This window comes from Lactuca sativa, chromosome 2, assembly GCF_002870075.4.
Source record: "Lactuca sativa cultivar Salinas chromosome 2, Lsat_Salinas_v11, whole genome shotgun sequence".
NCBI lineage: Eukaryota > Viridiplantae > Streptophyta > Magnoliopsida > Asterales > Asteraceae > Lactuca > Lactuca sativa.
In genome coordinates this window covers 214,275,376-214,347,464 of record NC_056624.2, presented here as the reverse complement: position 1 = coordinate 214,347,464, position 72,089 = coordinate 214,275,376, and the positions used below count along the sequence as shown (strand labels likewise).

At 38.6% G+C, this 72,089-nt stretch overlaps 5 protein-coding genes across 5 annotated transcripts; all 5 read left to right on the top strand.

The window, feature by feature from the left end:
- The first annotated feature begins 9,137 nt into the window (after positions 1-9,137).
- LOC111912226 (wall-associated receptor kinase-like 20) lies at positions 9,138-11,662 on the top strand. The gene is made up of 2 exons (XM_023907946.3): positions 9,138-10,431; positions 10,500-11,662. Exons 1-2 carry the CDS (start codon positions 9,456-9,458, stop codon positions 11,606-11,608), a joined length of 2,085 nt encoding a protein of 694 aa, XP_023763714.2. The 5' UTR covers positions 9,138-9,455; the 3' UTR covers positions 11,609-11,662.
- Positions 11,663-44,500: 32,838 nt separating this feature from the next.
- On the top strand, positions 44,501-46,487 carry LOC111912203 (wall-associated receptor kinase-like 20). Its single transcript, XM_023907925.3, has 2 exons — positions 44,501-45,296; positions 45,369-46,487. Exons 1-2 carry the CDS (start codon positions 44,537-44,539, stop codon positions 46,484-46,486), a joined length of 1,878 nt encoding a protein of 625 aa, XP_023763693.2. The 5' UTR covers positions 44,501-44,536; the 3' UTR covers position 46,487.
- Positions 46,488-46,821: 334 nt separating this feature from the next.
- Positions 46,822-50,641, top strand: LOC111912225 (wall-associated receptor kinase-like 20). The gene is made up of 3 exons (XM_023907945.3): positions 46,822-47,696; positions 47,791-47,850; positions 49,339-50,641. The coding sequence occupies exons 1-3, from the start codon at positions 46,913-46,915 to the stop codon at positions 50,391-50,393; spliced, it is 1,899 nt and encodes a 632-aa protein (XP_023763713.2). The 5' UTR covers positions 46,822-46,912; the 3' UTR covers positions 50,394-50,641.
- A 5,106-nt stretch (positions 50,642-55,747) lies between these two features.
- Positions 55,748-58,473, top strand: LOC111912290 (protein HEAT STRESS TOLERANT DWD 1). The gene is made up of 12 exons (XM_023908021.3): positions 55,748-55,912; positions 56,050-56,216; positions 56,328-56,406; positions 56,520-56,693; positions 56,766-56,864; positions 56,944-57,112; positions 57,194-57,300; positions 57,420-57,559; positions 57,631-57,703; positions 57,775-57,890; positions 57,954-58,071; positions 58,148-58,473. The coding sequence occupies exons 1-12, from the start codon at positions 55,865-55,867 to the stop codon at positions 58,283-58,285; spliced, it is 1,428 nt and encodes a 475-aa protein (XP_023763789.1). The 5' UTR covers positions 55,748-55,864; the 3' UTR covers positions 58,286-58,473.
- A 2,136-nt stretch (positions 58,474-60,609) lies between these two features.
- Positions 60,610-62,053, top strand: LOC111912202 (leucine-rich repeat extensin-like protein 6). The gene has a single exon (XM_023907924.3). The coding sequence runs from the start codon at positions 60,680-60,682 to the stop codon at positions 61,799-61,801; it is 1,122 nt and encodes a 373-aa protein (XP_023763692.1). The 5' UTR covers positions 60,610-60,679; the 3' UTR covers positions 61,802-62,053.
- The last annotated feature ends 10,036 nt before the right edge of the window (positions 62,054-72,089 follow it).

The window sequence follows — 72,089 nt, the reverse complement described above, 5'->3', positions numbered from 1 at the left end:
CATTTGCCAAATCTCATAATCATGAAATGCGGCAATAGCTAGCATCACTCTAATAGATTTAATCTTCGCAACTGGTGAGAAGGTCTCATCATGGTCAACTCCGGGAGTTTGAGTAAATCCCTTCGCAACCAATCGCGCTTTATATGTGTGTACGTTTCCATCCACGTCGGTCTTCTTCTTGAAGATCCATTTGCACCCAACGGTCTTACGTCCGGGCACATAATCAACCAAATTCCAAACTTGGTTATCATGCATGGATTGGATCTCGCTATCCATTGCCTCTTTCCATTTCGCAAACTCCGGGCCTGCCATGGCTTCCTTATAGCTATTAGGTTCATCAAGATTTATTAGTTTACCATCACTAATATACGTGTCCCCTTCGGTAGTAATATGAAAACCATAAAACTGGGGATGAACTCTAACTCTATCGGAACGTCTAAGAGGTAAGGATTCGTCAATCGGTTCAACTGGAGTTTCCTCCTCGGGTTGAGTGCCAACGGTAGAGGTTCCTTCATCTATCGACTCTTAAATCTCTTCAAGCTCGATTTGCCTCCCACTGTCTCCTTGGCCTATGAGTTCTCGCTCTCGGAAAACTCCTCTCCTCGCAACAAAGACAACATTGTCCTTCGATCTATAGAAGAGATATCCAAAGGATGTCTGCGGGTAGCCGATGAAAATACATCGCTCACTTCGAGGTTCGAGCTTGTCGTTAGTATCTCGTCTTACGAAAGCCTCGCAACCCCAAACCTTGATATGTGCCAACGAGGGAGCTTTCCCTGTCCACATTTCGTGAGGTGTTTTGGCAACCTTCTTAGTAGGGACTCGGTTAAGGATATGGGCGGCAGTCTCTAAGGCATACCCCCAAAAAGAGATAGGTAGTGAAGCACGACTCATCATAGAGCGAACCATATCCAATAAAGTTCGATTACGCCTTTCTGCCACACCATTCAACTACGGTGTCCTAGGAGGCGTCAATTGCGAAACTATTCCACACTCCTTGAGATAATCGTGGAATTCAAGACTTAGGTACTCTCCTTCTCGATCGGATCGAAGCATCTTGATTTTCCTGCCCAATTGATTCTCCATTTCATTCTTGAACTCTTTGAACTTTTCAAAAGTTTCTGAGTTTTGCTTGATTAAATAGATATACCCATATCTACTATAATCGTCGATAAAAGTCACGTAGAAGCGGCTCCCATCCTTCGTGGTTGATCTAAACGGTCCACATACATCGGTATGTATTAAGTCCAATAGACCTTCACCCCTTTCACACGTACTCGTGAAGGGTGACTTGGTCATCTTTCCAAGTAAACAAGACTCGCATGTGTCATCTTCCCTAAGGTCGAATGACTCCAACACTCCATCCTTTTGGAGTTGGGCTATGCGTTTCTTGTTGACATGTCCAAGACGACAATGCCACAAGGATGCTTTATCCATACTAGTGGAAGAATCTATGTTCAAAACATCATTTCCTAAGTTATCAACAATCATAACAGTTTCATAAATTCCATTACATGGTATAGCTTCAAAGTAAAAGACACCATTTAGATAAGCCAAAATAGAACCATTCTCATTATTGAAAGAAAATCTAAAACCTTGTCTATATAAACCATGAAATGAAATGATGTTTCTAGCCATTTCTGGCGAATAGCAACAATTGTTCAAATCTAAACACAAATTATTCCTAAGCACTAAAGAATACACTCCAATCTTGGTCACAGGCGACGATCTTCTGTTCCCCATGATTAGATTGATTCTTCCTTGCTCCACATCCCTACTTCTTCTTAGTCCCTGCACATTAGAACAAATGTGGTAACCACAACCGGTATCAAGAACCCAAGAAATAGCATGATTAGAATCGTTAGATTTAATTGTGTATATACCTGTGAAAGATGGCTTGATCTTTCCTTCCTTGATGTCTTGCAGGTACTCTGGACAGCTTCTCTTCCAATGTCCTATCTTGTGGCAGTGGTGGCACTCTGCCTCCTTAGGGTTAGGGCTTAGCGGGATCAACTTTGGTCCCACTAGAAGAGGCACCATCTCGGGCTTTAACCTTGCGATAGTTCTTAGACGAAGCCTTCCTCTTCTTTCCCTTTCCTTGACCAATAGCCAAGACAGGAGCAGCGGGTGGATTGGGAGTTGGTGCAATAGACTTGTCTTTGAAGTTGCTCTCAGCGACCCTCAAGAGACCTTGGAGTTTGCTTAGGGTGACCTCCTCTTTGTTCATGTGGTAGGTCATCCTAAATTGATTGTACATCGGAGGCAAAGAGTGAAGCACCATGTCGATTGTCAAGTCTTCCCCAAAGTCAACATTTAACTTGCGAAGGCGGTCGACATACCTTTGCATCTTTTGCAGGTGCGCGGTAAGAGATTCTCCATGACCCATCTTAGCGGAAATCATGTTAGTGAAAATCTCATAACGCTCTTGTCTCGCGTTCTGGTGGTATCTCTCCAATAAGTCTTGATGCATCTCGTACGGGTACATGTCCTCGTAGGACTTTTGGAATTCGGAGTTCATGGTGGCTATCATGATGCAATGTACCTTCGTTGCATCTCGCTCATGAGTTTCAAAAGCGGTAATTTCAGCCGGAGTAACGATTTCAGGGTTGATCTTCTCGAGCTTCTCATTGAGGACATACTCCTTATCCTCATAGCGAGCAATGGTGCGAATGTATCTTATCCATTCGCTAAAGTTCGTTCCATCGAAGGTGACCTTTTGGCAAAGGCTCATCAACGTGAAAGAACTAGCAACAACGTTGTTAGCGTTCAACATCTACAAATAGAAAAGGACAAAGATAGATTAGAATAAGAATCCCTAATTATCACCCAATAAGAAAAACTAGGGCTAGGATCCAACAATAACATTTACATACTAGAAAAGGGATGCCGTAATCTAACATGCAAATAAATTGAAGGTAAGTGAATGACGATTCACTAATTCTCCACCACAAAACCTAACTATTAGACCTAAATGTATTGAAAATTCCTAGGTTCGGATGAGATTCATTGAAACTATTCAATGGCATGTTTAAATCTCGATATGCCCCTCTTGTTTGTGACTGGGATACCGAGGATCACAAAGCGGGTGTGAATTACCATGCAAATTCACATGGTGCCTTCATTGTAACGATCACCTATTCGATGTGCCGGTAAACCACACACGCTCCATCGAACTATGATAAACAATGAATCACCCTTTGCCACCTTTGCTTAGAACCAATTAGTGTGCCGGTAAACCACACACGCTCCACTAACTTCTTAGCAAGGGTGCAAAGTGTAATTTCATGGGATTGCATCAATTCACTTTTCCTAAGATTGGGAAATTTTAAAATATGTGTAGTTACTTTGTATTACTTATTATACTTTTAATGAGAGGATGAGGTTGCCCTATCCTACCCGTTCGGCTAACGACCCTCCACCGATCAAGCAAGCGGTGGGTGTGAGTATACACCCATTAAGCGCCATTTTATAGGCCGCAACCTTATACCCACCTTATAGATCGGCTTCGTGAATGAGGCCTACTAACGGTAAGACTAGCATTTAGTTATATATATATATATATATATATATATATATATAGATATATATATATATATATATTATTTTAGTAATATCATATTAGTATAGGGTTGTATTTTAAACCTTTTAAAAATCTAGGGTTTGAAATTTAAGTTGTCTAAATTAAAACCTTTTAATCACAAAATATAAATTTCAAAACTTGAGGACAAGTTTTAAACATTTAAAACATGGAGGATCAAATAACAAATAATTTCAATTAAGAATTAATTTCCTAATTATCTATATTTGATTTATTTAAGATTTCTTTCAAGATAATTACCAAAATAATCAAAATAATTAATTAATTATCATAAAAGGAAATTAAATATTTTATTAGTTGATAAATATCTTTAATTAGATCAAGATTATAGTCATATATATCAAAAAATCGGATTAGGGTTGATCTAATATGATTAAGGTAAGTTTCCATAAGATAATCATGAAGAAATCCCGAATCTGGCCATTCCTGACGCTTGGACTCGCCGAGTGCACAAAGGGACTCGCCGAGTCAAGCCAACTCGCCGAGTCCATGACTCAGAAACACAAAAATCGAATTTTGCAGTTAAGTTTCAGACAATTAAGCAACAATTTAATGAAAACCAAGCTAGGCTCTGATACCACTGATGGGTTTTAGCCATAAGAACTTTCCTATATGCGCATGCAAAACCCTAATGCTCGGATCTAGGCTTTCTAATTAAACATGCTTTGAATCCAAGACTTCTAATGACTATTTAGGAATAAGAATAATGATAAAACAGATCTAGAATCATACCTTTGAATTCCTTGTTGATCTTGTTGTCTTGGAGCTTCTAGAGTTACAATTGTCACTCCTCTAATGGCTTACAAACACCAAATAGTAAAGAGGATGATTTGGGAGAGAGGAGAGGGGAGGAAATCGGCCAGGGTTTCTATGCTTTAGATGAAGTGCCGATTTCCCTTAGCCATAGGGTCTATTTATACTTGTAGACTCCTTAAGGGTTACAACCTAAACCCTAATTGGATAATCTTCTCTTAAGGCTATCCAAATCCTTTCCTTAGATAAGCAATGGACGATTTGAGCTATCCTTTAGCTTCTAGAATCCGTCCAATTCATATCTATATGGATTTACAGTCTAAAGTTTAACTATCAAACAATTGACAGTTTATACCCTCTTATTTAATTAATTTCTTTAAGTCACCAAATTAATTCCAATTAATTCTATGACTTATATTAATCAAATAACAATATATTATTCTTTATATTATTCTCATAATATATTAATAATATTTACTCTCTCTTAATAAATCATCCTATCAAGTTGCTATGGTGAAGGCAACCCAAAAGGACCATGCACAACCGGGTCAAATACTTGCCTAATATAGTTTAGAATAAGTAATTACATTCATTCTTAAAGAATACAACTATGAACATAAACTAAATTCATTCTTGAAATCTCTTGAAAAAAAAAATATCGGCATTCTTGAAAGAATCCTCATTCACTTTCTTGTTTCGTTTCTAGATGTCTTGTGTATGTTTTCCTCTAAGCCAATTCAAAATATGCTAGCATTCTATGAGATTGAAATTTTGTGACATTGACATTCTGTCAGAATTGTATTGCATGAGAATGATTTTATACAAGGAACCTTTCCCATCAGGTCTTCAAGCCATTCTTCGAGCCATTTCTATCACAAATTCATTGCCAAATACTTTGTCGTGATACACTTGTAACAACTGCACATTAACATATAATTAATTAACTACAATTCTATCAGAATAAAACAATAATATTCTTATATAATAAATTATTCTTTCAGAATGGAAATACTATAAAAAGGTAAACAAGGTCAAAGCTATGATCAGCCCATAGGTCTGTTTGCTTCAACATCATAAACATAAGAAAAAGTATGTTTGCTTCAACATCAAATCTATGATCAGGATAGATGTTTGCTTCAACATCATAAACATAGATTGAATCATCAATACTTCCAGCTACAAGTTCTCTGCCATCAAAGAATGACGTCTCTGAATTTCTGAAAAAATTAAAAAATTACAAAAACCCAACTCAAAAAACTTAACCAAAGATCAATAAAGTTCATGTAAACTTACCAGCATCTCCTCATTAACTGGTGATTCCATCACTAACCATGAATACAATCTGAGACTGTCATATTTCTCTTTGGCATTTCATCAAACACTTTAAGGGCGCTCCCTAAATCACCACAGTTTCTATGAAACATGAATGAAAAAAAAATCCATTTCAGTACCATCAATATCAAATGAGTTACACATCCCTCCTGTGTTCGGTATCCATACGATCAGAGGAAAAAAAAGGATAAATGGTTCTGTGGCTTCGGTTTTGATTGAAAATGGTAAAAAAAATCATCAAAAAATGTTAAGGAGGTACTTACAACCGATCAAGGTGGTGGTTGGCAGTGGTGGTTCGCTGTTTGAAGCAGCGACAATCGATGAAAGTGGTGTTTGGCGGTGGCGGCTGGCTGTTTGAAGCTACGATGGTGGAGAAGACAGGTGAAACTATGAAGTCGATTTCTTTTTCTTTTGTAGGTGAATAATACGTGAGATAAAAGAGAGAGATTATGTAAAACCTAATTATTTTGTTTCCTTAATTAAAGAGATTTAATTAAATGACCACATTAATTGAATGTGTTAAAAAACCAAAAATACCCTTATTCATTTAATAACTTGCTAAATTGTGATTGATGCATTTAGGAACACAATATTTGTTAGAAACATTTGAACCTAACTATCTCTCTCACTCTCTCTCTCTCTCTCTCTATATATATATATATATATATATATATATATATATATATATATATATAGGGTTAGGTTATTTTGTTTTCACTATCTATTGTGTGCATGTATGATTGATTCTGGACCAATCATTTTAGTTATTTTAAGAAAGTAATTAATGCATATTACATGTTGAAGATATAATGAATATTAATTACATCTTCAACATTTAATATACATTAATTACTTTTTTAAAATAACTAAAATGAGTGGTCCAGAATTTGTCATACATGCACACAATAGATAGTGAAAACATTTGAACCTAAGTATATATATATATATATATATATATATATATATATATATATATATATATATATATATATATATATATATATATATATAAACCAAAATCATGAAAAGTTAACCAAAAACCAAACCAAATAAGGTACTCTTTATTCGGTTGACTAAAGTAAATTAACCAAATAATCGAATAACTCGAAGCAAATAAACTAAACATCATTTGGTTAAATTAGATTCAGTTATTCGGTTTTGATTTTTTATCACACCCCTACATAAAATAGTGTCTATGACAAACATTATTGTATAATCCGCAAGAGAGATAGAATTGCAAGTTGAAACAAAGTGTGGCTAACCTTGGGTTTTTTCTTTTTATACAGAGGAATTGGTTTGGAGTGGACTATTGAACTCTTAAAAATATTTTGAATTTTTATTATTGGACTACAAAAGCTATATACTTTTAATTTATTTATATTATTATCTTATGAAAAAAATATCATTATTGTTGTCTTATTTATCTTATAAAAAACTAAGTTTGAAAGTTAATAATAATAATAATAATATAATGATTAAATAATAAATTTGATAATAGTAATATAATATTTAAATAATAAAGTTAATGAAATGAGTAGGTTGTAATAAAATAATAGATAAAAGTTAGTCAATTGATAATGATGAAATAATAAAGTATAAAGTGTAGTTTAATAAATTATGGACTAAGGTCTAAAAATATTAAAGTAGAACGAAATATAATAACATCCTTAAAAAAATATGATTTATTCTTACTCTTAGCAAAAAAAAAGAAATAGAAAAAATAAGAGATAGGGAAAGAAAAAAAATTCTGAAGGAAAGTTTTGTTCCTTTCTTTAGAAATCTTTCTAAATTGGAAAGAAAATTAAGAAGGAAAGTCCGGAACTCCTTTAATAGAAATCATTTCATTTTTTCCTATTTTTTTTCCATTTTTCTTCTTTAATAAACTTCGGAACATTATTTTTTTGTTCACATATTGACAACTTCTTCTTTTGTGTACATAATAAAGCAACTAACTTGTTTTAACTGTTTAGGAGGGTAACTACCTCTTATCCGTGTTCACATATAGACAACTTCTTATTTTTTGTACATAAGAAAGCAACTAACTTGTTTTAACTGTGTAACATCCCAAAAATCATGACCAAAAATTTCGTTTTTAATTTAATACTAAAACCATAATTGTCAAACCATTAATTTAAGACTCCGGCATCGTGCCCCACCCGGCATCAGGGCCCACCTAACATCGAGCCCCACTCGGTATATAGATCTGTCTCTCTTAGGCCCTGCCTGTCTCCGGGCCTCTCCCGTTAAGCACATACAATCATATAACATGCTAACACATAAAGAAGCATACTTTACTGTATCCCTGTCCTAAGAAACATACTCTGCTAATAATGAGATACAGAACTTTGTTTGTACTCAGCTAGTTCCAGCTAGGGCTTCAGCAGTGCAAGGTGAGTCTCCCACTGTGTGAATGGGTCTAAGGCCACAATGCCAGCCCATGTAGTCTATGAGTAGGAAGACCCGGGGGTTAGCCCTAGACATTGTATGCTAGTATGTTATTCCAGAACAAGGTCCGATGTCGGGCGGGTGCCCGAGGAATGTTTGCATGTTAGATTATACTTGTTGTTTGTGCGATACTTGTATGTGCTTGGTAGGGAGGTGAGTGTAGGAGAGGTCCTGTATCTCATCACTAGCTGAGTATGAACGATGTTCCGTATCTCATTATTAGCAGAGTATGTTTCTTAGGACATGGATACAGTAGAGTATGTTTCTTTATGTGTTAGCATGTTATATGATTGTATGTGTTTAGCAGGCGGGGCCCGGAGACAGGTGGAGCCTAAGAGAGACAGATATGTATACCGAGTGGGGCACGATGCCGGGCGGGGCCTGGTACCGGAGTATTAAATTAATGGTTTGACAATTATGGTTTTAGTATTAAATTAAAAACGAAATTTTTGGTTATGATTTCTGGGATGTTACACAGTTAAAACAAGTTAGTTGATTTCTTATGTACAAAAAAATAAGAAGTTGCCAATATGTGAACACGAATAAGAGGTAGTTACCCTCCTATGTCATTTTCCCTTTAAGTTACCGGTTAAAATAGGTATTAGCCGGTAATATTGGTGTAAGTTAAACAGTTAAAACAAGTTAGTTACTTTATTATGTACAAAAAAAAAAAAAAAAGTTGCAAAGTGAACACGGATAAAAGGTAATTATCTTCCTAAGTCATTTTCCCCTAGTTAAATTGAACTAGGAACAAGGTGTTAAAGAAATTTAAAGAAATGTTTTCCGTTTGAATAGTACACACTCGAGTTTGGGAGCTCATAACAATTTGTATCTAATCACTTAGCTACCTTTATCTAATATATATTAGAAGACGTAAGTGAATAAATCTTAAGCATATTTTTGGTTTTAGAAATTATGGACTACATCTGGTTATCTTAATAAGGAGGTGAGTTTTTATATTTTTTCTTTTGTAAATTTAGTGCTGTTTGTAAATACTTTGTAAAAATAAGATTGTTTATTTATTTTTATTTTTTTTGTAAAAATATGATTTTTTTTTTAAAGAAGAAAAATGGCCGCACCAAGCATGTTTTGGAAATCAAATCTTTGGCACTTGAATAACTTAACTTGCACTTGATTACGTTTGTGTTTGTGGCTATATTAATAAAATGAGAGCTAATAAAAAGTTTAACAGATTAAGTGAACAAACTTAGAAGCAAACAATCTAACAAGTTGTACTATTTCTTTTTGCCGGTATGTTTCTATTGGGATTTGGGAATAATAAACATGGAGATGGTCCCAATTTACTTTTGGATCTTAACAGGTTTCCATGCATCCCCAAGGACCCCATTGCAGTTTTCCATTCTACTCTTCCATCCCAAGAACATCTCACGCCATCTTTTTTGGAGTACCCAATTCATTGAAAACAACCATCTTTCCGGAAATACTAATTAAACAAGAAGTCACAAGTTGGTTATACATATTAATATCCAATGATCCTACAAATAGTAAATCGCCTATTTTAAGTTCTTATTACCTCCATTCTTCTGTAAGAATGGTGATGATAACAATGGTGATTTTGCTGGTAAACGCCGCTTGTGTGGTGGCAATCCAGTGCCCAGATTGCGGGAAGACTCCAGTCCCATATCCCCTCAGTACAACACCAACATGTGGCCACCAATCATACAAAATTCGATGTGAAATGGGTGTCTTAAAGTTTGATACAATCAATAACACTTACCCGATCATATCAATCTCCCCGAAAAACCAACGCCTGCTGATCAGACAATCTCATTTACTACCAAATACCTGCGTCATGGCCGATTTTGTCACCCAAGGGATTCAGCTCGACACTTCTTTACCCTTCACCATCGGCCTCACCAACACGGTGTTCTTCTTCAACTGTACGGATGCAATGGGTACTGTTATATTAGATTGCACACCGACAAACATTTGCCAAGCTTACCAGAACTTCTCACCTCAGATGTCCATGTGCCGGAGAGCTCCGCCTTGTTGTTCCTTCAGAAAAGGAAGCTCAACGAGCCTGTTTTCCATTCCGCTTAATATGGAAAAATGCAAGGCTTATTCAAGCTTCGTGAATCTAAACATCTCGATGCCAGTTAGCAAGTGGCCGGATCCTAGCGTGGAGTTGATGTGGGCGCCACCACCGGAGCCACCATGTTCGTCGGAGGGGCATTGTGACTCCACCTCTACTTGTAAGGACGCCCATGACGGCAATGGCACACGAAGGTGTTTCTGTAAACCTAAATTTCGTTGGAACGCAAACTCCGGCCAGTGTGCTAAAGGTAATATTAATTAATAATCTTTTTCTATCGGAAAACATATATATTAACTTTGGATCAATTTGTTGCAGATCGCAAAAAGGTCAGAGCAAAACGGAACCTACTTCTTGCGACTGCAATTTGCAGCGGTGTGACGATATTTGTAACAATTATATTTGCAATTTCAGTGTTCATCCGCAGACAAAAAATCAAAATCGCACGACAACGACTTGCTCGTGAGCGCCAAGAGATTGTAAGGCCGAGTGGCGGTGGAAAATCATCCAAGATTTTCTCCAGTAAAGAGATCAAGAAGGCGACAAACAACTTCTCCCCCACCGGTCTTCTAGGTGCCGGAGGTTTTGGTGAAGTGTACAAAGGGGTGTTGGACGACGGCACGCCGGTGGCTGTAAAATGTGCAAAACTCGGGAACACCAAAAGCATCGATCAAGTCCTGAATGAGGTTCGAATCTTATGTCAAGTCAACCATAAGAACCTGGTACACCTTCTCGGTTGTTGTGTAGAACTTAAACAACCATTTTTAGTATACGAATATATTACAAATGGAAGTCTTCATGACCACTTACATGATCGAAATAAACATCCTTTAACATGGAGTCAACGGTTAGCCATTGCTCATGACACTGCAGAAGGGCTTGCATATCTTCATTTTTCTGCATCTCCCCCGATCTACCATCGTGATATAAAATCTAGTAATATTTTGCTAGATGAACGGATGAGAGCAAAGGTTGCCGATTTTGGTTTGTCAAGACTAGCTCAATCGGATATGACACATGTAACGACTTGTGCCCAAGGTACATTGGGATATCTGGACCCAGATTATTATTGGAATTATCAGTTAACTGATAAGAGTGATGTGTATAGTTTTGGAGTATTATTGTTGGAAATATTGACATGTCAAAGAGCAATTGACTTTGGTCGACCGACAGATGATGTAAACTTGGTTGCATATGTTAAAAGAATCGTGAACGAGGAAAGATTGGTGGATGTTATTGACCCGTCTCTCAAGATACATGCGACAACATTGGAGATAGATGCTATGAAAGCGTTAGGGTTTCTTGCAATCAGTTGCTTGGAGGAACGAAGAGAAAACCGACCTTCTATGAAGGAAGCATCCGAAGAGATAGAATATATCATGGGTATTGTAGCGACCACATCGGATCATCATGGTAGGGACATTTAAGTCTCATCATGTTATTGTCAGTTGTACATTATGTATCAAAAGTCATATTATGTGCATAAGATTTGTATGTTACACACACATATTTTATGTTTTAGGGAAGATGAACATTATTTGATAACATTCAATATTTCATAAAAAATTTGTTGTGGTAGATGAGAATTAAGCACATGGACATAATATCATCGACCATTATATAGTTAAATTTATATAATAAAGTCAATAAAATGAAATCATACAACTACTTGGTATAACTCCAAATATCCTTTTGGATCTAATTCGAAAATGAAAGCATATACACTTTTCAAACTTTTCAAACATGGTGGCTAAATCAACTTTTGATATCATGCTCATGGTTGCACTAATTCTAATGCATATTAGTTGTGGCACCTTGGTTACTTGTTGCCTTGACTATAACTTCACACAAGTTTAATACCCCCTTAGTAATGACATAACAAGTTTTTAATTGTAACATCCGGTCCTTGCAGGTTAATCCCTTTCTTTGATTATCAATTTTAAGTGTGGAGTTTTGATCTACACATGTCGTAGATAGCCTTCTACGTGTTACGTAGATGGAAAACTAGGAGGCGGGGTTTATTGACTTACGCAAGGTGTAAGTCTGAATACGCAACGCGTACTTAGCTAGATCCTAAACCCTAATTTGGGGTTTTGAGCCTTATTTAAGAGCTCTAACTCTCTTGAGGCCTTCTATCATTAGCCTCAATTCCCTTTAAGCAACCACCTTGAAACCCTAATCTTCATTTGAGAGTTTTTGAGTTATTTGAGTGTTTTGTGTTCATCTTTGAAGGAAGAAGTCCATTGGAGAGCACTTGGAAAGCTTCAAGCCTTGTGGATATAGGATTTACATCTCATAAGCATTCTCCATGAGGTATAAAGTTCAGAAGTTGATGAATATCTTGATAGGTCTTGTTAGCTTTTAGGTTTATATCCCTTTTTGGCCCATATTTTTTTTTGTCTATTTTGGTACGAGCTACTCTAAACCTTATGAGTAGCCTTTTCAGACATTTTTGTGTGCAGGGAAACATAAAAATGAAATCTTGGTCCTTTCTTTTCAACTATGCATGAGTTATGGAGCTTGGGATAAGTTAGAGTTTTGGATTTAGACATTTTCTAGCCATGCAAAGACATAAAGTTGGAAAATTTACGATTTAGAATGATCTTTAGGGTTAGATCTAAGTATTGGGTGAAAGTTCTTAAGGAAATAAGAGCTTAGTTGAGAGTTTGGATTCAACATGAGTACGTAGGGTGTACTAAAGGTTACGCAACGTGTAACCTAGTTGAACCCCGTATTCTAGGATGAGACTCTATGCCACGCGTAAAGATGGAGTACGTTGGGCGTACTTGGTCTGATGTGGACCTTTGACTTTTGATCGTTAACCATTGACCAAGCTTGACTTTAGGTCATTTGGGGTAATTTGGATTATAGATTGAGACTGGATCTCTGTGTATTACATAGGTGATCTGTAGAGATAGTTGTAACGCCCGGGTTTCAGGGCTAAGCATTTTTGTCAATGTAATAGTCTAGGTCAACTCTTGTAACTCTTTTTGAAGTAATATAGATGAAATATTTGAGTATTATGTGAATTATATGTGTTTATTATTTAATTATAAATGTATAATTAATAAAGAATAAAAATGAGCGTCAAAATTAAAGTGTGAGATAATCCCGATATCTCTACATAAAGTTGTAGAATATGTCTCAAGGTTTCCGTGCATATAAGGAACGCCGAAATCCGAGTTATAACGAAGAAGTTATGACCCGTCGAAGTTTCACGATAGAACCGACACGATACCGGGAAGCGTGAATAGTGAATTTACGATAGAGCGAGATTTAGCCTTAGTGATCTAAACGAAAGTCGTAGAACATGTTAAACTAAGAACATCGATAAAAAGAACGCCCAAATCTAACTTCGTATGAAGAAGTTATGAGATTTTAAACAGACCAATCCTGTCCCGGCTTGTTAAAAATATAACTTTAAAAATAAAGTCAAAATTAGCCGACGGAGTCTAAACGAAAGTTGTAGAGTACGTCTTCACCTACGCGTGGATATAAAGAACGTCAAAAACGGAGTTCGTATGAACGAGTTACAAATTATAATAGCATATTTACGTATTAAAATAAAGTATAAATTAATCATGTATACGTACACATATATATACATATGTATATATCATTAGAAAGGTATCGACGATGCGGTCATTATAAGACTAATGTTGAGTTCTTTCAACATTAGTTTAGTACAAATATCATTAAATCCATTTATAATAGTATTATAGAGGGGTGTTTAGTTGTTTATATAACTAAAAGGTCATTAAGTAATTATGGAGGGTAGTTTTTGAAAATTCAATTAGTATAAATAAGAGCCTTGGGCTCTCATATTTCTTGCACCATTCTCTTGATTCAAGAGTCTTTCTCTCCTTATCCCCCGAGCATTTCGGTCCCTCGTGATTCGACTTCTCTTTCTGTAGCTTAGTATAGTAAGGTGAGCGCTGAAGCGCTGCACGAATCTTTCTTAGAAAGATTCAGCGACGAAGTTCTGGCTCTGCAGAGTGATTGTGTTCTGTACTAAATGAAGGATTGGATCTTAGATACGACCCAATAAAGATCATGGGCCCAATTTGGAAAATTGGGCCATTCATGGGGCTTTATAGATTTTATGGTTTTGGACTTTGTGTTTTGGGTCCTGTTGGGCCATCAGGTTTTGGGGTTTATACTTAATTGTGAAGGCTAATTATGGTTTTGAGCCCAAATTGGAAAATTGGGCCATGGATTGGGTCTTATGGAATTTTTGGTAAATTGGCCTTTCGGACTATTAGGTTTGGGCCCAATTTGGAAATTGGGCCATTAAAGGACTTATGGACATTATAGTTTCGGGCTTTTGTTTTGGGATTGGGCCTTAGTTTTGGATCATACTGGGCCAGGGGTAGAATGGTCATTTTACCCCATGCATGGATTAAGGATTATGGTGCGGGACCCATTTGTTAATTGGGTATATTGATCGGTATTGATAGCTCAGGAAGTGGATAGGGAAGCAGCTAAGGATTTCATTCGGGAAGCATCTGCATTTGAGGTGAGTCTTCTCACCATACCAATGGATCCAAGGCACCAAGGCCAACCCATTTTATGTTATGTGGTACACTAGTTATAGTATAGATATGTGGTATGATAGTTAGCTTTGTGCTAAGTGGTATGCTAGTGATTATATGATATTTGCATGGAAGAACCCGTGGGGAGCCCGTGGTAGTTGGATATAAGACCATGTGGGGAGCCCATGGCATGATGGTATAAGACCCTGGTAGGAGCCCACGACATCCTTATATGTTTACGTATGTGTTATGTAGTATGATAGATACTTCTGTAATATATGATATGCTAGTTGGTTATGTATGTTATTGCATGGAAGGCCCCGGGGGAGCCCATGGTAGTTGGATATAAGACCATGTGGGGGAGCCCATGACATGAAGGTATAAGACCCTGGGGGGAGCCCACAGCATCCTTATATGTTAGTATGCATGGCTTATGTGGTATATGTAGCTTTTATAGCTAACATGATATGTGTTCTGTGGATTGTGTGTGGGGTATGCTCTGGGGGACTCACTAAGCTTTGTGCTTACGGTTTACAGTTTTGGTTTTAGGTATCATCGATTTGGAAAAGAAGGGCTCAGATTGATCGTAGTGCACACACCTATGATTTCCGCAATGAATGATTTTGGGATGAACTCTGATAAATGTTTTACTTAATGATGATTTGAAATGTTTGAAATAAATGGTATCAATGTTTTAGCTATATTAAAACTTAAATTTTTACCCTTGATTAAGTTGGTATCAGAGCCTTGGTTTGAGGGATTCAGACATACTTTCGGGTCTGTCTGAACTCAAACTGAGGATTTGTAAAGTTTTCAAAAAGAGAAATGTTTTCAAGGAAAAAGTTTTCTTAAGATAAGAAAGGGTGTGGTGCATGTAATCGGCAGAGCTCGAGTAAGTTATCCCAGAATATCTATATATGTTATCTGTTATGACTTGGTTTATTAATCTATGAGTTGCATGCTAGTAGGGCTAGGGGAGATGCATGTATATGTTGTATAAGCTGGTAGACTTGCATGCTAGTGCTGAGTAGTTAACAATAGATCGGCCTGATATGTGGCGCTTGTAGCCTTGGGAATATTGGATGCCATGCTAGAATGAGAATTATTATTGGTATTAGTAACTGCTATGTGTATGCTTTCAAAATTGTATACAGTTAGGAAATAGCCTTAGAATAATTGATTTGGCCTTATTTCCTGTTCCTTGTCTAGTTGTGGTCCTAGGGTAGAGTCTATTATTTGATAGTCTATTAGATCTTGTTTTGTGTATAATTTTCATGCATAAGGCAGCCGACAGTGAGGATGGATGGATGTGGACAACATGGTTTGTGGTATGTGGTCTGAATGTTTTATGATAGTTCTTTGGATTGGAGTGCTACTACACGAATGCTGCTTACTTTGTGCTTTGTGGAACTCTTGAGTGATGGGAGTCAGCTACTAGGTGGATATGATGATGTCCAGGAGATGGATGGCTTGCATCATGGGGAGTTCTTCAACAGCTGATGGCAGGGCGAAGTTGGGAACCTAGGACAGCCTAGTATATGCTCCAGTGAGTTGGTGGGGCGGTTCGGTGAGGTTGGGAACCTAGGGGGAGCCTGGGGGTTACTTTGGTGGGTGTTGTGTTGCTGTTTAGCGGATATTTGGTGCACCAGTGGAGTAGGTGACTTAGAGGATTCGGTAGGATTGTTGAGGAAAGTATGGATAGGTGTGGAAGGTAGTATGGGGACATACTACTAAAAGCACATGGTCCATACTCAAATCAATGAGATTCTTGGAAAATCAAAGAATCTTGTGGGAAGGAGAATTATGGGTTATGTTCTGATAGTGAGGATAGCTACTTTGCCAGATGAGGATGAGCACACATGAGGAAGGACCAGGGTTTGGTCCTGACTCCGGTGGTGAGCCAGTTAGTGGAAGGACTGCCAGGGTTTTGAGTTCGTCGTGGAAATCTTGTATCGGACAGCACGGATTGACTTTGCGTTCTATTATGATTTTGGGATTAGAGACTAATACTTGGGAGTAGTTGTAGCCCGGGTAGGGCAGAGGTTGCTCTAGCTATGGCATATCAACCGTTGACGATTGAGTTGGTGGGTGTGTCAGGGTGCAAGACCCTGAATGATATGATTTCTGGAGTCAAGAGCACGGGATCGATTTGGAGCACATTGGGAAGAGGGGACCAGATCAGGTGCATATATTACAGGGTCCTGACTAGAGACCCAAGAGTTCGGGTCAACTTTTGAGAGGCCAGCAGGACGGATCCAGTGCAACGCTTGCGGAAACTACACGATGGAGGTTCGTTCCAAGGGTTTGGATTGTCATTTGGATCGGAAAGAAGATTTACACCATGTCCTCAGGGCGGACAAGGTAACTCGGGAGGAGGTGGTTGGGATTCCTTCAGGTGGATATCAGGAATTTGCATCATTTTGGAAATGTGATAAGTTGGATCTCGGGTCGGTTCTCTGTGTAATGCCCGTGTTTCTAGGTTGGGCATTGATGATGATGTAATAGTCTAGGTTAACCTTTGTAAACTGTTGTGAAATAATAAAAATGTATTATTCGAGTGTTATGTGTTTTATGCTTAATTGTGTAACTTAAATGAATTAAAACTAGAATAAGTGTAATAATAAAATATTAGATAAACCGGATATCTATGAAGGAAGTTGTAGTGGTCGTGACGAGGATCCCGAAATTATATAGAATGCCGAAATCCGAGTTATAACGAAAAAGTTATGACCTGTTGAAGTTTCGTGACAGAACCGGTACGACACTGCACGATGTAAATAGTGAGTTTACGATAGTGCGATATTTAGCCTTAGTGATCTAAACGAAAGTCATAGAATACATTAACCGAGAGCGTGCATAAAAAGAACCTCCAAATCTGACTTCATATGAGGAAGTTATGATTTTTCTAAGTTTCAGCTTAGCAGTATCGGATGTGTATTGATTATCGGGAGCTGAATAAGGTAACAATGAAGAACCGTTACCCACTTCCAAGGATTGATGACCTCTTTGATCAGTTGCAGGGAGCATCTTGGTTCTCCAAGATCGATTTGCGTTCAGGTTATCATCATATGAGGGTCAAAGAGGAGGATGTACAGAAGACCGCGTTTCGGACGCGTTACGGCCACTATGAGTTCGTGGTGATGCCGTTCGGGTTCACCAATGCTCCTGCTGCGTTCATGGACCTCATGAACCGCGTATGTAGACCGATGCTGGATCGGTCTGTGATAGTTTTCATTGATGACATCTTGGTTTATTCCAAGACGCGGGAGGAGCACGAGGAGCATCTGAGAGAGGTTTTGGAGACCTTGAGGAGGGAGAGCTTGTACGCCAAGTTCTCCAAATGTGAGTTTTGGTTGCGCGAGGTGCAGTTTCTTGGGCACCTCGTCAACCAGAACGGGATTTTAGTAGACCCGGCCAAGGTGGAGGCCGTGATGAGATGGGAGGTTCCGAAGTCTCCATCTGAGATTCGGAGTTTCCTGGGATTAGCGGGTTGCTATCGGAGATTCATCCAGGACTTCTCCAAGATAGTCGTACCCCTGACGCGGCTGACTAAGAAAGTCGTGGTCTTTCGATGGGGGCCTGAGCAGCAGGCAACATTCGAGGTTCTAAGACAGAGATTGTGCAAGGCGCCAATCTTAGCCCTGCCAGAGGGCGCAGAGGATTTTGTGGTATATTGTGACGCGTCCATTTCGGGGTTGGGCGCGGTGCTGATGTAGAGAGGTCATGTCATTGCCTATGCTTCGAGGCAGCTGAAGCCTCACGAGGCGAACTACCCGACGCACGATTTAGAGTTGGGGGCGGTGGTCTTCACCCTCAAGATTTGGAGATATTACCTCTATGGGGTTCGGTGTACCATTTACACGCACCACAAGAGTTTAAGGTACCTCATGGATCAGCCGAATCTGAACATGAGGCAGCGTCGGTGGCTCGATGTGGTGAAGGATTATGATTGTGAGATCCTTTACCACCCGGGAAGGCCAATGTGGTGGCCGATGCGCTTAGCCGCAAGGCAGCGCCGATCAGGGATATTTGCCTGCGGATGACAGTGGTGACCCCGCTTTTGGAGCGGATTAGGGAGGCCCAGCAGGAGGCCATGAAGGAGGTACATCGGAAGAATGAGCGCATAGTGGGTCAGGTTTCCTCCTTCGATTATGATAGCAGGGGATTATTGTCATTACACCGCAGGGTGTGGGTGCCGTACCTCGGAGGCGTGCGCCAGGTCTTGATGGAGGAGGCGCACAAATCTCGATTCTCCATTCATCCCAGGGCGACGAAGATGTATAGGGATCTTCGTCTGGACTAGTGGTGGCCTTGCATGAAGCGGGATGTGGCTTGGTACGTCGAGCGGTGCTTGACCTGCTGGAAGGTCAAGGCTGAGCATCAGAGACCGCAAGGCAAGATGCGGCCGTTGGATATCCCGTTGTGGAAATGGGAAGATATTACGATGGACTTTATCACAAAGCTACCCAGGACCGCGCGGGGAGTGGATTCTATATGGGTCATCGTGGACCGGTTGACCAAGAGCGCCCATTTATCCCAATTCAGGAGAGCATCTTGGCCGAGAAGTTGGCCGACATTTATATCAGGGAGGTAGTGGCGCGGCACGGGGTGCCCGTATCAGTGATTTCAGACAGAGATGTGCGATTTACTTCCAGGTTTTGGAAGAAATTCCATGATGAGTTGGGTACTCGTCTGCATTTTAGCACAGCTTTTCACCCGCATACGGATGGTCAGAGCGAGCAGACCATCCAAACGTTGGAGGATATGTTGCGGGCATGTGTTCTGGATTTCGGAGGTAGTTGGGATACCTACCTCCCGTTGGTGGAGTTCTCATATAATAATAGCTATCATGCAAGCATCGATCGTCCTCCCCTCGAGATGTTGTATGGAAGGAGGTGCAGGACCCCGATATGTTGGGGAGAGGTTGGCCAGAGAGTCATGGGAAGCACCGAAGTGGTGCTCCAGACGACAGAGAAGATCCAGCAGGTCCGGAGTAGGCTGCAGACTGCCCAGAGTCGGCAGAAAAGTTATGCCGACAAGCGCAGTTCAGACTTGGAGTTCCAAGTCGGGGATATGGTTCTCCTGAAGGTGTCGTCGTGGAAAGGCGTCATCCGATTCAGGAAGCGAGGCAAGTTGGGCCCAAGGTTCATCGGGCCATTCAGGGTTGTAGCCCGGGTGGGCAAGGTGGCATATAGGTTGGATCTGCCAACCGAACTCAGCCAGATCCACAACACTTTCCACGTCTCTCAATTGCGGAAGTGTTTGGTAGATGACTCGACAGTGGTGCCTTTGAAAGATATTCAGGTCGATGACAGCCTGAATTACATCGAGCGGCCTGTGGTGATCCTTGACAGGAATTCGAAGGATCTAAGGAACAAGAGGGTGGAACTCGTGAAGGTGCAATGGCAGCACCGAAAGGGATCGGAGTGGACTCGGGAGCCAGTGGAGGAGATGATGGAGCATTACCCCGAGTTGTTTCAGGATCGAGCAGCAGACTTCGAGGACGAAGTCTGAAATAAGTGAGGGAGATTTGTAGCACCTGGTTCCTGGTACGTATTTCTAGTGGCTAATTTTTTATTTTATGCATTTTTGCCTTGGACTCGGCGAGTTGAAGGACCAACTCGCCGAGTAGGAGCGGGATAAGGCACGGGGTTTGAACTTTGTACTCGGCGAGTCGGTCCCCGGACTCGGCGAGTAGACCCTGTTTGGACAAAAACCCTAATCTGGGCGTTTGCACCCTATTTAAACGCTCTAACTTGGCGTCTTCAGTCCCTAACACTTCCAGAGAGCTGTAGAGAGAAACCCTAGCCCCTATATTGTTCTTAAGAGTGATTTTTGGCCTTGTGGAGAAGGATTGGAGCTTAGAGAAAGGAAGAAGAGGTTGAAGTGTGCAAGGAGGGGAGGTAGATCCGGGATCTACACTGTGAGAAGCTTCCATTCAGGTAGAAAAGTTCTTACCTTGATCATTAGTTCAATAGATCCCCTTTTTGTCCCAAATTAGTGGTTTCAAGCCCTAAAACTTTAAATTCCATGTATTTATGCTTTAAGTTCTGAAAGGACTTCAGATTGGGACCTTATGGACATCCTAGAAGTATAAAGTCTCTGTGGTTGGGGTTATTGAGGTCCCTATTGAGTGTATGACCCCTTAAGAAGCTCGGATTTGCCTTCTTGAGCTCATAGGGCCATGCATGCACGTAAAGTTTGCAACTTTACATGATAAGCATGCCCTAGGAGCTTAGATCTATGGGTTAGAAACGTTGCATGTCTCAGTTTTGGTCTGTATGGGGAGTGCGTCGTAAGGACTCGACGAGTCCCAAAGTGGAACCCGGCGAGTTCTATGAGATGGTCTTAGACTCGGCGAGTTGGAAGAACAACTCGCCGAGTTCCAGGCAGATTGCCTGGAACTCGGCGAGTTGTTCTTCAAACTCGGCGAGTCATATGAACTTTCACTAAGTAAGAAGGGATTTAAGTGTTGAAGGTCCAACCCTTCATATCTGCACGAGGGGTCAACAGGGTAACATAGTCCCAAAACCCCAAATCCTCTTGCGGATGTTCTGGTGAGGATTAGAAGCGAGTGGGAGACCTGCTCATGGAACTCGGCGAGTCGGACCACGAGTCGGTTCCATAGTCCCGAGTAGTGAGTCAAGGGTGACTCGGTGAGTGGAAATAGGGACTTGGCGAGTATAACCGGGTTAGTAGGAGAAGGACTCGGCGAGTCTGTGCCACGACTCGGCGAGTCCAGTCAACTGGAAGTTGACTTTGACCAAGAGTTGACCTTGGACCAGGGATGGATCATTCAATTGACCTAAGGGTATTTATGAGTGGCTAATCTATGTTTATGGGTTTGTAGCTGGAGGATTACCGGTGCAGCAGCCAGACGTCTAGCGGTCAGACCTTCGGTAGCTACTCTTTGAGCTGAGTTTCCTTCCAGTAGTAACGGGTCTAAGGCACCAAGGTCGGCCTGTATAGACGAGATGTTAGTATTAGAGTGTGGGCCGAGCCCGTATCTCTTGGTTGAGTTGATTATGATATATGCCAGTATGATAGAATTTTCTATACTCGTTGTCTGTGTGATACTTGTATATTATGGGTTAGCAGCTGAGTGTGGGCGAGGCCCATATCTCTCTGAGAGTGGAGTGTGGGCGAGGCCCGTATCTCCCAGATAGTGGAGTGTGGGCGAGGCCCGTATCTCCCAGCTAGCGGAGTGTGGGCTAGGCCCGTATCTTCATGAGTGTGGGCGAGGCCCGTATCTCCTAGCTGTTCTTTGTATGATTGTATGGTATGAGGTATTATGGGGGGGGGGGGGAACTCACTAAGCTTCGTGCTTACAGTTTTCAGTTTTGGTTTCAGGTACCTCTTCTTCGAAGGGGAAGGAGCTGGCGCGGTAGCGGCCCATCACACACATGCCTCGTATTCCGCACTATGAGATCTTCCTGGGAATTTGTACTCTGAAATTTATTATGTTTTATGAAAATGTTTTCCAGACATGCGATATCTTTTATGAAATGTTATGATCGGTGAACGTTTTATTTCTAATGTTTTACTAAGTATATGTTTTAAAAATGAAATTTTTGGCTCGTATTTTTGGGACGTTACAAGAGTTTTCCAGTCCCGGCCTGCTAAAAATAATATAATAAAAGTTAAAGTCAAAATTAGCCGACAGAATCTAAACGATAGTTGTAGATCATAATCTCACCTACGCGTGGATATAAAGAACTTCGAAAACGGCGCTCGTATGCGAAAGATATGAATTTCTGAAGTTCGAGGCACAAACTTCCACCTGTGTCAGAGCTCACGACGTGAGCAGGTGATGGACGCCTTCCAGAGCAAGTGGACTAATGACAAACGCCATGACATATCGGGCTCACGACGTGAGCATGGATTTTCAGCTTCCTATAAATAGAAAGCGAGGCCAGCCGTTTAGGGTTGCTAATCTCTTCTCTCTTACTCCATATTACCTCGATTTACGTGCAAGTTATACCCCCGAAGCCCCGGTATCATACCGACACTCGAAGCAAGTCCCGAAGCTCCGAATATCCCGAGAAGAAAAGAGTTTCCTAGCCGAAGCTCTGCCTGCGAGAAGCCCGGTGTGTGAAGATATCACAGTGTCACCGAAGAATACTACAATTAGAGCCATAGTGTTGTCCAAGCATCGTCTTATCAAGTGAATGCATAGTCCCTTTCATATACACGATTTAATACAAGTATCGATTGAATGTATTAGGTATATGTTTTATGTGCATGTATTATTGTTATCTTCTAGACGCATAGATATGATTTATTCTCTATGAAATACATGTTATGTTTATATCAATATATGTATCATCTGTTATTTGGATTGAGTATGAATGAACATGCAATACAGGTTTTAAACTATGTATAAAACAAGTATATTTTATCTACAAATATTTTGGGTAGAACATGGGTAGATAGTGATATGTGATGAAATAAAAATGACGAGAGGCCTCGATGTGATTGTGATCTAGTCGTCCAGCAGAATATGGATGACGACCACATACTTTTCTAGACAGTTCAGTGGAACGTTGGCAGACTCATAACCTGTAGGTGTAGTGAACTTGGGTGTTCATTTTTTGTATTCTATCCCCCTTATGGTTGCCTTAGGACATTCATCGGTTAGGAAACCCCTTTGCAGTAGTGTCCGTCCTGATGAAAATCCTAGATTAGGTCGCTTGTAATGGTTGTTGTCATAGGGACGTAAAGTGAGGATAACGGGAATGGGTAATCGGGTTATTGTTGGTTGATGAAACTAAATATAACTATTTATTATGGGTTGAAAACCCTATATGCTCACCAGGCTCCCAAGCCTGACCCACTCAGTTTCTTTGTATTACAGGTAGTGTCGCGAGAGCATAAGTTGGAGAACTTTGTGAAGATGTTTTTGTTTATAGACCAGTAGTTGTATATAACTGTGTAAGGTCTATGTTTTATTGTTTATGCTTTTGTGTCTATATCGGAACATGACATCCTGAGTTTTGATATATAATGAAAATACATTTCTTTAAAAAATGCTTTGATAAACTTTATTTTATCATGTATTGTTTTGGGGACAAATTCCGCAACTCTTTTAAATCAATGGATTTACTCTGAAATTATTTTAAAAGCATAAATGAAACCGGTCTTTTCTGGCCATGATTTTGGGGATGTCACGCTCTACTATAGTCTGAGTTAGCAAGGGTATCAGATGCCAGTCAGCATGTCGAGGAATCTTCAGACGGGCGTATCTCGTGGAGCGGGTTCCGCATGTACCGTGATTGCTCCGAGTCGTTGTTGGAATCTATTCAGTGATCTGGGTTGCTATAGGTGTAGCAGGTTTAGCCACGTCAACAGGGATTGCCCATAGAGGGCAAGTCCGTCATATTGTCGTTGTGATCAGGTAAGTGACAAGTCGGTTGACTGCCAGACGATCAGGGAGGAGTAGTGAGTGCACCTACTCCAATTATCTCGGAGTTGGTTCAAGGGCTTGTACGAGGGAGTCATGACTAGTTTTCAGTAGCCTTAATATTTGTGTTTGAAAGAGCAATTGGGATTACCAAGGGAAGAGAGAATTGTTGTTGAGGTTTTGGTTAGACCATCCGTCCTTTGGACTGCGAGATCTGAGTGTGATATCATTTTTAAGCATCTGAAGCCATTGATGTGGTTGAGATTCGAGAAATGCTAGCTGGTTTTCGGGAGTGGAGTTGTTTTGGGAAGGGTTAATTATGGCACACTAGTTTGGTAAGCACCGGTCGTCAACAAATTGATCTTTGGAATGTAAGAATGATTGAGAATCCTTCAATTTTCATGTACCAAGAAGATTTAGTCGAATCTAAGCGGGGGAGAATCGCGCAGGTGTTTAGAACAGGGGCATGTATGAGATCGGGATGGGTTTCTCATCCTCATCGAGGAAAATAGCAGCCCAATTGGCTACTTAATTTGAGGGTTGTGTGAGTTGGGAGTTCGGTAAAACTCCCCAGCGTGTGAATCGCGTCTTCCTTGGGTTGATAGCAGAATTTGGGAAAGCAGGTCAGGGCTCCAGTTATGAATTGAGTTTAGTTCGGGTGTTTGGTCGAGTGCATGCTCGACTCTGTGTGCGTTTCGAATTGATAGATTAGGGGTAAGGCATTGGAGTGCGGTTGAGTTAGGATGAAAGTGTTGTAAGACTATGGGGGAGCCATAACATTCACTAATGGTTAGTTAGGCTGAAAGCGTTGTGAGACTACGGGGGAGTCGTAGCATTCACTAATGGTCAGTAGGGTGAAAGTGTTGTAAGACTACGGGGGAGCCGTAGCATTCACTAGTAGTCAGATAGTGTGGAAAGTGTTGTAAGACTACGTGGGAGCCGTAGCTTTCACAAGCGGTCAGATAGTGCGAGAAGTGTAGAAAGACTGTAGGGTAGCTGTGGCATTCACATATTCGTTCGGATGACTTAGGCCAGTGTGGGCCAGTTTGCAAGGTTGTGAGTAGGTCACAACATAATTGGAATCATGGAACGGTAGGTCGAAGGAGACCGGGTATGATGTAAGACTACATTTATTCTGGTAGCATTCACCTTTTTGTGTGTCGGCTTCAGTGGCGACAGGTTGTTAGCCTATCATGATCAGATGAATCAAAGGATTGAAGGAACCATAAATGGCAGTATAGATATGGCAGTTATTGTCAGATGAGGGATCTTTTGGAGGTCATGTGGGACTGTTGTGCGTGTGATGCTGGCTTAGAAATCGGGTAGGTGTTTGGTGTTCCGGACAATTGGCATACATTTTGGGACCAGGGAGGTCCCGGTTGTTCCTCGGGAAGGCAACTATGTAGAAGAAAGATAATTTGGAGTGATTTCAGTGATTTAGGGTTCGGGTGTGGAGTTGCTTGTCATTCGGGGCAACACTAAGTTGTTTGTAGTAAGATTAAATAATCTCAGAGTGGTTGATCTGAACATGTTGCGCATCTCTCGTCTGAGTCTAACCGTTGCAGGGGTAGGTCTCTTACTTGAAGGATTATTTGTGCCTACTGACAAGTGTAGCGATCTGCAAGGATAGTTGGTAAATAATTTTGTTCCTAACAGGAAATCCTTAATATTAGAATCCGAGTAGTCAGTTGGGACATTTATGGGATGGATTTAGCTTGGGTACAGTATGGGCATCTGTCAGGGAGATAGACCGTCTCGAGACTTCGGGTCTCAGATTTAGTAAACAGAGTTATGTTGCAAGGAAGTCATTCCATCTTCGGGTTTTAGAACCCTGTGGGGTTGGTTTTAGTTGCCTTGGAAAGGTTGGGTATGCTTGTAGTTGTAGCCGTGCTGCTTAAGTCATTTGACTTGTCAGGAGTGGTAAGGAATGATTTCGAGGACAAAATCTAATTTAAGTGGGGGAGAGTTATAATGCCCTATTCCGAATTGACTCGAAGTTTGAGGTTGTGACACGAAGGTCGATAATTATAAGGATTATGGCTTTTGAGAAGGTAAGATCTAGGCCTATTTGGGTGCGGATGAGGTATTAGAAATGATCCGGGTGTTCGGTTTGTGTGTTGGAGCCTAGGGGTATTTTGGTAAAGTGGGAGTTTAGGCTTTTTATGGAAATAAATTTTTGGTTCGGAAGGTTTTAAGAAAGGTAGGAGTTAATATAAGTGTAGGGCTTCTCGTTACCTTTCCGTGGATATAAGGATCGTCGGGATCGGGCTTAAAACGAAGAAGTTATGGCTTCAGAAGTTTCGTGGTTTTCAGGCATAGCCGAGTACATGGGGGCATACACAAATAGTATGCGGGGCGTACTAGTGAAGAAGGCAGTATGCAGGGCGTACCTTGGAGTACGCTGGGCATACTGACCAGTATGGTCGCGAATGTTCTTCGGAGTACACTGGGTGTACCATAATTATGTTGGGCGTACACCAGTCAGATCAGAACCCTATTTTAGGGTCTTGGACCCTATTTAAGCCCCTTATCTCATAACATAACCCTAATATCTTCAGCCTCCACCCTCTAAAACCCTATATATCGTCATATATCATTCATGGTGACATTTTGAGCTTATGGAGTCCATTTTTGGGATGTTTGTCCCATTTTCAAGAAGATGGAGCTTGTTGCAAAAATGGGAATTAAGGAGGAGCTTATGGATCTGGCTTTTGGGACTCATTCTTAGCTTTATGAAGGTATAAAGCTTTGAACTTGATCATTCATCTCTTAGGTCTACCATTTGTGAGTTTTTGTTCATTTTGGTCCCAAGTATGAGATCTAGGGGTCTTGATTTCATTCCAGGAGATTTGAGTTGCCCCTCTTAGTGTTTCTGAGGTTCAAGGTCCATAAAGTTGGCACCTTTAGAGTTTAAGACCATCTATGTTGGAGTTTGAGTCGTTTCCATGAAGGTAGAATGTTATTTGGTCTTTTTGGGGGCATGCAAAGTCACCAAGTCAGTGACTTTATGGGTTTAGACATTATGTGGGACTCAAATCTGTGGTTTGGACTTCTGAATTAAAGCATTAAGTGTTTAACGGCAGAAGTGAGACTAGAGGGTAGTACGTTGGGCGTATAAGCTAGTACGCGCAATGTACTGCTAAGTACGCCCTGCGTACTCAGCCTGGTTGGGTTTCGGACTTTGGGCTTCGGGTTTGGGCCATCTGTTTAGGGCCTATATTCTTGGGCCCTAATGGACCATCAAAGTGATTGTGTTCTGGACTAAATGAAAGATTGGATCTTAGATTACGACCTAATAAAGATCACGGGCTCAATTTGGAAAATTGGGACATTCATGGGCCTTTATGGATTTTATGGTTTTGGACTTTATGTTTTGGGTCCTGTTGGGCCATCAGGTTTTAGGGCTTAGACTTAATTGTGAAGGCTAATTATGGTTTTGAGCCCAAATTGGAAAATTGGGCCATGGATTGCTTCTTAGGGGATTTTTGATAAATGGGCCTTTTGGACTATTGGGTTTAGGACCAATTTGGAAATTGGGCCATTAAAGGACTTGTGCACATTATAGTGTCGGGCTTTTGTTTTGGGATTGGGCCTTAGTTTTGGATCATACTGGGCCAGGGGTAGAATGGTCATTTTACCCCATGTATGGATTAAGGATTATGGTGTGGGACCCAGTTGTTAATTGGGTATATTGATCGGTATTGATAGCTCAGGAAGTGACAGGGCAGCAGCTAAGGATTTCATTCGAGAAGCGTCTGCATTTGAGGTGAATCTTCTCACCATACCAATGGATCTAAGGCACCAAGACCGACCCATTTTATGTTTTGTGGTACACTAGGTGTAGTAGAGATATGTGGTATGATAGTTAGCTTTATGTTAAATGGTATGCTAGTAATTATATGATATTTGCATGGAAGTGTTGGATTAATGTCTAAGTCCATAACTATAATTGGTAAGACTTGACCCGACCCGGCATGGTCCATTTGGGTTGCATACCATCATGCACTTGGATAGACTATAATGAGAGAAATAAGACACTTATGGTTATTAATATATTATAAGTTCTAGTATATTAATAATAAGAATAATAAGATTATTTAATTAGTATTGATCAAGAATTAATCTAGGATTAATTAAGTGATCAAAAGAAGACTAATTAAATATATGGGTTGATTGTGTAAATCATCCATACTTGTATAGTGGGCTAATGCTCCATGGATAATCAAGTTGGGCTAAAACCCATAGGATGGTCCATGGATGCTCCATGGTGTATTTGTACCCATGGATCATGGAAATGAAAGGCCATGTCAATTAGGGTTTACATGGTGTAACCCTAACTATATAAGCATCTTATTCTTAACCAAAATCGGCCACTAGTGTGTGAAGTGAAAGGGCTAGCCGATTTTGATGAGTGTAAAATTCTCTCAAGTCATTCCAAGTGTTTTGATGATTGTGATTCCATTTGAGGTGTCACACTTGGGGCACTAGGCACTCAAGCTTTATGAAGACTTTCTACATCAAGAGGTATGTATTCTATCTTGTTACATTCATTGTTTTGTATGCTAGATTAGGATAATACCTTGGAAGTTCTTATTTGCATGTATAATAGAGAAAACATAGATCCAAGGTATTTAGGGTTGCATGTACACTTAGGAGTGTTAGAATGCTCAAAACCCAACAGTGGTATCAGAGCCTAGGCTTGTTTTCTTGTTATACCTGCAATAGAAGCTGAAAAAACGAATCTGGTGCTGTCTGGCCATCAGACTCGGCGAGTCCATCAGGAGACTCGGCGAGTCCATGCCTAAAAAGTGATGAATTCGATCCAACTCGCCGAGTTTGTTCATGCACTCGACGAGTTGGACCCCCAGACAACATATTTTCGAGTTTTTTGGCTAGAAATGGACTAGGAACATTACCCTAAGTTGTTTTTGAACTTATAAACTTGTTTTTGATGTGGTAATGTTCATGCTAATCCATTTTCAAAGATAATTGTCAATAGATTCATGTTTTGTATTAGTTTAAGGTTTAGACTAATTACATGAAAAAGTTTGATTTGAATTATCTTGTTCTTATGAGTTGCTTAGATTAATAGAAATGTTGAGTGAAATAGTTGTTTTCAATCCATTTTAATCTAAGAGTTGAGTATAAAATGTGTTTGTGTAACTTGTCCTCAAGTTACATGAAGAGTCACATTAAAGACTCATAAAATTCATAAGAGTTGGCAATGGTTACAAAATGAAGAGTCTTGTGTCATTGAATAATTTTTATGACTCCATAACTTGTCCTCAAGTTATGGAAGTTCAAGAGTCACTTCATTAAAGGAAAATATGTAACCATAATTAAATCCATAAGTTATAAAATAAAGAAAAAGTTAGTTCTTTTATTAGTTTAAAGTCTTCCATAACTTGTCCTCAAGTTATGGAACTTGAAGAGTTTTTGGATTAAAACTACTTTAAACACATAAGTTATGGAATTAATTAGTTTTGAATAGTTTCAAAACTTGCCCTCAAGTTTTGGAATTTGAAAAGTTTTCAAGTATGAATACTTTAATTCCAAGTTAGCCCTTAGAATTTTAAAAGTTAAAATTCAACCCTTATACTTTATAATATTATAAGTTAATAATATATATATATATATATATATATATATATATATATATATATATGTATAAGAGTAAAGTCAGTCTTACCGCTAGTACGCCTCATCCACGAAGCCGGTCTATAAGGTGGGTATAAGGTTGTTGCCTATAAAATGGCAACTTAATGGGTGTCCACTCTCACCCACCGCTTGCTTGATTGGTGGAGGGTCGTTAGCCGAACGGGTTTGACAGGACTAGAATTCTCCCTTCATTAAAAGTATTAATGATAATACTAAGTAACTAAACTCATAATAATACCCAATCTTAGTTACTTAGGAAAATGTGAATAAGGTGCTAATCCATGAAATTACACTTTACACTTTGTCAAAGTCGTTAGTGGAGCATGTGTGGTTAACCGGCACACTAACTTGGGCTTAACAAGGTAGGTAAAGGGTGACTTAATATTTATCATAGTATCGATGGAGCGTGTGTGGTTAACCGGCACATCGATTGAGGGGTAATTTATTAAGGGTACCAAGTGATTTGCATGGTTACTTCACACCTTGTTTTGTGATCCTCGGCATCCCAGTCACAAAACCTGAAGGGCACACTCGAGATTGAAACATGCCTTTGAAAAGTTCAATGAATATCAAAGATCTAGGAGTTTCAAAACCAATTAAAAACCTAATGATACATTTCGTTTATCTTGGTGGAAATTGGTGAATCGTCATTCACCTACCTTCAAATATTCTATAGCTTGGATTACGGCATACCTCTTCTAAGTTATAAAATAGTTTGTTGGGTCCTAGCCTTAATATTTCATATTGGGTGTTATATTAAGGACTTTAAATCAACTATCTTGAATATCTCCCAAAAGATGTCTGGTTTAGACACCTATGATCTTCCCAAATCTCTTGAAACAAGCTTTCCTAAATGAAGATGATGTCCCTTGGAAATCATACTTCTTTCTCCTCCTCCAACTATTCTCCCTAACCCACAAGTTCTTGAAAAGTTTAAGGTCACTCAGTCCCTATTGGCAAGGCAAGGTCTAGGTGTGATCACATCTTGGAGATGTAGTCACATATTGACAAGCCGGGAGAGTTGGGTGTCAAAGTCTTAAGAAAGTTGGTGGTTCAATCACTTTCTAAGTCACATAGTGAGTTCTTTTGGAACACCTATGAAACCGACTATGACAAGACCCTTAATGATCTTATCTATTTGCTAAGATCAACTTCCTAAAACTTTATGGACATTGACAATGATGACATTGGATATCTAGTAAAGCTCTCTCTTCCCGATGGAAAGGGATCGGCCATAGTCAACTCGGTTGACCAAATGGTAAAGAGAAAAGCTAAGTCTGTGATAGTCTCGTGTACCATTATCAAAGGGTCCATATGTTTGTATTGCCAAAGAAAGGGGCATTGGTTGCGAAGCTGCCAAATTTACCTAAGGATGTTAAAGTCAATAAGTTTGACTCTACTTCAAGTAAATTCCACTATCTAACTCTGTTAAGTTTCTATTCTGAGATTCTTGATACATGATGTGACTGGGTCACATGGTGATGTTTTAAGAATCAAAGAAAAGTGAAGAAACTTAAAGAAAGAATATGTTGAATCTGATCGCATAGATGGATTTCTATCGCATAGTTTGAAAAATCGGATTCTTGAGCTACTTCTTAGGAGTTATGATATATTGCTTAGGAATAGATAACAACAAGTTTTCATGTGCTTATGGATTGTAAGGATAAGTTTTTTCCGCAAAGTTTTAAAATAAAAGAAAAATTTTTTGATTTTATTTATTTTAAAAATATCCTTACAATGGCATTTGAGGAAAAAAAATTGTTGCTTATGTGATTCCATTAAGAGCAAAAGTGGAAATATGAAATTGATTCTTTCATTTGTGGTAATGTCTAGGTTACCAAATAAGGAAAGATTCTCATCACCCAAGTTTCAATTGGACCGAAACTTGGAATCATGCAAGTTATATAGCATGATGAATGAGAACTTTCAAGTTTTGGAAAAATTAAGACTAATTACTTGTTCACATGGATGTGTGAGTCAAAGGACTAAAGGATCGAGTACACATTCTTGTGCACTGGTCAAGTGCACCACAAAAAGATTGATAAAACTATTCGTCATAGTTTACTAAAGCTCAGTAAATATGATTATACTTACAAGCTTAAGTGTAACTCTGAGACATTGGAAAAGGTTCCAATGTATGGCAGAGCGAATAAGAAGAATCAATTTAGGCAGAAGGATAAAAGTTTCTCAAATCTGAAAAGATGGGAGAGTACTTTAGTATCAGCTTTTGTGATCATCTTAATGATTAAGAAACCATAGCACAATTAGTTCTCTAAGGAAATCTTAGTGCATTCTTATGACTAAGAAGAGGGATCTTGAATTGTTGAAATGGTTAAATCAAGAAGATGAGTCATACTTCGTTCCAATACAAGTCTTAGAGTCATACTCCAAGATTGTAACTTGAGTGACATGTCTCAAAAGAAGGTTTAAAACACTTGTCAAATGTAAGAGTAAAAGTTTTCTACTCTTGTACATTTGAAATTGGTAAGTTGTGATGTTTTTGATAAAACAAAGACCAACTAAGGCCAATTGTGTGAAGTGTTTGTCTTGATTAGAATCCACACTATCTCTTGGATATTTGACAAGGGAGTCTTATAGGTCAAGAGGACAGTGGGAGTCTTAAAGGTCTTGAAAGTCTCAAGAACTAATCAAGAATAAAACCTGAAGTTCTTCACTAGCACACGACTTGAGGTTTATAACCTATCGTGTTGACATATTCTGTGCCCATTCCAGTTAAAGGTGGTTTTGCATATGAGTTCTTAGAGTTCTCAGTTTGTTGCACAACAACTTGGAAGCAATGGCAGGCTCTTGAGCTGCCAGGTGGCAAGAAATTAAGATTGAGTTCAGTCCATATGAGTTTGGGTTTGTCATTATCCTTGTCTTGTGACTACGATTTTGACCATTCACATGGATAAGAACACATACACCAGTAAATCTAAGTGTCATAAGGTTTCTCTCCGATTCATGAAAATGATGGTGAGGAAACACTTTCACTAAGTAGATTTTAGCTAGATAGCAATTGTGATATTTGCATTCTCAAAGTCGTTAGTGGAGCGTGTGTGGTTAACCGGCACACTAATATGGACTTGTGAGAAGTGGCAAAAAGGTCTAAACATTATGATTACGGCATCCCTCTTCATAATTGTTTAGATACACAAGTGTGCTATCTAAGGGAAGGTGTATGATTTTGATAAAGTCTTATCAAAACAATCTAGTATCAGAAATCTGAACTTTGGTAAGAAAGTCAATAAAGTATTGATTTCTAGAAGTCCAGCTGATTTCTGGGTACATGTCAAAGCTAGTGGGAGCATAAGTGTTATGCTAATAATCATCATGTTAGTGGGAGCATGATAATTATGTTAAGTATTGCAAGCTAGCAATGTTAATTATAGAAAACAAAGGTTTCAATTGGGAAAAGTTGTTTTGCTATAATTAAGGGAGAGAAAATTATACTTCATCTCAAATCTATAAGCTTAGATCGTGAGGTTTTAATCATTTAGTCAAGGATATATATATGAATTTCATGTTGGAATGGCTCAACATAAGGAAATTCTGTATATGGGTCCATTATTTGCGTTCTAAAATTCGATTATGATTACGGCATCCCTTTTCATAATCTGAATTATGAGAACTTGGCAAATTGAAATGGACATATTATAGCAAAAGACTGGTTTAGTCTTTATGTGAGACATCATGAATCGTGTCCCATGTGCTTCGGATATAGGATCGATTACATGTGCTATAATCATCCGTTCTAAAATTTTCCAAATGCCTGGGGCATTAAGAAGGGAAAAGGTTTAGAACTGGATATGACTGAAAGGATTAAACAATTGTCGAGGACAATCTAAGGTTTACCAAAGATTGGTTGCTCAAGGACAGTGGGAAGTATAGTCATAATTCTGGAAGGACCATATTGACATAATCTGTAAGGAGGCAACTCTTGTTCAGAAGTGATAGTCAAAATGGAATCTGGAAATGTTTCAAAGTTAGAATTTTCAATCTGTGTAAGATTAAGGAAACTTAATGCAAGAAGGATGTTTCCAAGGAGCTGATCTCCTTTGGAATACTCTGTAATGGTTGTTGTCAAGTCTTTATGACTTTGTACATAATCATTACAAGAAGTTCAATGCATATAAGTTTAGAATCTAACAGATTCCAGTAAATGGCATGAATTTGGAATTCTTGCATTTGCAGTATAGATTTGGGAGTGTGAAAAGAGAATCATTGAAGTTATGTTCAATTGATCTAGTTCACAAAGTAAAGATCATAGACAAACATAGTATGCATACTTCGTGTGTGACATGACTAGTGTTTAGAAAAACATAGTGTACATGCTTGGAGCATGGGACAACTATTGTTTTAAATTCAAGAATAAAGTTGATAGCTGAAACAATATACAATGAATAATGTGAATCATATGGTGATAAATAAAAGGTGTTTCATTTATATTCATAAGTTCTGAGACCATATTGGATTCAATTATTATTGTGTTTCATTTTGCATGTTTTGACTTCCCGAATAAACTAGGTTATTCTTTCGGAATGACTAAGTTATTCAAACCATCCACAGTCGGTCATATGTTGGAAGTAGATATGAATTAAGACTGTCATGGGTTGGCTTGTAGAGGTCTAAGGTGTTGGACAAAGGGCTACAACACTCATGAGTGCTCATAAGTTCTGAGTATTGGATTCAACCCGCGCTCATTGGAATCACTTCATGGATTTTATCACGAGTGATCATGAGACGATAATATCTTATATTCTTCAAACCTAGAGATATGAGTTGTTACTATGAGTTGATAGTACATTGATTGCACGAAACCGCATTTGGTAACTCTGTGCTATAAAACGTGCCTTTGTGTATGATTCAACAAGTAGTAGAACAAGCCATATGAGTCGAAGTTTATCCATTCCTTTTACCTTCGGGATAAAAGCGATATCTGTGGGCCCCTCGATGATTTGATGATGACAAATGGAAGTGCTCGGCCGGGCCAGGACTGATTTGATTTGTTCAATTAGTCATTCGTCATAAATCGGAAATCGGGAAACAACAAATGGACAGAGAGAATGATTATAATCCATGTCTCAGTCCATATGATATCTAGAATGGAGGAATATATGATCCCTTATCTAATGGACAAGTCATTGACAAAGGTCAGAGTTCATCTACAAGGTCAGAGTTCGACAGAAGCTTTTGAGAGCTACGATTGCCAGTTGGTTCCTGAAGTCATACGCAATAATAGTTTTAGACTTATCCAAGTGGGAGACTGTTGGATTAATGTCTAAGTCCATAACTATAATTGGTAAGACTTGACCCGACCCGGCATGGTCCATTTGGGTTGCATACCATCATGCACTTGGATAGACTATAATGAGAGAAATAAGACACTTATGGTTATTAATATATTATAAGTTCTAGTATATTAATAATAAGAATAATAAGATTATTTAATTAGTATTGATCAAGAATTAATCTAGGATTAATTAAGTGATCAAAAGAAGACTAATTAAATATATGGGTTGATTGTGTAAATCATCCATACTTGTATAGTGAGCTAATGCTCCATGGATAATCAAGTTGGGCTAAAACCCATAGGATGGTCCATGGATGCTCCATGGTGTATTTGTACCCATGGATCATGGAAATGAAAGGCCATGTCAATTAGGGTTTACATGGTGTAACCCTAACTATATAAGCATCTTATTCTTGACCAAAATCGGCCACTAGTGTGTGAAGTGAAAGGGCTAGCCGATTTTGATGAGTGTAGAATTCTCTCAAGTCATTCCAAGTGTTTTGATGATTGTGATTCCATTTGAGGTGTCACACTTGGGGCACTAGGCACTCAAGCTTTATGAAGACTTTCTACATCAAGAGGTATGTATTCTATCTTGTTACATTCATTGTTTTGTATGCTAGATTAGGATAATACCTTGGAAGTTCTTATTTGCATGTATAATAGAGAAAACATAGATCCAAGGTATTTAGGGTTGCATGTACACTTAGGAGTGTTAGAATGCTCAAAACCCAACAGGAAGACCTTGGGGGGAGCCCGTGGCAGTTGGATATAAGACCATATGGGGGAGCCCATGGCATTCCTAGGTAAAGACCATGTGCGGGAGCCCATGCCATGATGGTATAAGACCCTGGGGGAGCCCACGACACCCTCATATGTTTATGTATGTGTTATGTAGTATGATAGATACATCTGTGATATATGATATGCTAGTTGATTATGTATGTTATTGCATGGAAGACCCCGGGGGAGCCCGTGGCAGTTGGATATAAGACCATGTGAGGGAGCCCATGGCATTCCTAGGTAAAAACCATGTAGGGGAGCCCATGACATGAAGGTATAAGACGCTAGGGGGACCCCACGACATCCGTATATGTTTGGCTTATGTGGTATATGTAGCTTTTATAGCTAATATAATATGTGTTTTGTGGATTGTGGGTGGGGTATGTTCTGGGGGACTCACTAATCTTTATGCTTACGGTTTACAGTTTTGGTTTCAGGTATCATTGATTTGGAAAAGAAGGGCTCGGATCGATCGCGGTGCACACACCTATGATTTCCGCAATGACTGATTTTGGGATGAACTTTGATAAATGTTTTACTTAATGATGATTTGAAATGTTTGAAATAAATGGTATCTATGTTTTAGCTATATTAAAAATAAAATTTTTACCCTTGATTTTTGGGTCGTTATAGTTGTAGTTTTTTGTTATTCCGGTAGATTTGCATGATTACCTGTTTATTGGTTATATGTTTATCTATTGCATATGTCGACATAATGCAGTTAGGTTGAGGCAATATTTCTCTATGCGGAAACCAACAAACCTGGAGCAATCCAGACATAAGCTCTTGGCCGGGAACGCAAACCAGACTTATGATGTGGGCTCAGGAGCAATCCAGACATGGGTTGTAGGTCGGGAGGGCAATCCAGACTTAATGTTGTGGGCTCAGGGGTAATCCAGTATGTTGGTAGTGGACCAAATATGCATGTTGTTATATGTTTGTGTGGTGATATTTTAGGGGAACTCACTAAGCTTTGGCTTACAATTTGAATTTATGGTTTCAGGTACATAAAAGAATATGGGCAAGGCGAAGGCGTGATTGTGCACATCATCCTGGATATTTATTGACTTATGATTTGGCATAATCTGATTCATGATTTTGGTTTTGGAACTATGTTTTTGTATAATTTATGGGTTTTGGAATGGTTTTAAATATGAAAATTTTGTCATGATTTTTGGGATGTTACATTAATACTACTAATGAATCATGAGCATATTTTTAGGTGCGTTTTATACACCTATCTTGCATATTTTATTCCAAATGTCTAGTACTTCATCAGTTTTGAATTATTTTATAGGCATTGCAGGTATACAGATCAAGGAGCTATGGAGGTGAGCATGGATTATGGATTTTGGAGCACTAGATCATGAAGAAAAGATGGAGTAGTCGTGTCACAGAAGACAACTTGAAGACATAACCCAAGTCGTTGCACATCATCATAACACATAATTGCATTTGAAACGGAGTTTGTGTTACACTGACATTTGTCATGTTTGTCCTTTTCATCATTTAGTTGAGCAACATGACTTGGGTTAAATATAAAACCAAGGCATAATGAAGATCAAAGGCCAATTTAAAGTTTCAGCAAAAAGCACGGTCTACTATAAAAACTCATGGCCATGAATTCCGAAACTCATGGGCATGAGTCCAAAAGGCACGTTCTAGTAGGAAAAGGCACGACCTGGCGCATGATCGAGCGTTTCACCCGAGAGTGGTTACCAATTGTTCTAAAATAACTAAGGGTGATTTTGGGTGATTTTTGGAGGTTTTTGAAGAATTCTAATCATTGCAAATAATTGGATTATCAATTTGTAAGCATTAAGCACTTTCAATTTTATCTTTTTGTTTGATTTGGTTTTATCCATATGTAGATAAAAACCCTAGTTTCTAGTTCTTTTTCAAAACATGTTGTTCATTTGATTTGATACATATGTCTTAATGTTTTATTTATGATTATATTCTAGTGATTGTGTTCTTGTTTTAACTAAAATCATTGAATTTGATTGATGTTTGATTGGCCACTTATATGAATTGAGTTTTGTGTAGTTAATTAACATTTAGGGCACCTAATCGTTCAATAAATTTAATGTGAGGTAACAAGAAATAGTATTTCTTATTGTAGAACATATATCACATGTTTTTCACATTTTCGAGCGTATGTGAAGAAATGAACATTGTTGGGAAACATGTACAAAACTTAAGGTGGTTTCTTAATACAATCTAAGAGCGTGTTTAGGTTGAATTACTAAAGTTGGGTTGAATTAAATAGTGTGTTCTGATTAGATAATTTAGCAAGCAAGAGGTATTAGAGCGTGTTAGTATCTTTCAATACCAACACATAATAGTAATCATGAATTACCTCAAAGCATAATCATGTTAAATGACAACATTGAGAACTGGAACTGGAACTGTTTAATTCATTGTTTACTAATTTATTTCATTTTCTGCATGTATTTAATGTAAATTGTTATTTAAATTACTTAACATTTTGTAGACAAAACCCCCCTTTGTGACCAAAGTTCCTTGCGTAAATAGGTATAGACTATTGTCTCGTGTCTCTATGATTCGACCCTACTTGCCTTGTACTACTTTTTAGTACATTTTAGTAGTGTATTTGGAGTCTATTGTACCTATAACGCTCGATTCCCAGATAATTTCCTTTAAAATTCTAAGTGTTTAATTATTTTGCATTTGTGTTAGGCGTAATTAAGGTACGTAGGGCGTACCTTGTCGAATCTTTGACATGTGATTTCCTCCTGGTATGTTGGGCATACCTAGAGTACGTAGGGCGTACTTGAGTCAGGGGAAAACCCTAAAATTAATGGTTTAGACCCTATTTAAGCACTTTATAACCTCAAGGACTCTTCCATTATCAGCCTCCTTCATCCCAAAACAATTCCCACGAAACCCTAGCCCCTTTTAGAGAGTATTGAACCTCTTGTGTGTTTTGGTGTGTTTTTGGTGCATCTTGAAGAAAGAAGAACCCTTTGAAGAAGCACTTGTTGACTTGAAGCTTGTAAATCTAGACCTTGCTCACCTTGATCATTCTTTTGGGGGTATAAAGTCCCAACCTTGTTGATTCATCTCTTAGATCTAGCTAGTTTAGTGTTTTTGTCATATTTTGGTCCCTTGGGTTGATCCATGTGAGTATAAGCTACTCCAGAAGCTTAGGATAGAAAATCTTGATGTTTTGAGGTCCTTAATGCATAAAAATTGAATTTTGATGGATTCAACCCAACCATGCATGAGTTAATGGCCATAATATGAAGTTAGAGTGATAAATATGGGTGTTGGGCCTCTTTTAGTCATGAAAAGGCATCAAGTTGATGAATTTATCATGTAAGACATTTCCGAAGAGCAAGATCTGTGATTTTGACGTTTAGACTTAAGGCATTAAGTGCTTAATGTGATTTTTGTCCATCAGGGGAGTACGTGGGGCGTACATATGTGTACACTCAACGTACCGCGTCCAACTCCATTTCTCCTTCGATGTTAAAGCTTGTACGACAGGCTTAAGAGGGTGGCACGCCTTGCGTACTCACCAAACGATCTTTGGGCCATTATTTAGGCCTTGGGTTTTTATGGGTTTTGGTTATTGTTGGGCCTTAGGTCTTTAGGGACTTGGTCTATAATGGGTAAATTAAGAGAAGAGTAAAATGGTCTTTCACCCTTATCATGAGGCTGATAATCCGGGTCATTTCATATCGGTTATTACCTTAATTATTTATTAGGGGTTAATTTGGATATGTTTAGTGTGAGGAGTCGTTGTATCACTAGTCCGAGAGTGTGATTCGTGTATCTTCATTTTGAGGTGAGTTTCCTCGCCGTACTTGTGGGTCAAAGGCACCAATGCCAGTCTGCTAGATTATATTGTAGGATAGTACTGATTTTTGTGACACTTACTGATATGTTTGTATGTTCTTGCTGTCTTTGTGACTCTTGCTAGTATGATTGTATTCTTAGTTGTAGGGGTGAAACAGACCCATACCAGTTGAAGATACCAAAGGATTTAGAAGGGACTCAAAGATTCGGAAGGGACTCAATGAGTCAGAAAGGGACTCAGAGATTCAGAAAGGACTCAAAGGTGAAATAGAACTGTTACATGTTTCAGTAGGATATGTATGATTGATCTATGGTATGTGGTATTTGGGGAACTCACTAAGCTTTGTGCTTACAATTTAAGTTTATGTTTCAGGTACTTCCAATTCGAATGGGAAGGGGCCGACCTGATCGCAATGCATCCACCCGTTTTTCCATAATTTTTATAATTTTGGGATTTGTACTCTGATAACTATTTTCACATTGGCATACTTTGATGGTTTGATTTGATGATTTGATGGATTTTGGTTGATTTAAGAATGAAATTTTTACTTATGCTTTTTGGGACATTACAAGTTGGTATCAAAGCCTTGGTTTGACGGATTCAAACATATTCTCAGGTGTGTCTGAAATAAAACTGAGGGTTTGGTAAGTTTTTCATAAAAATTCTAAAGAGATTACTACTAGAAAAAAAAGGGTGTGATTCATGCAATTCGCCGAGCTCAAGTAGGTGTTCCCAAAATACCCATACATGTTTAATGATCCAGTATGTGAATAACATGCTAGATTAGTCTAACATTCAATTCTAGGTATTTTCCTCTTTGGTCCTTGAAGTTTAAATTTTTTGCAAAAATGGTCCTCTCATACGCTGGGTGTACATTTAGGTATGCTTAGCATACATGCACGCTTTTGGGTGGGGGGGGGGGGGGGGGCTTAGCCACGTACGCTGAGCGTACATAGTGCACGTAGGGCGTACGTAGCCAAAGACTAAACCCAAATTTTTCAGGCATGAGCCCTATTTAAACAATATTATGGCCTTTGGACACTCATCCTTATCAGCCTCCATTATTCATTATGTCCCATCTAACCCTAGTTCACCCCCCTTTGAGTGTTCTTAAGCGTTGAAATGATTTTATGGCATTTCAGTGTGTATTCAAGAAGAAGGAACTTGGAGACCAAACATTTGTCGAGGTTGAGCTTCTTGATCCAAAGTCTTCATCAACTTTGGAAGGTTTTGAAGGTAAAAAGTTCTTACCTTGATGATTCATTTTGATTGTTAGAGTTTAGGGCTTGTTTATGAGTTTATTTGGTCCCATGGGTTCTTTTTATGAGTTTGAGCAACTCCGGAAGTTAGAGGTGTTAGATCTTAGTCCATTTGATGTTTTAGATGAATAAAAATGTCATCTTGATGGTTGATATGAGTCCATGCATGAATTTAAGCCCTTAATGTGAGCTTTGTTGGACAAAAATGGATCTTGGGTTCCACTAAGACATGCTAAGGCATAAAGTTGCCAACTTTAAGTCTTAGAACCCCATAATGGCTATAAGGATTAAGCACCAAATCACTTAAGGTGGCAAGCAGCTCAGTACACTGATGGGCGTACTAGGCTGATGGATCGCGAAGCCTTAAGGGAGTACGATGGGCGTACCAGAAGTACGCGGGGCGTACTCCAGTTAGACTCGAACCCTAATTTAGGGTCTTGGACCCTAATTAATCTCCTTAAATCACCACCAAAACCTATTATCTTCAGCCTCCATCCCTCTAAACCCTAGAAATGAAACCTACCCCCCCCCCCTTTTGAGTGGTATTTGAGCTTTTGGTGGTATTTCATGCTTTTTGGTGTTCGTAGAAGAAGAAGAAGGAACTTCTTGGAGAAGTGTGGGATTGCTTAAAGTTTTTGGATCCAGACTTGCTGCATATTGATCTACATTTTACAGGTATAAAGTTTCTATCTTGATGACTCTATGTGTTAGATCTATTTTAAGAAGTATTTTGGGGTTCTTTTGGTCCTTAGAGTCATCCTTGTGAGTATGAGCTACTCCAAAAACTTAGAATGATGGATCTTGGCCTTTGGGAGGTCCCCTGTTCATAAAAATGTCATCTTGGTGAGTTATCTTGGACCATGCATGAGTTAGATGTTTATTATGGATGTTATTAAGGATTTTGGTCTCATTAAGCCATGCAAAGGAGTAAAGTTGCCAACTTTGCGTGTTAAGACGTCTCATTATGGTCATATCCAAGTTCGGAAGTCATTGTCTTAACCATTAAGAACTTATTTCGGATTTTTGGTCCCTGATGAGTACGTCGGGCATACATCGAAAGTACGCTCAGCGTAATGAAGATTTCGTGCATCAGCCGATTGTAATTTGTGTTTCGTGGGTGAGTACGTTGGGTGTACCATTCTATTACGTGGGGCATACTCCCAGTTTGCCATTTTGGGATTTTTGAGACTTGGGACTTGTTGGGTCATTGGACTTTGGACTTTGGGTCATGGATGGACTTAGGGTTTTCTTGGAATTAGGTCCGTGATGGTTTTGGGGCCCAATCGGGTTATTGGGCCATAATAGGCTTTGTTGCTTTTGATTTGGGCTTTAGACTGCCATTTTGGGTTTTGAGCTTTTTATGCATTTTGGGTTGGGCCTTTATGATGTTGGTGCAAGGTTAGTCGGTGCAAGGTTATCCGTTTCAGTGGCCCGAGCAGTTATTTGGTTATCAGCATATTGAGGTTAGTTCTTCCTCACTGTACTTGTGGGTCGAAGGCACCAAGGCTGACCCATTGGATTGTATATCCTATACATGATAGTATGTTGTTATGTTGTAGAGATCTGTTAGATCGGTGTCCTGGTATATAGGATGTTGCCATGCTTAGTGATTAGTAGACCTGCCTGATTATCTGTTGACTGGTTATATGTTATCTGTTGCATATATCAACATAGTGTGGTTGGGTTGAGACTATATTGCTTTGTGCTGCCTGTCAACAAACCCGGTAATGTTTATATCGATATGTTGTAATCTAACTTTGAGCTTCTTCAACAACACCTACATCACTTATAATATTTTTCCCAAGGCCTTTAGATGTACCCCCACCCTTATGGTCAACATCATAAGTGGTAACACCATCTTGTACCTTCACTTCCCTAAATCACATTAGAGGTCACCACTGAATTGTGTCTCCATAAGCCTTCGTCATACTTACACAAACAACACACCTGAATCATTAATATACGCCTAAGCTACAATTTGTTATACCTCTTGATCGGGTGGATAATTAATGTATTTAATATGAGAGTATCATGTAACATCCTAAATGTCCATTTTATGGTGTTAGTAAATGTTAACATGATAAAGATGTAATTATGTATGCTATTAGAAAGACCAACACCTTTATGATATGGAAAATGGGGACAAAGTTATGGTTTTTACCAAATATGCTCTAATAACTAAAGTTAAGTGCCACTCATGTTTTAGTAGTTTATATTATGTTAGATGATGAGGTTCCGTTGCAACCTCATGTATATGAGTGATGAAAATGACCATATAAGTTTATGATCATAGTGAGACAAAAGTGAAAAATAACCTCAAAACGTGTTTGGTTGTGTTTAAATGTATCATAATATGCATGCGAAGTAAAATAGTACGAAAATTTATGTGCTTAAACATGAAAGTGGTAAATTTGCAAAGTAAGTTGTTATTTAATGTAAAAATGGGACAAAATTGTAAAACGATTGAAAGACCTATAAAAGCAAGGTTAATTACCCTAAAAATTAGTTGAAAACATTTTATTAACACTCTATAGGGTAAATAACGGATTTGTTATGGAGAAATATGAGTTATAACTGAATTGGACAAAATTTTAAGCAAAAGATGAAAATGTAAAAGTGTGCAACATTCTATATTCATGACTTTACAACTCAGAGATATAAAATTTAAAATTAATGACTGTATAAATGAAAGTTTTAGTAAATTCAGAAAGAAATCCAAGAAAAAATCAGCTCATCTGAAGAAAAAAAAAGTCCACAATGGAGAAAAGAAAAAATCTAAACTAAGAGGACTCGCACTCATGCCCCGGGGTAGAAGCCTAGAGAAGTGCCGCAACTAAGAAGAAATTATAAATGATGGGCTTTCTAAAAAGTAGCCCATTAAAAATGCATTGCACCCCAATACACAAAATCGCAATCCACTAAAAGCCCATCCAGTTGGTTAGATGTGCATTTCTTAATCTTTTGTTATTTTTTGAAAAATTTATTATTTTTGTGTTTTTCTCTTCATTTTAATCCATAATACTTTTTACAAAAAGCTAGTGGAAATAAAAAAGATAATGACCAAGTATGTACATGATACATATTTTGGTTACCTATATATGTCAAAAATATGTTGTTGTTCCAAAAAAAAAAAAAATTGTGAATCAAATTAACGTGTTGGATTATAGAAAGTTATTAAGTTCGTTTTTTCATAGATTCATGGAATCTATGAATATGGTCCAGCAAATAAACCTTTCAACAAATGAGCAAATATAAGTCTCCCAAGTAATATCTTCATGTGTCGCTGGTATATATGTTTCTATATATTGAGATTGGGATTTAGCAATACTAAACATGGAGATTGGTCCCGAATTGTTTTCAGATCTTAACCAACGGGCTTCCATCCCGATACTTCTCACTTCTCAGTGTGGTTTTCTATTCCCAATCACATCTCACGCCATATCCTTGGACACATGTCCATCGAAAACAACAATCTTTCGTGGAATACTAAACAAGAAGTTACAAGTGGATGTACGTATCTAGGATTCTTAGATACTGTCACCTACAAATAGTGAATCACATGTAAGTACTTTAGTTCTTATTACCTCCATTCATTCATATATCAGTTATGTTTCCGATAAGAATGGTGATGATTGTGGTGGTTTTGATGGTAAACGCCGCTTGTGTGGTGGCCATCCGCTGCCCGGATTGTGGGAAGACTCCAGTTCCGTATCCACTCAGCACTACACCGTTGTGTGGCCATCAATCGTACAAGATTCGGTGTGACATGGAAGTGTTGAAGTTTGTTACGGGAAGGTACACTTACCCAATCATATCAATCTTCCAGAAAAATCAACGGCTAGTCATCGGTCCATCGGATTTATTACCAGATACCTGCGTTACGTCTGATTTAGCCAACGAGGGACTTCAGCTGAATACCTCTTTACCCTTCACTATCACCCAGAGTAACACTGTCTTATTCTTCAACTGTACGGAGCCAACGGGGAAACTTGCGTATGATTGCTCGCCGGCAAGCGCTTGCAACGCCTGCCAGAACGGCCTGCCGGAGATGTCCATTTGCCGGAAAACTCCACGTTGTTGCACCTTCAGAAAAGGCAGCTACACAAACCTGTATTCCATTCAGCTCAATATAGATCGATGCAGGGCTTACTCAAGCTTCGTGAACGTAAACACATCGTTGCCGTTTGCCAAATGGCCGAATCCTGGCGTGGAGTTGATGTGGGCACCACCTCCGGAGCCACCATGTTCATCGCAGGGGCATTGTGACTCAACCTCCACTTGCAGGGACGCTCACGACGGCGGAACGCGAAGGTGTTTCTGTAACCGTAAATTCCGCTGGGATGCAATCGCCGGCCAGTGTACTAAGGGTACGTAAAGATCTCAGTTTAATATAATTACCTTTTAGCATTCCAAAACGTAATTAAGTAATTTTATTACAGATCTAAAAAAAGTCAAAGCAAAACGGAAGGTACTCGGAGCGACTGCAGTTTGCATCGGAGGGACCATATCTGTAGCAGTTGTATTTGCGATCACAATGTTCATCCGCCGTCAAAAAATCAAAGCAGCACGAAAACGCCTAGCTTGTGAGCGCCAAAATATTCTAAGGTCGAGCGGCGGTGGAAAATCGTCCAAGATCTTCGCCAGCAAAGAGATCAAAAAGGCAACAAACAACTTCTCCTCCGCCGGACTTCTTGGCGTCGGAGGTTTTGGTCAAGTGTATAAAGGGGTGTTGGACGACGGCACTACAGTGGCTGTAAAATGTCCCAAGCTTGGAAACACCCAAAGCATAGATCAAGTCCTAAATGAGGTTCGAATCCTATGTCAAGTCAACCATAAAAACCTAGTACAACTTCTTGGTTGTTGTGTAGAACTTGAACAACCGTTTTTAGTATACGAATACATTCAAAACGGAAGTCTTTATGATCATTTACATGGTAAAAACAAACGCCATTTAACATGGAGTCAACGGTTAGCCATTGCTCGTGACACTGCAGAAGGGCTCTCGTACCTCCATTTCTCTGCATCTCCCCCAATCTACCATCGCGATATAAAATCTAGCAACATTTTGCTCGATAGTCGAATGAGAGCAAAGGTTGCAGATTTCGGTTTGTCAAGAGAACTAGCTCAGGCGGATGTAACCCACGTGACAACTTGTGCCCAAGGTACACTCGGATACATGGACCCTGATTATTACTGGAATTATCAGCTAACTGATAAAAGTGATGTCTATAGCTTTGGAGTGTTGTTGTTGGAGATACTAACATGTCAAAGAGCTATTGACTTTTGTCGGCCAACGGATGATGTGAATTTGGCGGCTTACATTAAACGGATAGTGAGCGAGGAAAAAATGGTGGATGCGATCGACCCGTCCCTCAAAAAAGACGCTACACCATTGGAGATTGATGCTATGAAAGCTTTTGGGTTTCTTGCAATGAGTTGCTTGGAGGAAAAAAGAGAAAACCGGCCCTGTATGAAGGAAGCATCTGAAGAGATTGAGTATATCATGGGTATTGTAGCGACCAGATTAGAATTAGATGATCATGGTTCGGACAACTAGATCTTTCATGATTTGTATATTATGCATCAAAATATGGAATACATGCCTTCAATGTTGTACGTCATTTAGAGTTTTATTGTATCCTATAATAAACATGTCTCACAAAGATTCGTTGTGGTTGTTGAGACAATTGTATACATGTTTTGTGTTCTAGTAATAGTACGATTACATGTTTTATGTTCTAGAGAACATGAACATTATCCGCTGACATTTTAGTAACATCTATTTCACAATAAATTCAATGTGGTAGTTGAGACTTGATAAGGTGGACGTAATATCATTGACCCTTAAATAGTCAATTAAAATACAATAAGTTATAGAAAAAAAAAAGTCAATAAAACGACAACAGACAACTCAATATAAATCCAAATATCCTTTTCGATCTTCTTCGATCGAACCCATAAACATTTTTCAATCTTTTCAAACATGGCGTCTAAATCAACTTTTGCTATCATGCTCACGGTGGCGCTGGTTCTAATGTGCGCGGGTCTCGCCACCTCCGCCACCCGCTGCCCTGACTGTGGCTCCACACAAGTTCCCTACCCCCTCAGTACCGGACCTAGTTGCGGCGACCAGTCTTACAGGATCCGGTGCGACGTGAGTGAAGGTGACTTGTACTTCAACAGCCTGAACAACACCTATCCGATCTCCTCCATCTCTCAGGCCACCCAACGTTTCGTTATCCAACCGCCGAGTTTCCTCAACAACAACTCCACCTGCGTGACGGCGGATATTTCCTCCCAGGGACTCCAGCTGAACTCCACCTTGCCGTTCAACATCACAAGCGGCAACACCATCTTGTACCTTAACTGCTCTGAGTCGCTTTTGAGGTCGCCGTTGAATTGTACCTCGACGAGCCTATGTCACACCTACATAAACAACTCAGCAGAGGCGTCGGCTTGTGGCAGAGCTCCAATTTGTTGTACGTTTCGGACGGGTGGGTCATCGACGATGTACTCGATCCGGGTGAGAGACGGTGGGTGTCAGGCGTATAGAAGTTTCCCGAATTTGGATTATTCGTTGCCGGTGAGTCGGTGGCCTGCTGCTGGAGTGGAAATACAGTGGGTGTCGCCGCCGGAACCCTTATGTGGGAACCAAGCGGATTGTGATAGTAGCTCTACTTGTATGCCATCTGGTACTGGTGGTGTTAGTAGATGTTATTGTAACAGAGGACGTCACTGGGACGCCATTGACGGAGTTTGTGCGTTAGGTAATTTGGTACAACTTTCATGATCTTCGAACAGTTTTCATTGGGTATCATAAAGATGGCAATATAATTTGGGTCAATTTATATTTTTGTACAGATGATACTTGTGAGAACAGAGGGGACTGCGACGACTCCAAGCGGACTGCCCTTATTGCAGGTATTATGACACTTCCACTTAAATTAAGTAACAAAAATGAGATAGATTTAGTTGAATTTTCAGTATTAAAGTTTAATCAAATCATACTAATATCACTAATCTTCTCTAATAAATGCAGATTTTTTTTTTGCCACTTGTCACACTTTTATTCGTTTTGCTACATGTCATTTTGTGGTTATTTTAAATAAATTTTTATTCCATATGTAATTTTGTGGTTTTCCTACTTTATTAAATTTCATATGGTATTTAAATTTAATAATAAATGCTTATCAATTTCATTAATTGACTTTCATTATAATTTCAAAATTTTAAATTAAAATCTCATTAATTTGCTTTGATTATTTTATCTAAATAATTTGTTTAAATTTAAAAGAGAAAAAAAAACACTTTAATTTTAGTAATTTAATATTTTTCTTATTTTCCTTATAAATTCATATTTCTCAAATATATATATATATATATATATATATATATATATATATATATATATATAATTGTTTTAAATACACACATGTAATACATGGGGCTCACACCTAGTTAAGTCATTATACCCAAACATATCTCCTATTTTTCAAGTATCGATGATTTTAAAATGAACTTGATTTTTATAGATACTCTCACGCTATATTTTGATCTCTCAATTTAAACTTGTACTAAACATAATTTTAGTAGATACTATGTTGCAATTAAATGCAACACCTTTGAGTCTGGTTCAAGTTTGATTCAGCTCCTATGGGTTAAATATCTCAACTTCTTAAGTTGATTTTTGAGTTTGATAGATATCAAGTACTATACATTAGCATGTACTCCGTTATATTTGGAGTAGTAACGTACGTGCTCTACATTAGCAATTAGGCCAAAAAAATAAGTCACTAAAATACTTTTACGTAAAAAATGAACAAATATATATTGTAGGACCAACAATATATTCTTGGTGAAATCGTGTTTGGAGGTTGGTCAAAAGTAGGCCAAAATTTTAGAGAATTAGTTTAGTTTAAGTGTTATTTTAACTAATTTTATTCATATTCCCTGGTATATTACCAAAGTGGTTTTTGACTTTTTGTATGGTTAAATGGTTAAATATATTTCAAGACATACACTTTTCTAAAAAAACAAAAACTCTACATATTTATATTATTTAGTTTTTGAAACTTTTTTTTGGAGACTTTGGTTGACCATAACTATAACTATGGTATTGAATTCCATGTCAGTTCACAAAATCTTTTGACCATGGATATCAACATTTTATCTTAGGACCTATTGAATTTAATTGTTTTCATTTCGTTTTAAAAATAGTTAGATACCCTTTTAACAGTAGAATGTCACAATTAAATGCCTCTCGACCTCTCCATCTCTTTTCTCTCTTCCATTCCAGCTCACAAATTCCATTATGTTTCCCGCCAATCAGATGCATGAAAACTCATATCTTTCAAAACAATTTGCGAACTAAACAAACTCCATTATTTTGCTGACATTCAAAATGTTCAGGTTTGACCTCCGGTCTGGGAGCAACCCTTGTGGCAGCGTTAATCGGACTCCTACTCTACAGACGCCATCGCCGCCACAAAGAAGCTCAAGCACGCCTTGCACGTGAACGTGAAGAGATACTAAACGCCGGTTCCGGGAAAAACGCTAAAGTCTTCACCGGCAAAGAAATCAAAAAAGCCACACACAACTTCTCCAAAGACCGCCTCCTCGGCACCGGAGGATTCGGCGAAGTATATAAAGGTATTCTAGAAGATTCCACCGTCGTCGCCGTCAAATGTGCCAAACTCGGAAACACAAAAGGCACCGATCAAGTCCTCAACGAGGTCCGAATCCTCTGTCAAGTTAACCACCGTGGCCTGGTTCGCCTCCTGGGCTGTTGTGTTGAGCTTGAACAGCCATTACTAGTTTACGAGTACATCTCAAACGGAACTCTCTTGGAACACTTAAAAGGTCAACACAACGGCGATTTGACTTGGAACCACCGGCTAAACATTGCTCGTGACACGGCGGAGGGGCTAGCCTACCTCCATTTCTCTGCAGTTCCACCAATCTACCACCGTGATGTCAAATCAAGCAACATCCTGTTAGACGAGAAATTGAACGCAAAGGTTGCGGATTTTGGGCTGTCACGGTTGGCTGAAGCGGATTTGAGTCACGTCACAACGTGTGCTCAGGGAACTTTAGGGTATTTGGATCCTGAATATTATAGAAACTATCAATTGACAGATAAAAGCGATGTTTATAGCTTTGGGGTGGTGTTGTTGGAGTTACTAACATCGGAGAAAGCAATAGATTTCAATAGACCACCAGACGATGTGAACTTGGCGATTTATGTGAAACGGGTTGTTGAAGAGGAGAGGATGTTGGATGCGGTTGACCCGAAACTGAAGAGTGGTGCTAGCAAGTTGGAGTTGGAGACGATGAAAGCATTAGGGTTTCTTGCGGTGTCGTGCTTAGAGGAACGTCGACAAGATCGGCCTTCGATGAAAGAGGTGACGGAAGAGATAGAGTATATCATTAGCATTGCCACACATAAAAGTACGGAAGATCAATAAACATCAACGCCTCAACGGATACCCAATAGATATTGTAGAAACTAGGCAAGATCAAATCCTTCAACTTTGCCCAAGAAATAAATTGCCAAGTTAAAAAATTTATATGGTATTTAGAATAACTTTGAGGGTTTGGGTTGTAGGATGTTTTAAGTTGTAAGTAGAGAGAGGAAGCTATAAATTATTTTAAAACGGATTAAAATAAAACATATTGTATATCTCCCAATCTAATAAAAGAATAGTTTTAATCTCCTTCTGACATTCTCATAGGTGTCCTAATTAATATATATTTTATTCTTTTTTTGCCAACTGACATCTTATTAAATCTCTTAATTAATACATGTCACTTGTCAATCTATTGATTCTTAATTTCAAATTTCAAAATTTTCACTCTAATTAAATTAAATTAATAACATTATAATAAAAATTAAAATAAAATTAATAAAAATTATAAGATGATATAATTTCATATCTTTATTCAAATTAACGATTATAATTTTATATAACTAAAAAAATTCCTTTTAATTAATAATTTATTTAAAATAACTGAATAATAATTTTGAGTTTTCACCATGAAAGTTTAATTAATTTTGTTACCGTAGTTCCCATGGGTTATATACTAGTAATTAATATTTCAATAAGAATTTAAATATAACAAATATTTAACTAAAAATACAATGGTTATTTGATTCAAAATGAAGGTTTCTATTCTTAAATTGTGTGTTATTTTGTAATTATTTTATGATTAATTAACAAAAAATTAACTTATTAGTCTAACATTAAAAACATAAGGAAACACAATTACATTAATAAGCTCAAAAACTAAAATGTAAGTGAAAATAAACATAGTAAGGATAATCCTAAGTTTCGTTATATGAAACATATTAAAAAGAATTAAAATATATGAATTTCATTAGGTATCCAATATTCTCATATTTGAAAATATTATCATAATATTTAACACCGTAAACTAATCTAAATGATAAAACAAAGAAAAACTTAAAGATAAAAAATAAAAGTCGAAAACATAAACAAAACTAAAAACTAAAATTATATATAATGTCAAATATTAGCAATCTATAACTAATAATTACTTTTTAGACACCTTAACGACTAATATAATGAGATTTGATGGCAATTATTTACTCTTTAAACGATAATGAAAATGTTAGAAGCTTAAAAATAAGTTAAACCATTAAAGAGAAATAGAAATAATGATAATTAAACCCATATAGTCATTAACTTTTTGATCTTCAAAAAGCTTCAGAGATTACATAAAACATATAAACTGTATTTGATCGTGAATCAAAAAAGAATAACATTTTTATAGAGAAACATATTTATAATAGATAGATTGTCTATCTAGAAATAGCCTAAGAAAAAACACATTTTACAAATAAGCACATTTATTTGGCCACCGTCTCCATTTACTATCGGTGACATCCCTCCTTACACATATTTCCACATTTCTCTCCTTCCCTTGCTACTTTATGAAAACCACACTACCCCACATCCATCTCTCGTCCTTTCTTCTTGAATCGTGTGTAACCCCTTATCCATGGATTCTAGATCAATTTATTGGTAGTAGAGATGGATGGTTGTGATCGAGATAGAATGTGATATAATATGGTGTTTGTTGTTGGACATGGTATTGGTGAGAGGTGGACGTTGGTGGTGGTGAGAGTTGATGGTGTTGGTCGGAGAAGATGGTTAGGACATACTTTTATGGTAAGTGGAAAAAAAAAATTTAATGGTAAATCGTGTAAAAACATTAAACTATAATATTTGATCAAAATGCTAGGTTGTGCACCACTCATGTAAGTTTAATGATAAATTATATAAAAAAAATAAGAAAGTGACTAATATAAAAAATGATAGTTCATTGACCATCAAAATTATTTTACCTTTTTTTCTTATAGCTATAAGATGACTATATATTGAATTAGTAAATATGATCATTAGAATGACACAATAAAAAGAAAATGATCATTTTCTTTAAAGATGTTGAAAATGACTAGTTACTTCGAAATCGGTCATTCGATACTCAATTAGATATATAACATGTATTTTTTTCCTCGTTTTTACAAAACACTTTTCAAAACTCTCTCTACACATTGTCTAAATGGTCATTCAAATGTCCAATATCACTTTTTTTTAACCAAATGTAAAGGTTTATGTGTTTTTATTATATCTATTTTCATTTGTCATGTTTCTTTATATTTTTGTTAGATTTCAGTAAAAAAAAACATTCTTTCGAAATTCATATTTGTTTCTCAAAATTTCAGTATGTTCTTAAAATTTTGGAATTTTTTTCCTGAATCTAGAATTTTGCATTTGAGATGTAATTTTTTGTCAAAAAAAATATATCTTTAAATCCTTCATTCTTAATAGTCGATTTTATGAATTTCCCTTTAGATATAATGAGAAGATATTAATAACCTTATAATTATTTCTTTAACAAGAATCATATATCTCATAAACATTAACACGTATTAATCACTAACAAAAAAAAATAATAAACAAGACACCAAACCAAGAACACCAACAATTTTATGTGGTTTAATTACTCTATCAAACTCTAATATATATTCCCCGCAGACGTTTATTAGTTGTTTATTCTTAAGCTTTGTTTTCAATACAATCCACCCTCTTTCAAACCCCTAATGAGTAAATTTGAAGAAGACATCAACACACGCCAAATTCGTAACACCATGGATTCACACGATGTTACAAAGACATCAACACATTTAAGTTACATGTCAACACATCCCAAAGACACTAATATAAGGGGTTACTCTAGAATAACTAGTTAGAAGAGTATAAAAAGACTATAGAATGTCAAGACTTCATCGTAGATCTTCTTGGCGGTCTAGACCTCTCAAAGTCAACACATCCCCTGTAATGGAATGTGTATGCAATGTTATGTATCATCTTAAAATAATGTGCATGCTAAACTATCATAAACATCATGGTGTAAATAAACAATCACTCGTTATGTGTTAATTGGGTGTTATATGGTGTGTTTACATATATAACAAGTAAATAATAAACATGCAGCACATATCGAAAAATACAATATATGGACATGACCACCAAAAAAGCAATGTACTTTGGACTTGATCACCAAAATTGCAATGTAGTTTTACATTTGCTACTGTTATACTTGAGTACTTGATATGAGAAACACAACAAACACTATGAAACAATATTTTTTATCGACCGAAAACAACAAGGGACACTAGTCGTAAATAATCAACAATAAAGCGATTTAGAGAGAACCTTCTCTTCTTCTATTTTTGAGAAATTAAATATCCTCCTACTTATTATTTCTACCAATCCTCCTACCACTTTTAGATGATGATACGTGTAATAAAAATTTATTAATTTTATTAAATATGACAAGTTTCATAGTCTTAAGTAAGGGTGAACAAAACCGAAACCGAAAACCCAAAAACTAAAAACCGATAAAACCGAAACAGAACCCAAAGCATCGGTTTGGGTTTAAGATTTTAAAAAGCGGATTTTTTGGTTTGGGTTGGGTTTGCCATGTCAAAATTGACCCATTGAAACCAACCCAACCCAAAGGTAGGAGGATATTTGATTTCTCTTTATTTTATTTTCCTTATTTTTATAATTTTCACGGTAATTAAAAAAGACAAAACTGCAAAAAATTATCCTTGTGGTATGTATTTTTTTTCGGGTTTTGATCCAAACCATGACTTTTCGGATTGATAGTCACTTTGAACTAGTTTCATTGTGAAATTCATCATTGTTAAACTTGAAAAATACTAATTTTCCCTTTTAATTTGTTTTTTGTATTTTATTAAAAAAATTCTTTTATTTTAATATTTGAAACAAATAAAAAGAGGGACATCTCTCTCTCTCTCTCTCTCTCTCTCTCTCTCACACACACACACATACCCACCTTTACCTATATCCATCAGATACTATCATTATTCATCTTCTTTCTTTCTCCCATCCTTACTCCCCCCCCCCCCCCCCTCCTCCCCCAAGACAAACACTAACTACCACCATCATCTTCTACCATCAACTGCCACTGGTCGTTGGTCTTCTTACTCTGCCTCTATTGTACTTAGTCGCTGACCAACCACATCCGACATTTCTCTTCTCTTGTTGGAAAGCGCCAACCACAAAACCCTTTCCACCTCACCAAAAAATCGCAAAAATCAGCACAACAACCTCCTCCTCCTCCTTCCATTCGCATTGGTCACTCCACCTATTGCCACCACCACTTGTTACGACACCAACCCTCACCCATTCGCACTGCTACTGCACTTATTGCCACCACCACTAGCAACACCACTGATAAAATCAAACTTTAACTCAAACAATGGCATCCGCAAAACCCTTTCCACCTCGTAAGAAAATCACAAAAAATGCCTCAACCACTTCCTTCCATTCGCGCCGCCACTCCACCTATTTCCACCACCACTTTATGCGACGCCAATCCTCACCCATTCACACTGCCACTCCACACGTTGCCACCATCACCGATGAAATTAAACTTCAAATCGAACCCGATGCAAAATATTCCGAACATACATGGTGCTTCAATTGTTTTTGCTTCGACCGACGATGGACTTGCCTGAGGGGTGGTGGGAGATGAAGTCAAATTTGCTAGTGTCGGCAGCTCTGCCATAGAAGAAAACTGCTGATGATTTTAGTTTTCTTATTTTTCATCTCTCGAGTTCTTCACTTTCTAGTTTTTTCATGTTTGATCTGAAATTCTAAATTGATGTTGTTTAGGATATGTTTGTTGAAAGATGATTGAACAAAGTCATTTTTGATTGTTTGTTGCTTCATTATCGATGGTGAACCGACAAAAATATTTATGAGTTTGTGTTGGTTGATTTATGTTGCTTCGATGAGATTAAATCAGTGAATAAATGTGTCTCAAGCGAATGATGGTTTCTCTAAATGGGTTCTCAATCTTCGTTATGTTGAAAATGGTTCCGATCTATATGTAGGTTTCAATGAAAGAAGGAGAAGGGGTAAAGTCACCATTTGATTCAAATTGATTGGTAAACGAGGATGATGATGAACATGGGTCGAGAGAGATGTTTATGTGTGTATATGTGTTTGAGTTTCAACAGAGAGAGATATATTAATAAAACTTTAAACTAAATAAAAAAAAACATAAAAAATGTATTAGAATGACATTTTAGTTTTTTTCTACCAAAATAAAAAACAAACTAGCATAAGAGAACATCGATCTTAAAATAAATAAATAAATAATACGGAACTGTTTTTACACTTTTAATAAAAAAAACGGTTTCTTTCTATTCTTTTCCATGTCATTTGTTATTATTATTATTTTTTGGAAACTTACACTTCAATCACATAAGAACCGGGGGAACCTGGAACATAAGGTGAAAAACCCTAAATTCCCAAAACCCTTTGCCAACGCACTCTGTTCTTCTCTTTCTCTGTATCACTCTTGTCTCGAAGCAAAAATGGTTCGAAGCTTGAAAAATCCAAAGAATGCTAAGCGGAAGAGCAAGGTAGTAGTTCCCCATCAATTTAAATTTTCAATTGTTGGTTTACGTTTTTTTTCGAATTGTCAAAGGATTCATTCATCTTGATTCTGTTTATCTTTAATAAAACTGGGTTTTGGGTATACGATTGATTATGTAACCAGGGTTCAAAGAAAGAAGATGGGTCATCCTCATCAAATTCAGTACCTTCAATGCCAGCGAAGGTGTGGCAACCCGGTGTTGATGCTTTAGAGGAAGGCGAAGAGCTTCAGTGTGATCCTTCAGCTTATAATTCTCTTCATGCCTTCCACATTGGCTGGCCCTGCTTAAGGTTTGTTTACTACAAAATTGACTTTCATTCATTCATTCTTCTTCTTTTACCCTTTTTTCTGTATAAGAAGTTTTCGTTATGTAATTGGACTTTGTTTAATGTGTTGTATAGCTTTGACGTCGTGCGGGATTCACTAGGACTAGTTCGGACAGAATTTCCACACACTATATATTGCGTCACTGGAACTCAGGTTATAAAACATGTTACAAATTAAATTCAGTTTGCTCATTTGCTTCCTTCAATATCTCACTCCATGATTGCTTTCCCCTTAGAATTTATGATATGTTATCCTTATTCTTCTAGGCAAATAATGCTCCCAATTCAATCGGAATATTCAAAATATCAAACATTTCTGGAAAAAGAAGGGAACTAGTACCAACAAAAACATCCAATGCTGACACAGACATGGAAAGTGATAGTAGTGATAGCGATGAAGATGAATTGGATAATGAAGGACCAAAAGCTCCGGTCTTTCAGGTAACACGTAGCCATTAACTTTTTACATCTTTGATCATTACTATTTTAATCATTCTATATTTAAATCTACAGGTCCGAAAAGTCTTTCATGAAGGTTGTGTGAATAGAATTCGTGCAATGACACAAAAACCCCATATTTGTGCAACTTGGGGAGACACCGGTCATGTGCAGGTATAATCAGTAACAATAACAGTATCAGTAACAGTAACAGTATACTTGTAAAATTTACATGAATGATGATGTGATGCAGATATGGGATTTTGCCTCTCATTTAAATGCATTGGCAGAAGCTGAAAGTAATATTAGCAAGGACGCTTCAACAGTTTCTAATCAAACTCCTTTAGTAAAGTTTACTGGTCACAAAGATGAAGGCTATGCAATTGACTGGAGTGCCCTTGTCCCTGGCAGGCTTGTATCTGGTACGAATTACAATATTTTATTTATGCGATATAAAAACTAAAAAAACTATTAATTTGATTTTGCCATTTTTTTTTAAAAAGGTGACTGCAAGAATTGCATCCACTTATGGGAGCCTTCATCTGACTCAACATGGAATGTTGATAGTAAACCATTTGTTGGACACACTGGTAGTGTCGAAGATTTGCAGGTAATTTATAACTATTACCCTTTTGCCCATTAAGGCTAAATACGTAAAAAAAAAAAAAAAAAAAAGTCGTTTTTATTTTACTTTTTAGTCTCTTTTTTATAAAACTTTTCTTGATGCAGTGGAGCCCAACAGAGCCATATGTGTTTGCTTCGTGTTCTGTGGATAAGACAATAGCAATATGGGATACCCGATTAGGGAAATCACCAGCAGCTTCCATTAAAGCACACAGTACAGATGTTAATGTCATTTCATGGAACAGGTTTCTACCTTTATTTATTTTTTAATTAATACACGTCATAATTTTGTTACTAATTTGTTTTTTTTAATTAGGCTTGCTAGTTGTATGTTGGCATCTGGTAGTGATGATGGGACATTTTCTATTCGTGATCTTAGATTGCTCAAGGTTTTTTTTTTTATTTATTGTATTAAAATTTATAACTATGGAAAAATAACATTTTTTTTTGTTTATTTCAGGAAGGTGATTCTGTAGTGGCACATTTTGAGTACCACAAACATCCGATTACATCTATCGAGTGGAGTCCACATGAAGCATCTACATTGGCAGTATCATCATCAGATAATCAACTCACGTAAGAATTTTTCATCTTTAATAGTTTTACAAATCACACCCTCATCTTTTGTCAAACTGTCAGAATATGGGACCTTTCTTTAGAGCGAGATGAAGAAGAGGAAGCCGAGTTTAAAGCCAAAACACAAGAGGAAGTACACGCGCCCACAGATTTGCCTCCACAGCTTCTTTTTGTTCATCAGGTAAGTTGCAATTTTGAATGTTGATTTTTTTTTATGGGAAAATGTTTTGACTTTTGTTGACTTTTTTGTTGAACAGGGTCAGAAAGACTTGAAAGAACTTCATTGGCATACACAGATTCCAGGAATGTTGATTTCTACAGCTGGTGATGGTTTCAATATATTGATGCCTTCAAATATTGAAACTAATCTTCCTCCTGCTAATGCTACTGCTTGAAGATCCAGGAAAGATTTTTTTTAAAAAAATGTAATCCGAAAGCCATAGATTTTGTTTGAAGAGAGCATCACGTGAGATATTGTGGTTTGTATGGAGTGTTTTGAATTTTTGAGTCATGTGAAAATGAGTTTATAAACATTATTTATAAACCATAATGAATTTATTCACATAAAAATAACAAAGTAAAATGTGCTAATACCAAGAACTGAAAGTGTGTGATGCTATAATTAATAAATAAATAAATGAAATTAGAGTGCTATATATAATTAATGAATATTTTCATTGTAATTCTTTAAAGTACACCCACCCCCTCACATCATTCATCTTTGTAGTACCTATTAGAATTGTTTTAAACATGCTATTTTGACATTTAAAATTCATACATTTAAATACAATTTGGATTATTAATGAATAATATCACAAACCTCATCGAAAGTCTACTTCCTTAAGGACTATAATTCATCGAATAATTTATTTTCATTGGTTCAATTTTTATGCAAGTTGTGTTGAGAGACCCTTGACTTAATCAAGGATTGAAGGCTCTGTATACGTCTAGTTAATTTTTAGTCTAAATCATGCATAAACAGTTGACTCAAAATTTGCTTCAATAATAAATACTTCTAAAAAATTTAACCATAATGATGTTAATTGGTAAATCATAACATTATTTATATTAATTATAAATTAAAACATCTATCATAAGTTAAACAATATAACAGGTAGTTATATGAAATTTACTTGATTGATTTCTATAAATATTAAAAAAATTGGGTTTCCTGTACAACAAAAGGAATATGAACAAATATTATGCTTTTGGAAACTTGCATTTACTTTGTCAATGCATGCATAGCGAGCTTCTTAGAAGGAAAGGAATTGACAATTATGATCACTTGGTTTGTTGAGAAAGTTGGTTCATTCATATTTTCCAACCCAACACAAAATAAATATTGTATTCTCAACTTGTTTTTATTAATTAATTACCCAAGATTACTTTACAAAAATAAATAATGAAAAACCAAATTAGACTTTTCTTTATGGGTTTATTCTATTAAGTTAATCGTAAACTCAAACATCATAATGATTAAATATTTTTTTTTGAAGCAGCCAACCATATATTAGAACAAATATCTAGCAAGAAGCTGAAGAGCAAGAAAAACCATTGCAAATTGTTTAAAGACAATTGCATCTAGCATTTCTAATTAAAAATACATTTTTATGTCTATTACTAACCCAAAAAAACTTTTTTTTATGTCTATTACTAACCCAAAAGAAAGAAAACTCTCTAACTGAATAAAAAATTATGTCCTTTCTCATATTACCACCTTAAAAAAAGATACCTCCATAAATACCATAATGTAATGCAAACCACCTCATTATTACACTCTTCTTATTAGCGCTGTCTTGAAAACTATCCACTTGATCGAATAAAATGTTAATGCAAGAAAACGAACTAACTTGGATATCTAAACATTTAAAAACTCCAATCCAAGTTGATGATCCATTTGTTCCAGTACCACATTGCCCATTCCATTGTTAACCTCATCAATTGAACTTTAATACATTTTCTAATTACCAATTGCATGAATAATGTTTGATCTTTGATGAGTTAGAATAATATCTTCTGAAAATGTCAAATAAATTATGAAATGCATCATTAAAAGAACGGCATTATGAATACTTTTTAAAACATTGACCAAACATTTTATTTTTACCTACTTGGTTCTTGTAACCACTCATTATTTTACTCATATATTCTGTGTTATTCTCCTTTCATAAGTGACAAAAAGACTTCATATGTTGTTACGACTTGGCCTAAAGATGCTTTCCAACTCTTTGATTCAAATAAAAGTCAAAACATTTACATCTTGTACTTGTATTTATCTTCTATTATTTTTGAATTTCACTAATAATTAAGGTTTATTTGATTGTATAAAGTATAATAACAAAAATCAATAAATAAGTTAATAAAACAAGTATATATTTTATGGACAAAAATATCCTTTATTGGGAATAACACTAGTATTCAAATGAGTGTATCGGAATATCATATGTGCACTCGAGATATGTTTAGATTTAAGTTTAATCGGTCAAGAATTTATACGTTTGACATTTCATAGTTCTTTATTTTAATGTTGTTTGTTTGGAAATAATAAAATGCACTATAAATATAAAGTTTATCGTTTTCTTCCGAATTACCATGACATATTCACTTGTACTTTAATATTTTATCATATAAACTACGCTTTTATACTAAAATAAAACTCGTGAAGCATCCTTGTGTATAAGAATGTCACTAGCGATGTCCCAACCACCATCGACCCAATCCCAAATCTCATTTAAATACAACACCCATGCTTTCATTTCTCCTTAAACACACCAAATCTATTTCCAAAAATGACCATACTACCCTCACATGTCAAATATGTTCTTCTCATTCTTCTCTCTTTCTACACAACCCTTTCTCACCAAGCCTCATCTCTCCCAAATCCTAGGCTCCAAAAAGCCTATTTTGCCCTCCAAGCATGGAAACATTCGATAAACTCCGACCCTCAAGGCTTCACATCCAATTGGTACGGCTATAACGTGTGTAACTATACCGGGGTCTTCTGTGCGCCTTCTTTAGACGACCCACATGTGACCACGGTCGCTGGTATCGACCTCAACCATGCAAATATCTCCGGGTCTCTCCCTGAAGACCTAGGTTTGCTGACAGATCTCGCACTCTTCCACATCAATTCTAACAGCTTTTGTGGAACAGTGCCAAAATCTTTTAACAAACTAGGTCTTCTTTACGAGCTTGACATCAGTAACAATCGCTTTTCGGGTAATTTCCCATCAGTCGTGCTTTCTCTTTCTTCTCTCAAATTTCTTGACATTCGGTTTAACCAGTTTAAAGGTGATGTTCCTTCCAAATTGTATGACCTTAAACTCGACGCCATTTTCATCAACAACAACTTATTTGACACGAGTTTTCCTAAAAACCTCGGGAATTCTCCTGTTTCGGTGGTGGTTTTTGCTAATAACAATATCAAAGGGAGTCTGCCGTCGAGTATAAAGAATATGGGGGGAACTTTGGACGAGATTATTCTGATGAACGTGGGTTTAAGTGGGTGTTTAACACCGGATATTGGGTCGTTGAAGAAGTTGACGGTTTTTGATGTGAGTTATAATTCACTGGTGGGGATGTTGCCGGAAAGTATAGGAGAAATGAAGAGTCTGGAGCAGTTAAATGTGGCTCACAACAAGTTCTCCGGCGAGATTCCGCCTAGTATCTGCTCGTTGCCAAGACTGGAGAATTTCACGTACTCGGATAACTATTTTTGCGGCGCGCCCAAGAGTTGTCTCAAGCTGGCCGACAAGGATGATCGACAAAATTGTATCCGGGAGAGGCCCGCACAGCGGCAGGTGGCGGAGTGCAAGGCATTTTATTCTCGTCCGGTGAATTGTCTTGATTGTTCACCACCACCTCCTTCACCACCGCCTACTAAACACTGGCTGCCACCATCGAAATATTGAATACAAAGATAAAAATAAAAAAATTTGATTATTCAAAGCATATAGATGAATAAGGAAAGTTGAACTGATTTCGTGTGAGATTTGTTGATGTTGATATATTACCTCTCTTAATTATTTTTACTTTTTATTAAATTTTAGGTTTTACATAAAGTTTAAGTTCGTATGAATGTTTAATTTAATTTACTTGTAATTAACAACTCTAAAGCCTTTATTTCTATTTTCTATTTTATATTTAGAATTTAAGCTTTGATATTAGCTGAATATTTCCTAATGTACCCAAAAGGTTATTTGATTTACATTAGGTCATCCGTAACCGGAGACTTTTTTGTAACTTATTTTTGTTCTCTATTCATATTACATTATTATCAATTGACAACTCAAAAAACTTTAGAATGTCTCCTCTATAAAAGGAAAATTCAACGACGTATCTATTAATTGGTGGCACAAGTTATAGTTTATAAATATTTATTTCTATATAACATAAGCATTGGACCAGAATTAAAATAAATAAATAATATATATGTTGGTGATTTTGTATCATTAATATCATTTAAATGTAATGAGATTAATTTGTTGATAAATATTACTTTGATAAATATTAAATAAGTTAGGGTGGTACGGAATGCATATTTGTTTAAATTTGTCTTAGTTGAAAGTATATTGTTATTTATAGGCAAAACCCCTAAATTGACGGGAATCCGAGAGCAGTGCCCAGAGGAGCGGGGTCCAAGGGGTGGCAACCTCTGGCTAACTTATGATCCAAATTCTAGACTTGAATTTTAGTTAAGTTGTTTTGTTAAAAATGCATCAGAAATACAAATTTTAGAAAATAAACTTGATTTTGTGATCTAAGTTCTAGACCCGATTTTAAATTAGTTTATGAGTTTTTATGGCAATTTATGTGACAACTTTTGGATAGGAAGTTACATTCATCTAACTGTCATATGACAGTTGTAACATCCCGAAATATCAAGAGTAGAGTTGAAGGGCTAAAAGAGTAAGTTGTGGAAGAGTGACTCGGCGAGTCCATGGATGGACTCGGCGAGTAGAATCGCGGCTGGGACGCGTGTTAAGTAGCCGACTCGGCGAGTCGGTAAGGAGGACTCGGCGAGTAGGCGCTGAGTGGAGAAAACCCTAATTCTCGGGGTTGAGCCATATATAAAAAACATTATGTTTTCCTTCCAGCCTCTTTATTCCCACTTGAGTCCCAGAAACCCTAAAATCGTGGAGAAGCACCATTGTTGAGCAAATTGGAGCTTGGAGAGGTGGTTTTGAAGAGATCTTAGAGAAAGAGAGGCTTGGAGCAAGGGGCTTTGCTTGGATTCGAGTTTCATTGCAGTTGACGCGTCCATTGGAGGTAATATCTCGTTCTTGGGCTATTGTTATGTTGTTTCTTCATTTTGGGGTTTGTGGGATCTTGCCTATGGATGAAATTGTAAGTCTAGAGGTTAGATCTGAGGTTGCTACCTCAGATCTGGAGTGGAGAAGAATCAGAGAGCATGAAAGTCCCTGTGTTGGAGTGTTTAGTGAAGCTTTCATGTCCCAAAACCCTAAACCAAAGTGCAAAAAGCCTAGATCTCGTTAGATTCACATAAAGTTTGCCACTTTACGTGATGAAGGGGTTGTAGGAAGCTAGATCTATGTTTTGGATCAATTGCATGGCTTGGAGTGCTTCTGTATGGATTCAGACCGGTGGTACTCGGCGAGTCACATGGGTGTACTCGACGAGTTGCTTGAAGATGAGTTGGGACTCGACGAGTTGGAAGAACAACTCGGCGAGTTGGATGAAGATGGCCTGGAACTCGGCGAGTTGTATGAACAACTCGGCGAGTAGGTTGAAGATAGCCTTAGACTCGACGAGTCTGTTCTTGGACTCGGCGAGTCTTGTCGAAGAGTCCCAATATTTTCTGGGCGAGTCGGGAATCGGTGAGTCAAGGGATGACTCGGTGAGTTGTGTGCGAGAGGACTCAGAAGTTGTGGGACTCGGCGAGTCTCGGGGTGACTCGGCGAGTTAAGTCGCGGATTGAGTGAAGTTCTGAGTATGGGGACTCGGCGAGTCATCGGGTTGACTCGGCGAGTAGAGTCAGTCAGGGGTTGACTTTGACCTTGTCTTTGACCAAGGGTTGACCAGTGGTTTCCAGGGGCATTTTGGTAATTGTTGATTATTGTTTTGAGTTCAGTGCATTGGTGGTTGTCCGGTGGTGGAGATCGTATCAGTGATCGGAGCAGCTTGGGTTATCTATTCAATCGGCAGTTTCGAGGTGAGTTATCCTCAATATATCAACAGGGTCTACGGCACCAAGGCCGACCCTTTATCGGATGGAAATCCGGGTAGTGTTTGTTGTTATGATATTGCGGAATATGGGCCGGAAGGCATTATATGTTGTGGGCCGGAAGGCATTACATGTTGTGGGCCGGAAGGCATTGCGATGTGGACCGGAAGGTCATGGCCTGGAAAGGCGTATGTGTGTAATTAGTATGTTGACTGATTCGTAGGGTGATGTTATGCTAGTGACCGGTTAGTCCGGTATCTTGGTTAGGGTAATGATATGTTATGTGATCTGTTGATCGATTCGCTGACTGTGATCTGTTGAATGATTATATGTTATGTGCACAGTTGCTTGGTCTGGGGTTTGACCCGATATGTAAGGCTGTTCTATGATCTGTTATGTTACGTGGGCATTTTATGTTATGGGCCGGAAGGCGATATGTTATGGGCCGGAAGGCGATATGTTATGGGCCGGAAGGCAATATGTTATGGGCCGGAAGGCGATATGTTTTGGACCGGGAGGTCGTGGCCTGGAAGGGCGTATTTGTGGTTGGTATTTTTGGGGGTATCTCACTAAGCTTTCGGGCTTACAGTTGTGGTTTTGTGTTTTCAGGTTCTCAGGAGTCTGTGGCAAGGCAAAGGCGTGATCGTACCGTTCCCCGCGTTGGTGTTTTATGATTTGAACCTGGGAAAAATACTCTGTTAAATAATGTATTGAAAACCTTTTTGTAACAACGTTATTAAAATGGGTGGTTTTTGAAAAGTTTTAATTGTTTTGAAATTTTGGTCGTTACAAGTTGGTATCAGAGCCTTGGTTTGAGTGAATTGGAGGAACACTCGTGTAACTCCAGTCTCAAATCGAGGAAGGTCTTAAAAGAGAAATTAAAATGGTTTTCAAATTAAGTAAAGGGGGGACGCGGAGGTACGATCAGCCGGAGCCAGTAAGTAACCCCAAATTTACCATTCATGACACTTTTTTTATTGAGCTTTGATAGAACAGCATGCTAGAGTTAGGCTAGGGATCTTCAGGATTTCATGATAATGTTGCCTGATTTGTGATGCCTGTAGCCTAGGGTTCCATTTGGGAGATTCTCAGTGTTCCTCTAGTGGTGAGGGTTGATCGTTGTTATGCATGTTCTCTAGGGTATCGTGGTAGTACTTCATACAAATATGGGTAGGTGTGGAAGGTAGTATGGGCCCGTACTACTGAAAGCACAGGACCCATATGCGTATCAGGGAAACCATGATCTCTAGGGTGGGGGTTGAGAGAGTTGGATCCCAGGTTAGTGGGATGAGTCTGAGTTTTTGGTGTGGTGTTTCTCAATATGGAGATTCCGAGGCATGATGAGAGTGGATCCGTATCAGGATCGGGAGCAGGAGAGGGAGTTCCTGGCGGATCGGTGCCGCCCGAGGTCACCGGTCAGATGAGCACGAGGGAGTTGGATGCGAGGATTCGTAAGATCCTGCGTGATGAGATTGCTGAGTTGTTCCGGGCTGAGTTGCTGGAGTTGTTTGGGTCGATCAAGACCACCATGGTTGAGTATTTTGATGAGCGCTATGCGGCTCTCGCAGAGACGGCTGCCGCGGCGGCTACAGCGGCTGTAGCAGCGGCAGGGGGAGGAGCTAGTCAGGGTTTTCAGTATCGGGACTTCTATTATACGAAGCCTCCCACATTCGATGGAGTTCAGGACCCGATTGTTGCTATGAGATGGTTATCAGACGTGGAGGGGTGTTTCTTCACGTGTTTATGCCCTGCTAATCAGAGGGTGAGGTGTGCTCTGAACCTGTTGAGGCTCGGGGCGAAGGATTGGTGGAGATTGACCACGGGGTCATATTCAGATGCGCAGAGGGTTGCGGTATCATGGGATCAGTTCTGAGAGATGTTCATCACTCGTTATGTTCCGCAGGTTGAGAGGGAGAGATTGGTTCAGGAGTTCCTTGAGCTGAAGCAGGATTCGGAGTCGGTGACTGAGATCACCAGGATGTTCACTTTGAGGGCGATGTTTTGCCCTGAGTATGCTTCGGAGCAGGCTCAGATGTCCCGATATCTAAGTATGCTCAAGAGGGAAATCAGACAGTGGGTGGCTACGCAGAGGTGCGAGACCTTGTTGGAGTTGCAGGAGGCCGCTAGGCGGCGTGAGTTAGAGATTGAGTTGCAGTTGCGTGAGCTGAGGCAGGCTCCGGTGCAGTCGCAGCCGGCGCCGAAACGGTCCAAGACCGTCGATTCCAGGGTAGGAGAGCAGGGTAGTCACACTTGCAGGAAGTGTGGAAAGGGTCACGCCGGAGTTTGTTGGTCCGGTGGTGCAAGTGCGGAAAGGAGGGGCACTATGCGAGGGATTGTCGGCAGTCAGCGCCAGTTCGGGATTTGAGGATTTGCTATCATTGTCATCAGGTTGGGCATTTGAGGGTCAACTGTCCACAGCTTGTTGCAGGACCGGTGCAGGCTCCAGCACCGTCCATGTTGAGGATTTCAGGTGGAGGTCAGGGTGGAGCGGAGCCCCTAGGGGCTCAGGGTCACGTTTATCAGCTTGCGGCAGAGGAGGTCAGAGCAGTGCCGGATGCAGCTGCGGGTATGTTTCTTTCTTGATGTCTTGTTATCTTGCGATTATTGCGGTATATTGTTTGTGCTGGTATCTTTGTGTGGATTTCGATGCGGTATTTGTCGTTTTGCGGGTTGGAGTTTCTGGTTTTTGATTTGGTTTCGGGTTTTCGTCTTGGTAACTGTTGTTCCCTGAGGGTTTGGTATGATTATAGTTTGGTTTTTTGTGCTATCGTTGGTTATCGTTCGTGAGGGTTATTAGTGGAGATGCGGCATTGGGTTGAATGTCGGGTAGCATCTACATTCGTGGAATGGAAATTTGGAGATCGGATTCTTTTTTAGCGGATTGATCAGTGAGGAGATGTGTTTTGTTGAGGGTTGCTAATGCCTGTGGGAAGCAGTTAGTGTGTAAGTGTTCTCTTTGTGCGGGGTTGTTCTGGAAGGTCGTTAATGGCGACCGGTGGTTGTTAGTCAGTGCTTCAAGTGGGGGAGAATTGGAGAATTCTCCGGGAGATCGAGGAGTATTTGAGGGTGCTTAGCTGTTGGGATTCAACAGTGTTCTGTCAGCCCAGAGTATAGGCTGATAGGAGCGAGTGTCGGGAATGCGGGGCGGGATACAGACCTAGGGCATTTGATTGTGGAGGCCTGGAAGCAGGCCGGGATCAAGTTGAGTAGGTAACCGGGGTCATGTGATCAGAGTATTTGTATGCTTTATGTACGTGATGTGTTGTACTGCATTAATTCTATGGGATTTATGTTGTGTATGTTTATAGAGTTGGAACCGGAAGGTTCCCAGAGTTAGAACCTGAGGGTTCAAAGAGTTTGGGTGTACGGACCCACAGAGATATAGCCTCGAGTGGCTAATATGTGTTATGTGAGTCGGTCCAGTCATGCTGGAGACTCTGCTGGTATTATTGGATCAGTTTGAGATTGCGGATTGTGTATGTTGCAGTGTGATTGCATTGGAAGGTCTGGCCCCGGGTAGTGATCTTGTTTAGTTGAGGTAGTGCATGGGCTTGAGAGTCCCTGCGAGGAGAGTTAGAGTAAGTGTGTTGGATGGATAGCGGACACGCTAAGGGTGGTGTAGCGTCGGGCGAGCACCGTGGCATTTGTCGGGGTGACATTGTGGTCGGGTGGATTCCTTGGTAAAGGAAGAGAAAGAGGTAAGAGGCGTGTAACTCCGAGAGGGAGTGCAAGTTCACGGAAGTGAAAGCGGCAGAGCAGAGTTATGATTAGAGCAATTCGAGTATGGTTATTGAGTAGCGTGTTTGCGGCAGTGGATTAGAAGCTCACCCGGTTTGGAATGTCTGCTGAGGTCGCGGAGGGAAATCCGCAAGTGTAGAGCCAAGAGGTTCGGAAAGGAGGCAGGGAGAGAGAGAGTCTTGAACTCTCAGTGTGATTCTGATCAGGGTATGGGGTATTATCAGTGTATCAGGTTTTCCCAACCTGAGGGTGTTAGAGCTAGTTCAGCATTTGTATGCGGTTGCAAGGGGAGAACTTGTGGGAGTCGCTTTGAGATTGAGAAGGGGTCTTTCCGTTGTCACGGAATGGATAGAGTGGGATTCGGATCGGGGATCCAATGGTTCATGGTTTTCTAACCCTTATGGGTCAAGTGATTGCTGAGATTTAGAGCAGAGTGCATCTTGGATAATTCTTGGTTTTTGAGAGTAATGATCAGGGGTTCAGTCGGTGCCCGGTTCGAGACGGTGGTCAGGGCACCGTGAAGGAGGGGAAAGTGTGTTCGAATTTCGATGAGTATGCCTTGAGGGACCTGGTCCGGTTAAGGCCAGGTGGAGCGTTGTGGGAGTATCCTTGGAGTTGAGTTGCTGTAGGCTTCGAGGGCGAAGCCTAATATAAGTGGGGGAGAATTGTAACATCCCGAAATATCAAGAGTAGAGTTGAAGGGATAAAAGAGTAAGTTGTGGAAGAGTGACTCGGCGAGTCCATGGATGGACTCGGCGAGTAGAGTCGCGGCTGGGACGCGTGTTAAGTAGCCGACTCGGCGAGTCGGTAAGGAGGACTCGGCGAGTAGGCGCTGAGTGGAGAAAACCCTAATTCTCGGGGTTGAGCCCTATATAAAGAACATTATGTTTTCCTTCCAGCCTCTTTATTCCCACTTGAGTCCCAGAAACCCTAAAATCGTGGAGAAGCACCATTGTTGAGCAAATTGGAGCTAGGAGAGGTGGTTTTGAAGAGATCTTAGAGAAAGAGAGGCTTGGAGCAAGGGGCTTTGCTTGGATTTGAGTTTCATTGCAGTTGGGGCGTCCATTGGAGGTAATATCTCGTTCTTGGGCTATTGTTATGTTGTTTCTTCATTTTGGGGTTTGTGGGATCTTGCCTATGGATGAAATTGTAAGTCTAGAGGTTAGATCTGAGGTTGCTACCTCAGATCTGGAGTGGAGAAGAATCAGAGAGCATGAAAGTCCCTGTGTTGGAGTGTTTAGTGAAGCTTTCATGTCCCAAAACCCTAAACCAAAGTGCAAAAAGCCTAGATCTCGTTAGATTCACGTAAAGTTTGCCACTTTACGTGATGAAGGGGTTGTAGGAAGCTAGATCTATGTTTTGGATCAATTGCATGGCTTGGAGTGCTTCTGTATGGATTCAGACCGGTGGTACTCGGCGAGTCACATGGGTGTACTCGACGAGTTGCTTGAAGATGAGTTGGGACTCGACGAGTTGGAAGAACAACTCGGCGAGTTGGATGAAGATGGCCTGGAACTCGGCGAGTTGTATGAACAACTCGGCGAGTAGGTTGAAGATAGCCTTAGACTCGACGAGTCTGTTCTTGGACTCGGCGAGTCTTGTCGAAGAGTCCCAATATTTTCTGGGCGAGTCGGGAATCGGTGAGTCAAGGGATGACTCGGTGAGTTGTGTGCGAGAGGACTCAGAAGTTGTGGGACTCGGCGAGTCTCGGGGTGACTCGGCGAGTTAAGTCGCGGATTGAGTGAAGTTCTGAGTATGGGGACTCGGCGAGTCATCGGGTTGACTCGGCGAGTAGAGTCAGTCAGGGGTTGACTTTGACCTTGTCTTTGACCAAGGGTTGACCAGTGGTTTCCAGGGGCATTTTGGTAATTGTTGATTATTGTTTTGAGTTCAGTGCATTGGTGGTTGTCCGGTGGTGGAGATCGTATCAGTGATCGGAGCAGCTTGGGTTATCTATTCAATCGGCAGTTTCGAGGTGAGTTATCCTCAATATATCAACAGGGTCTACGGCACCAAGGCCGACCCTTTATCGGATGGAAATCCGGGTAGTGTTTGTTGTTATGATATTGCGGAATATGGGCCGGAAGGCATTATATGTTGTGGGCCGGAAGGCATTACATGTTGTGGGCCGGAAGGCATTGCGATGTGGACCGGAAGGTCATGGCCTGGAAAGGCGTATGTGTGTAATTAGTATGTTGACTGATTCGTAGGGTGATGTTATGCTAGTGACCGGTTAGTCCGGTATCTTGGTTAGGGTAATGATATGTTATGTGATCTGTTGATCGATTCGCTGACTGTGATCTGTTGAATGATTATATGTTATGTGCACAGTTGCTTGGTCTGGGGTTTGACCCAATATGTAAGGCTGTTCTATGATCTGTTATGTTACGTGGGCATTTTATGTTATGGGCCGGAAGGCGATATGTTATGGGCCGGAAGGCAATATGTTATGGACCGGAAGGCGATATGTTTTGGATCGGGAGGTCGTGGCCTGGAAGGGTGTATTTGTGGTTGGTATTTTTGGGGGTATCTCACTAAGCTTTTGGGCTTACAGTTGTGGTTTTGTGTTTTCAGGTTCTCAGGAGTCTGTGGCAAGGCAAAGGCGTGATCATACCATTCCCCGCGTTGGTGTTTTATGATTTGAACCTGGGAAAAATACTCTGTTAAATAATGTATTGAAAACCTTTTTGTAACAACGTTATTAAAATGGGTGGTTTTTGAAAAGTTTTAATTGTTTTGAAATTTTGGTCGTTACAACAGTTTTACGACAAGAAGTTAGTTTCTTGTTAAAATATCATTTTCAAAATCAGTTTAGTAGACACATTATCATATCATCTTCTGCATTCTCTCTTCAAATAACAGTTAATTTTATCCGATTAAAGATTTTCGAATGTATCCTCGAAATGCTTTAATCTGAAAGTGTTTCACAACTCTCATTGATCCAAACGTTTTATTACCCTAAATCTCTAACAATACAAAATTTATACCAAAGGGCCTTTGGCAAACACATAGGTTTTTTATTGAACAACTGAATGATTTAGTATATAAGGCTCTAGAGCCACTAGAGGAAAAACCAAACAATTACCAATGAAAGGCATTTACTGGGTTTTTCAACTAGTAAATTCAAGGAATAACAATCTCGTTAGCATGTCTAAAATTTCGTTGTCTTTTATAAAAAGAGATTGTTCAATGTTGGCAATATTATCCACCACTTATGCTAAACGATTTGTCATAACCTTTACAATAATTTTATATTGCACCCCAATAACACTGATAGGACAACAATTTGTCGTCATAATCGAAGTATCAATTTTGGGTATGAGGGTAACAAAGAAAGAATTGCAACCTGGAGGAATATTAGTTTAGTTGTATAAATTAATATCTTTTATAACCTCTATAATATTATTTTCAAGAAATACCAATATCTTTTAATAAATGCAAGACTGAAACCATCAGGGCATATAGCTTTGTCACTCCCACACCACCAAATTACATCCTTTATTTATTAGCTAGCAGTCGCTTGGACCAAGTTCAAACTCTATTCCAACAAAATCTGCTTAAAATGAGCACTATAGTTTTGGAAAACGAAGTTGTACGAGAAATATCAAAATTAATTTGTTCATACTCTCTTTGCACCAAACATTTTCTGATATTGTATCATGTTTTTCCATACGTATTTAATGCTTTTTTAGTCGATATGACATTTATGCCATTTTTGTCATATTTTGTCAATTTATTGTTTTTGTATCTGTAGTAATACCAACGAGTAGCAAAGGACTTTCATTATTTTTTTTCTCCGATCATACAAAAAATGGCATTCTAAATGATTATAATTTTCTTTTATTTTTTAAACTGTAAAATTAGTAACAAATTTTAAGTATCATTGGATAAACTATAAATTTTGATTACTTTATGCACAATGACTGTTTTGCCTTTTTTCCATTTTGGTTAATTTAATACCGGTCTTTTTCATTGTTCGAAATCTTGACCATTGAAACAAAAGTATGATGTATAATTTTATCCCTTGAAATTGTCATTTTGACCATATTTTTGAATTTGTCAGTCTACATGCTTTTATAGCCCAAGTATATATCATACTTTTTGTTTGTTTTTGTTTTTGTATTTGTAGTCATATCAAGGAATATCATCGAACTTTCATTAAATTATTTCTCTCCAATCATAGAACATATAACATTGTACTTAAAATATTATTTTTTTCTTCATTTTAATCTCCTAATAGTAAGAAATCAAATTCCTATTGCAAAGTACTTTGTATT

Excerpts from the sequence above, each read along its gene's own strand:
- LOC111912226 (XM_023907946.3), top strand. The coding sequence starts at position 9,456 with ATGCATCCCCAAGGACCCCATTGCAGTTTTCCATTCTACTCTTCCATC. Across the intron at positions 10,432-10,499 it reads CTCCGGCCAGTGTGCTAAAG|ATCGCAAAAAGGTCAGAGCA; the intron begins GTAATATTAATT and ends AATTTGTTGCAG.
- LOC111912203 (XM_023907925.3), top strand. The coding sequence starts at position 44,537 with ATGTTTCCGATAAGAATGGTGATGATTGTGGTGGTTTTGATGGTAAAC. Across the intron at positions 45,297-45,368 it reads CGCCGGCCAGTGTACTAAGG|ATCTAAAAAAAGTCAAAGCA; the intron begins GTACGTAAAGAT and ends ATTTTATTACAG.
- LOC111912225 (XM_023907945.3), top strand. The coding sequence starts at position 46,913 with ATGGCGTCTAAATCAACTTTTGCTATCATGCTCACGGTGGCGCTGGTT. Across the intron at positions 47,697-47,790 it reads TGACGGAGTTTGTGCGTTAG|ATGATACTTGTGAGAACAGA; the intron begins GTAATTTGGTAC and ends ATTTTTGTACAG. Across the intron at positions 47,851-49,338 it reads GCGGACTGCCCTTATTGCAG|GTTTGACCTCCGGTCTGGGA; the intron begins GTATTATGACAC and ends CAAAATGTTCAG.
- LOC111912290 (XM_023908021.3), top strand. The coding sequence starts at position 55,865 with ATGGTTCGAAGCTTGAAAAATCCAAAGAATGCTAAGCGGAAGAGCAAG. Across the intron at positions 56,217-56,327 it reads ATTGGCTGGCCCTGCTTAAG|CTTTGACGTCGTGCGGGATT; the intron begins GTTTGTTTACTA and ends TGTGTTGTATAG. Across the intron at positions 58,072-58,147 it reads AGCTTCTTTTTGTTCATCAG|GGTCAGAAAGACTTGAAAGA; the intron begins GTAAGTTGCAAT and ends TTTGTTGAACAG.
- LOC111912202 (XM_023907924.3), top strand. The coding sequence starts at position 60,680 with ATGACCATACTACCCTCACATGTCAAATATGTTCTTCTCATTCTTCTC.